This window comes from Orcinus orca, chromosome 12, assembly GCF_937001465.1.
Source record: "Orcinus orca chromosome 12, mOrcOrc1.1, whole genome shotgun sequence".
In the NCBI taxonomy this organism is placed as follows: Eukaryota; Metazoa; Chordata; class Mammalia; order Artiodactyla; family Delphinidae; genus Orcinus; species Orcinus orca.
Window position 1 is genome coordinate 67659605 of NC_064570.1, and position 72089 is coordinate 67731693.

At 39.1% G+C, this 72089-nt stretch overlaps 1 protein-coding gene across 1 annotated transcript; it reads right to left on the reverse strand.

Moving 5' to 3' along the window:
* Positions 1–18721: 18721 nt before the first annotated feature.
* Positions 18722–35098, reverse strand: SPACA1 (sperm acrosome associated 1). The gene is made up of 7 exons (XM_049695482.1): positions 34849–35098; positions 32285–32341; positions 27384–27485; positions 26528–26634; positions 25423–25558; positions 19499–19619; positions 18722–18969 (listed from the first exon to the last, which is right to left on the reverse strand). The coding sequence occupies exons 1-7, from the start codon at positions 35096–35098 to the stop codon at positions 18810–18812; spliced, it is 933 nt and encodes a 310-aa protein (XP_049551439.1). The 3' UTR covers positions 18722–18809.
* Positions 35099–72089: the final 36991 nt, after the last annotated feature.

The following is a 72089-nucleotide window of genomic DNA, read 5'->3' on the forward strand; positions in this document are numbered from 1 at the left end:
AAAGGAGTCCCCTAGATTTTCATCTCTACTCTCCCTTCTCCAAGTTCTCATGTTAGAGGATTTGTTGGTGGCTGGGAGGGATGAGGTGGTAGTGGCCAGAATGGGGTGATGTGAGAGCTGTGGCCAGTTTACCTGGGGCTTGACACCTGCTGCTGAATGGAATGCAGGAAGAATTTCACAGTGTAAGCCGCTCTCCCCACGGGGTAAAGCGGTTCATCCAGGGATGCTTCAGTGTAGAACCACTTGGCTCCAGCACAGTTTCCCTAATTAGGTCTCTTTTCCCCGTGTTGGCCCAAAGTCGTAGATTCACATTCTCTTCCACTCAACTTGCTTAACTCCCAATATCTTTGTTTAAATGGTCTGGTATTTAGCTTTTAGCCAAAAACTGATTAAGAGAATGGTTTTGTAAGGAAAACAATTTGAGAGATCGTCGCCCTCTTCCCTAGGCACTCAAAGCTCTATCAGTGGATTAAGTTCAGTCCTGGGGAGGTTGTCCACTTGGACCTAATTCCTACACTCTTTCACCTAAATACCTTCTCCAAGAATCATTTCTAATATAACACTTTGATCTTGTCTCTGTTTATGCCCTACCTATTTCTAAAAATAATATGTTTGTTCACAAAAAATGATAAATACAAAAAATTAACAAAATGGAAATGAAAATAGAGAACCCATAGATTATGAGCAGCCTGGCAGATTATTAAAACCCTTAACCATCGCTGAGAAGGAATATCACACCTAGCTTTAAGTTTCCTGGCAGTAAAGGCAAAGGAGGAAATACTTGGAAGGAGGAAGCATACCAGTTATTCATAAGAGATAAAGCTTATCTTTCTATTGAACTGAAAGGAATTTTTTTACCTGCACATTGCCTAGGAGGCAGGGCGTGGTTCAATGCATTCAATGCATAATGTTCTCCACCAAAACTTTACAGACAGTGAAGAAGGGGTTCTCATAAGATCATTTGTGTAGTAACCTTTGGCAAAAGTACTACAGGGGGCACAGAGAAAAGGGAAGTTTGTTTTGCCAGGGGTTGAAGCAGAGGAACTTTCACCAAGGAGAATGCAATATTGACACTGAGTGTAATTTTACCAGGTAGAAACAAGAGAATGGGGATTTCCTGAAAGCAAAGGCATAGAGTTGATAACATTCTGAAAGTCATTCATATATTTGGTGAAGCATCAAAAGCCTAGTAGTGTTGGAACACATAGGAAACATAAGGAGATAGGGCAGTATAGGACCAGGACGCACGTCTTGCATCCCCTGCCTTTGGTGGATATTGTATGTTTGCATGAACCATGAAACAGTGATATCTATGGCTCTTCCAGCTCAATAGATGATTCCTTTACTACTCCTAAGCCTTTGCTCACCTCAAAAGTCAGACCTGTAATGCTTCCCACATAGACCAGAAGATGTGGGTGACTTTCTGTACACGGGCTCAGTCTAGCTGGTGGGATGGAGGGGCTCTTTTGTTTGTACTCCGCAGTCTTTCAAACAAACTCCAGGTTTTCTTTGGTCTATCAAAAGGCCGATGAAGAGTGGGGAGGAAGGCGTCTGTTAATGAAATAAGGTTCCAGGTAGTCAAAGGGAGTCATTCCTCAGCAGAACATGGAGATTCCCAGGGATAGCCTGACTCAAGGTGTTGAAGGGGAAACAAATTGTCTCAACGTCATGTGCCTCTTAAGAGTTTGGGGGCCAGGGCTAAGAAGTCGGGGAGCACTTGGTTTGAAAGTCAGACAAATGTGTTCCATGTGGAGCCTAGTTAGGAGACCACCTTCAGTTAATGTCCCCTTGAGACTTACTAATAGGATGGAGACAGCTCTGTGTCAGATCACCTTCTATGGGAAAGGGAATACATTTAACAGAACTCCTGTGTGGTTTTGAGATTCGAGTTCCTTCTGGATTTGCACAGAAATTATTAAGCATTTGAAAGTCACATCTAGTAGACAAGACTGGAAAATATGTCAGCAGATAGAGTTATTAAACCTCCAACACAGAGCTCCCTCTCCCCTTGCACCTAATTTCACAGAAGCAACGAATGATGCAAGCCTGTGAGCCTAGCCACAGAGAAGGGAAATTCAGCACTCCCACCAAAACATTCTTCGGTTATCCCAAGCTTTAATTCTATGTTCCTTTTGAGGGTTTTCATTTTCAATAGAAAAATCTGAACCTGGGATTGAAAATTCTGTAACAGCATACAATCACCATCTAAAAAGGCTGGGCATTGTGACTTGTAAATGATGGCTGTAACAACTTCTCCAGGGTAAAATTCCCACAAATCACTTATTGATGAATTCATTGCCTTGAATGCCTGTTACCATTATAAGATGTTACCAAGAGATATGCTAATTCCTCTCCAGAACATTACTGCTTTATGCTCATTGCTAATGGTGGGAGGGAAAGCTGTGTTCATTTTTAAGATAAAAATAATCTGAAAACTAGACATATAATAATCCTTGTCCTGTAAATTCCATTCTAAGAGCCACTTGTGCTCAGGATAATAGAGTTTGAAGATATATTCTAACCTGTCAAAGAGAGTTCCAAACCATATGCAGAAATATGAACTAGATATGATGAGCTGCTTCCTGAATAAAAGTCAGGCATCTTTTGAAGCAGAATGAACATCTTTGGCTCCCTGGTGTTTGAATACAAGGCAGCCTTAATTTAATGACTAGCATTTGAATAACATGAAGAAATGAATGTAACCTCCAAATTTATCTAAGGGTTGAGCAAAGTTTTGCAATAGGAAAATTCTTCTTCACTATTCATCATTGCTAAAAACTGAAACATCGGATCCAAGCGGTTTGTTTTACAAAAAAAAGATTTACTTGGGAGAGTGAGTACTGTGAAGCGTTAACTCATGAGCATAAATTAGTTGGCAGTAGATTAGTGATTATTTTCACCATTGGGTTTTCAATTGTTTTATGGCTTTTACTACCTTCTAAAGAGTTTTTGTCCTGTGTTGGTGTCTTCAGAGAATGGGAGCTCCTCAAAGACAGAGAATCTCCTTATGTACTCTTGTCTCTACTTTCCCTTAACCCCCTAGTGTCTGGCAATGTGACAAACAAATAGTGCTCAATAGATAGCTGTTGAACAAAATAATTAATAATTATTAATATTAAATATAAAATAGAGCTAGTTGATTCAAAAATTCAAGGGTGGAACTACAAGAGAGCTTTTTTCTCTTTATCAGGGAAAAAAATCAACTTTATTCTGAATTATTTTTATTTAAGCAAAATTATCCCCAGTATAAGGTTAGCTGTCATGGAAAGGAATGGGTTGGGATAAAGACCCTATTCCAGCCCTAGGTGGTCCATTCTATCACTCTTCAACTTTTCTGTGGTTCCCAGATATCTCTATTATATACCATCACTTCCTTCAAACATTTCCAGAAGGAGAGCAAGAACTCTAGTCAGTAGGTTGCTTTGTACTTTAATCCGAAGGCCTTGCATCTGAAAGTATTACTTTCCTTATGCAGAAAATCACAGCTATTACAAAAAGTCACAGAGATAGAGCCAACTAGGGCTTTGATCTATGATTACTTTGCCTGTAACTGTTACAATGAAAAGAAATACAAAAATTTCACTGGGACATTTCAGTGCACAGCCCATGGTCCAAGGCTTCCATGGTAAGCTTGGCATTTGTTGCCCTGTAGTTACCTGAACTACTTTGGCATATTCCGGGTGAACTTCCTACAGAGTTGAAACACCAGTTGTACAATGCATGCCCAGTTGAGGGAGAACAAGAACCACATTGCTGTATCTTTTAGTTAGGATGGTTTCAAGCTGGAAGTGCCAGAAAATTCAACATATTCAACATAGGAAATATGTTGGCATTGGCTGGAATACAGAAGTCCAAAGGTAGGGCAGCTTGAGAAATAGCATAATTTAGTGGATCCAATTTCTTTGGACTTAGGTTTCTGTCTCCAAGTATACTGTATGCTAGCCCCATGCTTAAGATGAAATCAAAGTGGCTGCATCACTTCTGGGCCTTAAATCCATGCAGGGTAGTAACAGAGGAACAAAAATCTGTCCTTTTCTGTGTCCTCTCTTAAGATGGAAAAAATACTTTCCAGAAGTTTTGCAAACATTATCTCACATCTCACTGTCACATGCCCATCTTGAACTAACCTCTTACTCAGGGATTATGCCATCATGCTCTGTAACTGAGGTCATCCCCCCAGTCACATGACTTCTATACAAAGTGGAGGCATGAAACAGGCATCAAGGAGAAAGCCATCATTTTCAACCACATCATCATTGTGCCAGGACTATATAACAACTATTAAAACAACTCTGAAGCTTTTAGATAAAGATGACATCTCTTTCTTTTGAAACTTACCCAAAATAACAAAAAGGATACAAGGACTGGGGCAACAATCCCAAATCACATACTATAAAATATCTGCAAAATATTATACAATTGGGATCAAGATAAATAAGGACATTGAAAGATAACACGTACAATACTTCCTCAGATCACTGGCAAAACACGTATGAACTAAAAATAAGTGTCACTTCCGAAAAGGCTCATCCAAGGATGCTGTGATTAGAGCAAGATCTAACAGCTGGGAGTGGCTGCAGGAAAAGCAGGTAATATGACTGACAGAGGTTAACAGATGTAAGAGCCAAACCACCAAACTGAGGAGGCCCAACACACCCATGAATGGAATTTCTGAAGAATGGAACAGAACACGTGACACAGGGAAAAACACTCAACAGTACAATAGAAGAAAACTCTGAAATAGTTGATAGAAATGAATCTACAGATTGAAAGAAAAACCTCAACCCAGAAAAAATGATACAGAATAATCAATACTGAGCTGTATCCCAATAAGATTACTGACCTTCAGCAACAACAGCAACAACAACAATGAATTTTAATTTTATCCCAAGTAGAAAAATAAGTTTCCAGAGGCAGAAATAATTCAGTTGATCCCAGAGACTTCTCTTCAGTAGTGATTAATGTTGTAAATAGCCGATCGGTGCCTGTAAACTTCTAAAGGAGATAAAGTATAGTCAAGAATTGGAGGAGGTTGAGAGGAAGTGGGGCTTTTCTTTGCATTGAATGCTGTCAGGAAGTAGGAAGTAGCATTAACTTTGGGGTTGGGCACCTAATAATTCTTTTCTTTAAAATTAATTTTTATTGGAGTACAGTTGCTTTACAATGTTGTGTTAGTTTCTACTGTACAGTAAAAGGAATCAACAATACATATATCCCCTCTTTTTTGGATTTCCTTCCCATTTAGGTCACCACAGAGCACTGAGTAGAGTTCCCAGTGCTTGCTATACAGTAAATTCTCAGCAGTTATCTATTTTATACATAGTATCAAGAGTGTATATATGTCAATCCCCATCTCCCAGTTCCTCCCACCCCCCACTTCCCCCTTAGTATCCATACATTTGTTCTCTATGTCTGTGTTTCTATTTCTGCTTGGCAAATGAGATCATCTGTACCATTTTTCTAGATGGGTTAATATACGATATTTGTGTTTTCTCTTTCTGACTTACTTCATTCTGTTTGACAGTCTCTAGGTCCATCCACGTCTCTACAGATGACTCAGTTTCGTTCCTTTTTATGCCTGAGTAATATTCCACTGTATATATGTACCACATCTTCTTTATCCATTCCTCTGTTGATGGACATTTATGTTGCTTCCATGTCCTGGCTATTGTAAACAGTGTTGCAATGAACATTGGGGTGAAGGTGTCTTTTTGAATTATGGTTTTCTCTGGATATATGCCCAGTAGTGGGATTGCGGGGTCATATGGTAGCTATATTTTTAGTTTTTAAGGAACTGTTCTCCATAGTGGCTGTATCAATTTACGTTCCCACCAACAGTGCATGCATGTTCCCTTTTCTTCACACCCTCTCCAAGCATTTATTGTTTGTAGATTTTTTAAATATAAATTTATTTATTTATTTATTTTTGGCTGAATTGGGTCTTCGTTTCTGCGCACAGGCTTTTCTTTTTGCGTCAAGCAGGGGCTACTTTTCATCGTGGTGCATGGGTTTCTCATTGCAGTGGCTTCTCTTGCTGTGGAGCACGGGATGTAGGTGCGCGGGCTTCAGTAGTTGTGGCACACGGGCTTCAGTAGTTGTGGCACACGGGCTTAGTTGCTCCGCGGCATGTGGAATCTTCCCAGATCAGGGCTTGAACCCATTTCCCCTGCATTGGCAGGTGGATTCTTAACTACTGCACCACCAGGGAAGTCCTGTTCGTAGATTTTTTTTTTTTTTTGCGGTACGCGGGCCTCTCACTGTTGTGGCCTCTCCAGTTGCGGAGCACAGGCACCGGACGTGCAGGCTCAGTGGCCATGGCTCACGGGCCCAGCCGCTCCACGGCATATGGGATCTTCCCGGACCGGGGCACGAACCCGTGTCCCCTGCATCGGCAGGCGGACTCTCAACCACTGCGCCACCAGGGAAGCCCCTGTTCGTAGATTTTTTGATGATGGCCATCCTGACCAGTGTGAGGTGATATCTCATTGCAGTTTTGATTTGCATTTCTCTAATAATTAGTGAAGGTGAGAAGAATGAGGCAAGGCTAATGTTGTGATTGGTAAATAATCAACAATCACTCTTGTTTTACAGAATAGGTGGATGTTGGATCATTTTTGTGGTTTGGACAATGTTCATGTTTTTGTGTGAAAATGGTTTTCTGTGAAGTTGTTTATATTCAGCAGCAGAATGCCATAGCCTAGTTGTGAGTGCCAGGCCAGGTCCTGGGGGTCAGGAGCTGCCATCCTCCTACTTTACTGTACCTCCTACTTTACTGTAGCAGAGAGCTGTGTTGTGAATATGAATGTCTATGTACTGTGTCTTGGAAATTCTGGTACTCCTTAGGAACTTGCAAATAAAATTGATAACTTACAAGTTGCTATAACGGGCAAACGTGGTTCCAAGATTTTATTATGCTATGTATCTGCCATTCTACTTTTGTGAGTGTGGGATTTATGCTACCCTAGTTACAAAAATTATAGTCGTAGTAATAAAAACACTGCCATTTATTGTGTCTAGTATGTACCAGAGAGCCCATTAAGTGATCTATACTTGGGTCTCTTTTACTTCTCTCAAAAGCCAGTGAGGTAGGTATAATTATAGATAATTATAAGCTTGGAGAGTGTGTATAACTTCCCCAAGGTCACACACAAAATAAGTGACAGAGACACAATACCTTTCCATGTCTCTCTAACCTCAAATCCCATATCATTTCTGTTGATAAATGTTAATAGGGTTTCAGAAGCTTGTTATTTTCTATTATCCATAGAGAACAGGAAATACTAAAAGCAACAGCAGTGGCAATAATAGCATAGGAAGTAAATTTTTGTTAAAAAATTTTTGAGACTGCCTCCTTCCCCAAGATAGGGTTCGTTTGTTTGTTTTTAACCTCACGTTTATTGGATTACTTGATATTTCCATAATGACTTTCCTTTCATCATCTTGTTCTTTCAGCTGATCCCAATTAATTGCTCTAGAATGACTTTCTTCTTTTCTAGGTTTCTAGTCCCACTGGTGGGTAAAATTTAGGAAATATATTTCTCCAAAGCACAGTGAGGAACCCATCTGTGATGCCATCAACCACAGATGATCACAAAGAAAGAAGCTCCTGACCTCGGTAGCATCAGACAACCCCCCTCTGCTGGTCCCTTTTGGTAATGGGCTGAGGAACTGGGACATCAGGGCAAAATATGGTGACATTTTTGGCTGACAATTCCTTTAGGAGATCTTCCTTTTTAAAGTTGCCCTTGAACTAGAACATCACATGGAAGATGCCATCTGGCCAGTAAAATTTCCCAAGAATTAACTCAGCGAGGAAGCTTTATCTTTTATAAAAGTTTACCCAGGTTCTCATAAAGGGTCATGACTACTAAGTGACAGATTAGTCTTTAAAATTGCAATACTTTCCCACTCCATCTCCCCTGGGTTATACGTCTCTGAATGCCCACTTTCCCACACCACCTTCCCTTGTTGATCATGTCTGATTGCCCTCTAGGATGTTGAGAGAATGGCAAAGGAGAGATAAGGGGCTATATTGGTTTAGGGATTATAGTGAAGGAGGAACCAGGCTTGGGAGATCTCTGCCTTGCTAGTGTCTGTTTTAACCTCAAGGAAACCCATCATTTCCAGGAGAAGGCACTCCAGGCTGCAGAGAAGGAGATGACTGACTCCAGCCAATGCCTGAATGAGTGCTTTGGTTTGAACAGAGCAGAATAAAGAAAAAGAATGGGACATGAGCTGTCTCAAGACATTGTGTGAGCCAATCAACAGGAAGAAATAATTATTAGTATTTATTTAATTGATGCCTAGAATTTTTACAGAGAGGAAAATTTTTGGCCATGGTGGCATTTCTTTCTAAGGCCTGGACAACCATGGCTCCACTCTCGATTTATTTTACTGCAGAAGTCCAGCCCTTTACAAGGCTTCCCTCACTGATTATTTCTAGAACCTACAAGGAATGTTTGCAAGTGCTACAAACCTGTCCCAGCTGTACCTTATTATAGATCTAGCCCTCAGTCCTCCAAAGCATGGCTTCGACCAGATGATTACGTTTAACCAAATCTTATTGCTGGTTTAGAAATCTCAGAAGGGAATTAAAGTACAGAAAACTTAAAAATTGATATAAAACTAGATTTTGCCTAAGGTCTCCAGATTATGCCCCTGTAGGAGCCTTTACTGGTGTCTCTCTCCTTAGCCCATGACCTCTCTCCAGGTGCCAGTGCCAACCTGAATTTCCTTTCTCACCCAATCCAAGCCCTCAACCCCTCAGAAGCTTCCTCTCACCCCCAGGCTCAGAGCAGTGTCTGCTGAAATATAATTCCTGTTGTAAGGGGACAAACTTGTCATTGGGATAGGGAACTCAGCCCCCTGACTTCAAAGAAAATTTTTTTTGCTCATCTCTGTTTAACCATTAGCTAAAATAGATGTTTTCCTAATACGAATAAAGGACAATTTTCTCTTAAAGTTGAATGCATATCTCTGCTTCTAGTTGAAGTTTTGGACTTTTATCCGCCATTCTGTCAAAAAATATGGAGAGTCCAGTGTCGGGTACAACATCCTGTAAGATGAGGCATGGACAATATATTGTCAACATTACCATATAAGTTATCATCTCCATTGTTAAGACAAAAGGCAGTTGATCCTATCAAATTTTCTTAAAAAAATGTTGTTGGTTGCATTTTTCCCAATATTCTCCTTTCTGGAAAGAAAAATCTTCGTGGGAGATCCTTTGGACCAGAATAATGTCAGTTTTCCGACATTATTATGGAATTATATCAATAAGTTAATAAACAATTTAATAACATAAAGGCACTTTTTTTTCCTAGTGAAAAAAACTGAAGCATATATATATATATTTTTGTGGTAAGCGGGCCTCTCACTGTTGTGGCCTCTCCCGTTGCGGAGCACAGGCTCCGGACGCACAGGCTCAGCGGCCATGGCTCACGGGCCCAGCCGCTCCGCGGCACGCGGGATCCTCCCGGACCGGGGCACGAACCCGTGTCCCCTGCATCGGCAGGCAGACTCTCAACCACTGCACCACCAGGGAAGGGAAGCCCTGAAGCATACTTTCAACCATTCTTAATCACACACACTGGAAGGCTGTGTGTGCTCCCACTCACACTTCAGAAGAACTGGGATCCAGTTGTGTCCCCTCAGTGAAATTAGCATCACTTGAAGCCATGGTCTAGTGTTTAAAATTCTTACCTCAAAAACTTCTTTTGTTACCCATCCTCTTCTGACCCCTCCATTTGCCAGAAGCCTTTAAATTATTAAGTGATTATCTCTGTACCCATGTTTCTTTTACTTCTTTATGAAATGAGCTTGGAATTCGGTTTTGCCAATTTCATTCAGTGTGGCAGTGTTTATAATTGACGTCAATGGCTTCTTGGCCATCTGTAGTTCTTTTCTCATGCTCCTAGCTTCCATTTCCCTTGTTGAGAAGGTCACTTCTTTCTATTTATGTGACTCCTTTTACACACACCCTGTCCTTTCTTTGTAGGATTTTGCATCTTGACCTAGTCCGTTACCAATGACAGCTTCCTGACTATTCACATGTAATCCCTTTCCTCTTTTTTTCTGAAATCCTCCCACCATCACCCTGCTCTCATGGCCACCTTGCACTGCTCATTTTAGCTTTTCTGATAGCTGACAGAGTCAATGTACCGGTCTGAAATTTGTCTCTAGCAGTTTAGTATCTGGAGTCACAACATTTAACCTTTTGAAGTGATGGAGAATTTTTACTCTATTTGCATTAACATACTACAGCATGGCTTCTGTGAGGTGTCACCCAATTTCTAACCTAAAAGTAGTTAGCTGCATGATCTCATTGGTTTCCACGGGTTTGCCTATGAAATTTTGCCTTCCTCCTTTGAAACATCGCCCCTGTTCACGTTCAGAATGCCTGCTTATCTTATTGCCATCTTTAATGTAGCATGCTCATAAATTGGTTGTATGTAGGAAGGGGTCTGGGTTTGAGGTCAGCAACACCAGAGTTAACAGTCTATCCCTTAACACTCACATAGTATTGGGTAAGTTCTTCAACCTTCACTAAGCCTTCACTTTCTCATATTTAAAAGGAGACTAATAATGACCTCACCCAGATGTTATAAGGATTCAATGAGATCGTGAGTCTGGACGTAAACTCCTCGGGCCTGTTGATTCCCAATATGTTCACATGGAAGGAGGGAAATTAGCCAAGTGATGCTGAAGCACTTTTAGGTAAAACTTGAATATGTGCACAAAGTATATGTTATACAATCAGATCTTTGTCGTCCCATTATCCTCCCATCCATTGCATTTGAGAAAGCTCTAATACCTTGCTTATCTGAACATAATAACTCTAGTGTTTCTGCAAAAGCAGAAATTAGGGGCAGCATTCTAGTATGGTGGGGGGATCAGGAAAGCTACATTTGCATACTTTGGAAGTCTTCTATTTTTCATATCACAGAATTGATGAGACTGTGAAGTTTATGAGGATCTTAAAGTGCCACTGGACCCCTCCCCACCCTGAGTCTTGCCCTGGTTCTACCACCCGTTGGGTAGAAAAGAGGTCTTCACCTCTACTTTGTGAAGACAGCCATTAAACAGACCACCCAAGGCAGCCCCTGGACATGGCAGCCAAAAGAATGCGTTATGTTTGCACTTGCTAAGTGTGTAGGAAAACCTTCCCTGTGAACACAGGGAAATTGAGAAGCACACAAAGAATTTTGAGTAAGTCAATTTCCCATTTTAAGCCTCATTGTATGAGAATATTCAGCTCTAGAGAGCAGCAGCATACCCAGTCTTCAGCTCTCTTGGAGTTTGTAATGCTCTTCCTACCACAGAGTCTTAATGTAGCATTAAGAACAATGTAGTGGGGCTTCCCTGGTGGCGCAGTGGTTGAGAGTCCGCCTGCCGATGCAGGGGACACGGGTTCGTGCCCCAGTCCGGGAAGATCCCACATGCCGCGGAGCAGCTGGGCCCGTGAGCCATGGCCGCTGAGCCTGCGCGTCCGGAACCTGTGCTCCACAACGGGAGAGGCCACAACGGTGAGAGGCCCGCGTACCGCAAAAAAAAAAAAAAAAAAAAAAAAAAAAAAGAATAATGTAGCATAGGTTCTTCTCTCTCAGCTTGAACCACAAATTCCAATCATGTTCAGATCCGAAAGGCATCATCATCACCATAATTTGCAAGAATGATCATTTTTACACACCCTCTGTGTACCAAGTACTGTGTTAGGTACACAGACACGAAGATTATATCACGCAGTTGGAGTCCTCAAGGAGCTTATATTTTAGGTGGAGTGCTAAGAAAAATGTAAAAGAAGAAATAAAGAAAAGAGCATAAATTCAATGTAAGCAGATCAGTACAGACGATTAGAGGCAGTAGAGCTCCTTGTGGGGTTGGTGGTTGTAGCACAGGATGCTAATTCCTCCTCTCCTCCCCCCAGTGTTCTCTGCACCTTCCACCCCCTATTTTACATTCTTCCTTTTAGAAATACGATTCTGAATTTTAACTGGGATCAGACTCCCAGCGTCCCTTGCAGCTAAGCATGGTCATGTGACTAAGGGCACCCAGTGAGATGTGAATGGTAAATGGTGTGCGCAACTTCCAGGTCACACCCTCCAAAGGAAGCTGCTTTATCCTCAACTTTCTCTTTTGCCTTTACTGTAGTCTGGAACTGTGCCTTTTGCCCTTACTGAAGCTCTCACCACGGGAATGAGTAGAGCAACAAGATAGACAATCTCCAAATCAACTCATAGGCAACTGCCTGCCTCCCTCTAGATTATTACGTAGGAGAGGAAAATAAACCTCTTATTTAGTTGTTAAATGCTTTGGTCTCTTTAATATGGGGGCTTAATATGTACAGTGTAAAAGGGAAGCTTTGTGATGGAATGGCTTAAAGGGTGGCTAAGATTTAGATTAAAGAGAAGTGAAAATGAGAGATGGAGGAAGAAAGAAAATGAAAATTCCCACCTGAAGAAGAAGAATAAGGACCAAGCTGCGGATGTAGCACACGGCACGCTTGAGGGGGAGTTGATGGATTGATCTTGTTGAAGCTAAAGATACACATATAGGAGGAATAAAAGACAAAGTTCAAGTTGGGTTTTGGGCCGAATTGTGGAAGCACTTGAATAACTAAAATAAAATTCTTCACGTAGGAAAAAGGACCAGTGTATTAATAGAAAACCTGCCTGAAGGGCACTGAATGGCCAGAGACAGCTGGGAGAGATAATCCCCTAGGAGGGTTAGGGAAAGGTGAGTCTGAACTTGGATGAAAAGGAAGAACAGATTCTAGGGAGACATTTACTGGCCTCGGAAAATATTTGGATATGTAGAGGTGAGGTTTTGAGACTGAATGACTGGAAGATAGTGATATCACAGAGGAGGTACTTTAAAAAATACGTATATAAAGAAAACTTCAATTTCTGAAGATAATAGCAGTGCATCCATGAGGAAATATCCAACAGCAGAAATACAAAATTAAAGCACTGGGGATCTGTTCAGGTTGGAGATATATAATTAGAGGCATCCAAAAGACAGATAAGGAAGACTAAGATATTAAGCCATAAGAAAGGGGATGACAGGGAGGTAGATGGAAAGCGGTGTTACTGAAGGTCAAAGGAGATTTTTGATAAAATAGGGACTAATTAACAAGGAGTAGGTGAGAGGGAAGGTAACGATAGAGAGATTAAAGTTGGCTTCTGCGTTCATGTTCTTTCTGTATATCCTCATATCTAGCTTTACTTAAAATCTTTTTTTCCCTAAAATGTTCTTTTTTATTTCTCTCTGCTGCCAAGACACTCATCACATCCTGCCTTGATTTACACAAACTCCTTCTCATTGGCCTCTTTCTCATTGGTTCCCTACTCCAGTCTTTGCCAACTGTGACTGCCAAGTCCACTTTCCTTTCCTGCTGTTCAGACTCTGTTTCTCCCACTCTGCTTTGGCTTCTCTTCACCTTCCAGCCTCCCCATGACTCTGCACCTGCTTAGAACTCGTTCTCATCCTTCCTGCAGCCCCCAGGCCGCACCCTACCCGCACTCCTTCCTCTGACCCTGTTAGCTCCTCTGGCATCTTTAGCCATCAGATTCAGGCACTCATCACTTCAGGCCAACACTCTACGTCATCCTCCCCCACAGAGCTCCCAACTCGTGCACATCGACACAACTCCTATTCCTGCTGCAAAGCAACCCAGCACATCCACTTCCTTTATGAAGCTTGCTCACGCTAATAACTGTATGCTGTGTGCTGCTTTACCCCAGAGCATACAAAAGAGTATTGCTTGTACTGTACTCTTTCCTGTCCCTATTACCTCTAGGGTTTTATATTGTTTGCTCTGGAAGAACATGATTTCATTACTGTCAGATGATTTCTGTTCCTTGTAAATCACTTTATTGGTGTTACCTTGGGGTACTGCGTAAAAGATACAAATCTCACATGCCTTTCTAATGAGAGTGCTTAAACCCAACCAGTTTGTCCAAAATCACCTTGAGCTTTATCTCAGGAATACCTAAAACCATATCTGTCAGAAAAGGGAGGAAGATTAATGTACAGAAAGGAAGCTGTGATGTTCCTATTGTCCTCAACAAATAATGCACACCCTCCAAAAAATATATCTGAGTGAAGAAGAAACTCAGTGGGCATTGTAGGTAGCTCAGGATAAATTCTCTACAGTGATGGAAACATTCCTCAAGGACATATCCTACTATCATCACATAAAGCAACCATTTACATTGCCACCTTTGGACCTTTTCTCATGCAAATTTCACTTAGCAGAGATAGTCATGTACTTTCATGTAGTGAAAGTACTCACTACAGAGCCTAGAGGCTCTTGTTATTTCAAGTAAGGTCTATATTTATAAATACATGGACAGGTACAAAAAATAACCAACTAGTACACATGTCTCTAAGAACACGATTTAAATAATTGTTGCTTAATCCTAAATTTTCCTTTTAATAAGAAAAAAACTTGAATACCTATCATGTACTTAAATACACTGGGTATTTTCACAAAATGTAGAAGTTGAACATCAAAGAAAGATGCGTTCCCTTTTGCAATTTATTTCCTTTAAATGGTGAAGGAAAAAGCCCTTGATATTCAACATCCTAGTTTCATTTTCAACAAGAACAGAAAACTGTCAAAGGCAAATTGTTTTCCATCACACAAATGACTTGATCACAGATAATAAAATTGCACAGACCTCAAAGCCTAAATAACCATGTGAATGGGTTATATGTTTTTTGAGACAGCTGGTGGATCACAACAGTGATGGGTTATGAATTCCAAAAAGATTGTCCTCCAGAATATAACCAAAAATGACTGGGGAAGTAGATTTAAAATGTAAAGTGGAACAACAACAACAAAAAAGCACGTCAATTTTCAAGAGATCAAGAGACAGAAACAGAGAATATATGGATTATACTAGAAACACTCTGGGAAGAAAACCATTTTGAATTGAAACATTATGCGTATGTTAACTAAAGAAAATTCAAATGTGTTTCAACAGGATGAGTCATTACATGTCATGTTCAAGACTGCAGAAAACCGCAGCCTACTATGTCTATCAACCACTTTATCGCTTGCTGCTGGCCCCGAGGCATACCCACCAGCCCTGGTCATTGTTGTGAACTCTTAATCTTCTCTATCTAGCTCTTAGCTTCATAATATGAGAGTGAATTAGGAACTGTTATGGATAAGAATTAAGGTCTGATTAATGAGATCTTGCATTTCAGTAGGACTCAAAGGAACCCAAATAGTATAGACTACCCTATCTAGGTGAGCATCAATAGTCATTGTTTGTTAAAAGGCCGATAATAAATGAATTCCAGGAAGGCATAGGCAAATGCAGTATAGCAAAAAAAAATCAGGAGTGCCAATTTCAACAATGACTCCCTTGATTTGTATTCTCAGGTCACTTAGCTATATTTTTTCATGTGTGTTGTAAACACACACACACACACACACTATCACCAGTTCCTGCATACATCTCCAGCCTCATCTCCCACCACTCTTTTCCTCTTTCTTTACACTCCAGCTCAGCTAACCCTTCTTCAGGATGTGTCATGTTCCTTCCTGACTCAGAGCATTCACAACTACTGTTCCCTCTGCCTAGGCCCTCTTCCCCATTAACTAGAGTAACTCCTATGGGGGCCTTACATCTCCTTTATTTTTTTAATTTCTATTTTATTTTGGAGTATAGTTGATTAACAATGTTGTGTTAGTTTCAGGTACACAGCAAAATAATTCTGTTATACATATACATGTTATCTATTCTTTTTCAAATTCTTTTCCCATTTAGGTTATTACAGAGTATTGAGTAGAGCTCCCTGTGCTATACAGTAGGTTCTTGTTGATTATCTATTTTAAATATAGCAGTGTGTACATTTACAGCTCCTTTAAATGTCATTTCCCCTACTACAGCTTCATAGAAATGTGCAGTTTTCTTTCAATTTATTCATCCCAGTTTTAGTTAATTTTAATGGCTGTCTTGGGTAATCGACCAACTCCAAGAGAAGAAGGATCTTTTCTGCTTTTTTTGCACAGACTGTATTCCTAGTGCCTAGTACAGTATCTGGCCCATGGGGTAGCCCAATGAATGTTACTTGATTGGAAGGACAAACGAAAGATTCTCTTGGTGAGTATGGTGTTATTTGAATGCTTCACAAAATCCAGCTGCTGCATATGCAGAGACCAATGTCCTGGGGTCCAAAAGGAAGGTCTCTTTTTGGTATATAATTGCTTACATTTTTTTTACCTCCTGGATCCAGATGCAAAGTTCAAGGCTTTTTTTGTGGATATTTTGGTGACCAGGAAAAGTAACAGATGTCTGGAATTTAGGAGTAGATGGGAACTAGAAGATGCCTCTGGCCTGGTCTGCCTGGAGAGGAAAGTGACTGGCCCCATTAATCTTTAGTGATGTGCAACAGAGACCCCATGGCCCATGGCAGCGAGAGATCCCCTTACACACAGACTATGACCAAGTGGCAAAAGACAGAGGGTTTTCATGAGACCTGGAGTGAGTTCATGGAGACCTGGAACATATTATAATCCACTTCAATATAAGATTTGTCGATTATTTGAACTTAATGCAGTGTGGTCATAGGACTTGAGAGAGGAGCTGTGGTCTTAGGAGGATGATTTCAAGAAAGTCCATCAAGGTGGGTCTGGATGAGTGAAAGGTCTAAGTAACACTGAAAGATCTAAGAGGGAAGGTGCTACTGTTGTCAAGCTGCATTGCTGACTTGTTGTGTGTTATACATTATGAAAGACTACCTCACTGAGCCTTGACTCCTCGTAGACAGACCTGCCAGAGAGTCCTGCTCAAAAGTATGTTTCTGAGTTGGGATGGCAGGCTTTCAATTTTGTTCCACAGACCACCAATAAGTTAGGAAAATACTGCACCTATATCCCCTTGTTGGAGAGTCACAATGTATATAACACCTTGATGGGAAGTCCTGTACTGAAGAGGTCTTTGACTCATTTGACCATGAAAACTTATTTTTCAGAAAACACGTGTCACTCAGGATAGTCTTACTAAGGCTGCTGTATCAAACAGTCTCTAACCCTCAGTGCTTAAAATAACACAGTTTATTTCTCTCTCACACTACATATCCACTGTTTATTGACTGGAGATCCTGTGCTATGTGGCCTTCCCTCTGGGATCCAAGGTGTCAAAGAAGCCACCATCTAAACATTTCTGGTTGTTCTAGCAGAGAGAAGGGTGAGCTCTGGATGTTTTCACAATGAAATGTTCTAGACTGAAAGTGACATTTGAAATCTGGGCTCATAACTCATTGGCCAGAAGTAGTCACATGACCCCACCCAATCACAAGGGGCGGAGGAGGTACTGCCCTAGCACATGGCTGGTAAGCAGACAGCCAGGAACATCCAGTGAACAGCACTGACAACTAAACCTGTTAACCTGACTGAACATTAGTGGTCATTGAAGTATAGTTGGAAACGACCGCTGTTCATGGTTTTAAAAATAAGAATTGATAGTAATTACTATTCAAGAATGTCTAGCATCTATGCCGAAGTTACATGACCATACTTAATCAGGAATAAGAAGGCTTATTTTTTCCCCCACACTTATATGGGGGGAAGAAGGGGTGTCACACACACACACACAAATTCTTTTGAAAGATTTTATGAAAACAATTTCTTTTCACTTAAAATCCCTAGTGGAATTCCTACAACAGATAACAAAATAATTTTCCACCCAATTCTTCATTGTTTCTCTCAAATACAAGTGCTGTATAACAAAAAGCATGGATAATTCCACAACACAGCCTCTGTCTAGGCTACCATAGGGAGGTATACCATAAATGCCCATCTACAATGACTTTTTCACAGATGTGCAGAGTTAATGCTTTCATCAGATAAATTCCATAGTGATAGCAATAAAGTTGGCATACAGTTCATCTAAACAAAAAATTAAGTGTATTTTGTGCTACTATCATAGACTCTGAAAATTAAGTTCTGATGAAGTCTACCAAATCAAATTATCTAATGTCTTGTTATCTTGTCTGATAGTTGACCACAACTGTATCACATAATGACACAGCACAAAAAGCCAGTGATGATATCCAGATATAAGTTTTGAGATGTTATCGCCCGCATACCAAACACAATGAAGGTACTTACCAGTGGTCATGCAAAACTCCTTAATTCACTGTTTCTGTGAGAATTGCAGGGCATGTTAAATTCACGTCATTTACTCAGCCATCCCCAAGTTCCTCCTCAGTTCCTCCTTATATACTTCCTATACGCGATCATAATTAAATCACTTAATACATGTAAAATGCTTTGAGCAATGCTTGGCACATAGTAGCTACCAAGTGTCGGTTGCTATCATTATTATTATTTCATGTGCTAAAAGTGATGCTTTGTATGTCACATGCCCTGCAGAGATTCTAAAGTATGGTTTGCTTTAAGCAAGTTCAATCCAGTGCTCCCAGCAGGAAGAAAGTCTAATATGCAAGGCATCTTCTATATATTATTTTCTTGTTTGTGACAGAACAGGCAAATCACCTTAGAAGTGATCAAAGTGATCAAAAATGTGTTTAAAAGATTTTGTGTGTGTGCCTCTAGATAAAAGCTACCAAGTGATTACTTGAAATGGTAAATGTTGAGAACAAATTTAAAACTTTTTGATAACTCCACCACAAAGATGCACTGATTAAAACAGCCCCTTCTCATATTACATTACCTTCAGACTATAATAAATCACTTACAATATTGTTAAAGTATTTCACTATATATTTTATTTTTATAATAATGAATCTGATATGCTCTAATCTCCTTTGGTTTGCTATACATCATCCATACATCATTCATTCCATTCACTTAAAGCATCATCTTCATGTCCAGGTATTTCTGAAGTTGGTGATTGGTCAAGACTGGATAAATCTTTATATCTCACTGAACTCAGCTCAGACTGTATCTCAGGTGTCGAGGCTTTTGCCCCCCAGAAATCTTTAACTGCCGCCCTGGAAGAAAAACATTTTTTAAATCTTTTATGAAATGAAAACTAAATAGATTTATATTTAGTTTTCTATATATAGAAGTGCCTCCTTAGTCATGATTTATTTTTACTGTGTGGTGCACCAGCTGCATTGTGATAGTAGATGAGCCCTCAGATGTACCAGGGGGTGATACTTATGTAGGTATCAGAAATATTCTCATATAAATGAATTAGTAGGTTACAATAACCAACATTTAAAGTTGTGATAACTACAACTAGACAACACAAATATTAATTCAATAAACGTTTTTCTTTAGCAACTACTACGTAAAATTGTAAAAATTGCATTGAAAGGCTTTCTCATAGTTGGGGATCAAGTCATGAGATTAGGTAGCTTGAACTAGGAGAGTCTCAGGAGGGATGAAGAGAGTTGGACAGTTTCAAAACCCATGTGAGAAGCATCATGGACAGGGCCTTGGATTCAACAGACAGGGAGGGGCAGACAAGGAGGACATCAATCAAGGGTGATGGCTTAGTTTCAGTCCTTCACCTACCAGTTTATAATTATGAAGATCAGTACAAAGACCACAAATATACACATAATAACTCCCATGGTCAGAACCAGAACTAGGACTGCATCAATGTCTGGTCGGCTTGATCTTTTCATCTGCAATTCTAGAGAAAAAAACACCTGATGATTATTACTACTGGAAAATAAAAGAAAATGGATATCTAAATGGAAACTTTATATTTGAAAAACTCTAGAAAAATACAGAAAGAATTAATGGAAGCAAAGTTATTAATGAACTTGCTCTGCGTGTTAGAAGTGTCCTTTTCAAACACACAGAAAAGTTGAAAGCATTTGACAATAAACATCCCACCACCTAGACACTACCATCAACATTTTAACTATCCCTCTATCCATACTCTTCTCAATCCATTGATTCATCTTATTTTTTGATGCATTTCAAGATAATTTGCTGATGTCTGCACACTTCCTACAAAATTCTTCAACAGGCATATCATTAACTAGAGTTCAACATTCGTTTATATTTTTTCTTTTGAGGTAAAATTTATGAACACCAAATTGCACAATGATCTTAAATGTGCATTTATTTAGTTTTGGCAAATGCAAACAGACATATATAATTCAAACCCCTGAATATACACAGAATATTACTATACCCCAAAAGTTTCCTCGAGACCCCCCCAGTTAATCCCTGCCCCAACCTCTAGGGACAACTACTGTCCTAATTTTCTTTTCCACCATAGATTAGTTCTGCCTGTTCTAGAACTTCATAGGAAGGGAAACATACATTAAGCATTCTTTTGTGTAAGGTTTTTTTACTCAGTGTAATGTTTTGGAGATTCAACCATATTGTTGAATGTATCAATAGTTTTTTTCTTTTTTATTACTGGGTACTATGCCTCAATTAGTTTATTCTATCTCCTACTGATGGACACCTATGCTGTTTCAGTTTGGGGTTATTATAAATAAACTGCTATGAACATTCTCACACCAGTCATTTTGTGAACATACATTTCCATTTCTCTTGGGTAAATACATATGAGTGGAACTGTTGGGTCATAGGGTAGAGGTATGCTTAGTTTTCCAAGAAACTGCAAGATCTTTTCCCAAACTGATTGTACTTGCTGTACTTGTTTTATAATTTTTTTTTCTCCCAGATTTTGGCTTGCCTATTCATTTTTCTAATGATTCCTTTTCTTTCTTTTTTTTTTTTTTTCTTTGCGGTACGCGGGCCTCTCACTGTTGTGGCCTCTCCCACCGCGGAGCACAGGCTCCGGACGCGCAGGCTCAGCGGCCATGGCTCATGGGCCCAGCCACTCCGCGGCATGTGGGATCTTCCTGGACAGGGGCACGAACCCGTGTCCCCTGAATCGGCAGGCGGACTCTCAACCACTGCGCCACCAGGAAAGCCCTCTAATGATTCCTTTTAAAGAGCTGAAGTTTTAAACTTTCTAACATAAGTTTCAGGTGTACAGCATTATAATTTGACATCTGTATCCACTGCAAAGTGATCCCCACCACAAGTCTAGTTACCATCCATCACCATACAGTTGCACTCCCCCCTTCATCCATTTCACCCACCCTTGAATTCCCTTCCCCTCTGGCAACCAGTAATCTGTTCTCTGTACCTATGAGTGTGTTTTTGTTTTGTTTGTTTTTTTAGATTCCACATATGAGTGAAATCTTTGTATTTGTCTTTCTCCAACTGACTTACTTCACTTAGGATTAATACCTTCAAGGTCCATCCACGCTGTTGCAAATGGCAGGATTTCATTCTTTTTTTATGGCTGAATAGTATTCTATTGTATGTATATATACCACATCTTTATTCATTCATCCACCAATGGACACTTAGGTGGTTTCTATATCTTGGCTATTGTAAATAATGCTGCAGTGAACATAGCGGTGCATCTATCTTTTTGAATGAGTGTTTTTATGTTCTTTGGATAAATACCCAGAAGTGAAATAGCTGTCTTATGGTAGTTCTATTCTTAATTTTTTGAGGAATCTCCATACTGATTTCCATAGTAGCTGCACCAACAATGCACAGGGGCTCCCTTTTCTCCACATCCTCTCCAACATTTGTTATTTCTTGTCCTTTTTGATAATAGCCATTCTAACAGGTGTAAGGTAATATCTCTTTGTGGTTTTGATTTGAAATTCCCTGATTAGTGATGTCAAGCATATTTTTATGTGCCTGTTGCCCATCTGTATGTCTTCTTTGGAAAAAATGTCTATTCAGATCTTCTGCCCAATTTTCAATCAGGTTGTTTGTTTTTTGTTGTTGTTGATTAGTGTGAGTTTTTATATATTTTGGCTATGAACCCCTCATCAGAGATATCATTACAAATGTCTTCTCCCATTCCATAAGTTGTCTTTTCGTTTTGATGATGGTTTCCTTTGCTGTGCAGAAGCTTTTTAGTTTGACGTAGTCCCATTTGTTTATTTTTGCTTTTGTTTCCCTTGTCTTTGAGTCAGATCTACAAAAATATCACTAAGACCTATATCAATAAGGTTACTGCCTATGTTTTTTCTAGGAATTTTATGGTTTTAGGTCTTACATTCAAGTCTTTAATCCATTTTGAGTTAATTTCTGTGTATGAGGTAAGATAGTGACCTTCTTTCATTCTTTTGTATGTGGCTGTCCAGTTTTCTCAACACCAGTTTTTGAAGATGAAGTTTTTAATTCTGATGAAGCCTAATTTAGCAGTCTTTCCTTTATGGTGATTGTTTTTTGTCATGTCTAAAAAGAAACTTGCCTACTCCTGAATCATACAGATACTCTCTTATGTTTCCTTTTTTAAGCTTGATGGTTTTAGCTTTTACATTTAGGACTATAATACATCTCTAATTTTTGTATACATTGTAAAGTAGGAATTGAAGCTCTTTCTTCTTCATATGAATAGCCAAACACCACTTTTAAATCAGCATTCTCTCCCATATCTTTCTGTTCTTCCTGAAAATAATGCTATTATGGAGACATGACCAGTTTACCATATGCATTATAACACTGCTACATTGTAAACTGATAAAAATTCAATTTATATCAAGCATTACTTACTTAGTGAATTATGTAGCTTTCTTTTGGCTATTCCTGGCCCCTTAATCGTAGACTCATAAAAGATTCATGTGGGGAAGGGCCAGAAAGTTCATCTTATACAACTTTTATACAGATAAGCAAACCAACATCCAGGGAGACATAATGATTTGTGCAAGCTATGTTTTATGTATTTTAGTATTTTGGTAAGTACCACTCTAACAGAATTAGTCTCATATATGGGCAATCCCAACTGCTTATTCATCTGGATTTTCTTCCTGTTCTTTAAACACCATGTAGTATAATCTTCCATTTTCCTTGGTAATTCTAGAGCTATAAACTCAATTTAGTAATCTCGCTAAATAGTTCCAAGTATGGTAGACAATTTATATCATATTTATATTCCAACATTGTTGGATTTTAAAAATCTTTTTATTTTTGATAATTTTAGATTTATAGAAGCAGTGGGATTTTTTAAGCTCAAATTTAAAAAAACCTTTTAGGATTAAAACTTGAGAAGAAATGCAAAATTTCTTTCCATTTATCTACTACCCTGCAATACTAGCCAAGAGAAGATGGAGAATGAGAGGTATAAAGATTTTGGTTCATTTCAATGGTAGTCTTCTTGCAAGGGTCCCTTAGATTACTTTTGTATCTAATAAAAAGATAGTCTGCATTTCTACTGAAATTTTCTGATAAAAAACAGGCTGAATTTCGATGCTCTCACTTTTTAGAAAAACTAAGTTTATGTTTATATTAGTTTCTTAGGGCCACCATAACAAAGTACCACTAACTAGGTGGCTTAAAAACAACAGAAATATATTGTCTCACAGTTTTGGAAGATAAACGTCTGAACATAAGGTGATGGTAAGGCCATGCTCTCTCCAGTGGCTCTGGGGAAGGATCCTTCCTTTCCTCTTCCAGCTTCTGGTAGCCCCAGATGTTCCTTGGCTTGTGATAGCACAACTCCAATCTCCGTGTGTCTTCACATGGCTGTCTTCTCCCCGCGTGTCTTTGAGTCTTCACATACATTCTCCTGTCTCTCTGTGTGGCTGTGTCTAAATTTCCTTCTTCTTATAAGGACACTAGTCATATTGGATTAAAGGCCCACTCTCCTCTAGTGTGTATGATTTTGTCTTAACTGAATTAATTACATCTGCAACCACCCTATTTCCAGACACAGTCACATTCCTGAAGTTCTAGGAGTTTGGACTTGAAAGTATCTTTTCAGGGGGACATAATTCAATCAAAACCATGCCTAACTATGAAAGACAACTATTGTGGAAGTGAAAAACCTGTTATATGAGAGAATGGATGGGACATTTTCATTAATTAAACCATATTTACCCTGAAAATATTTCAATCATGCATTCGTTTCAAGCCAGTACCATATTGTGTGAACATTTATAGCCAAAATACTTGTTTGATGTCTAAAGAGCCAAAAGGGTCTGTCACAGCGGTATGCCCAATTGTCCTTTTTAAAAGAAACTAATAAATACCAAAGTTTTCTGAAAACATTTTGTCATTTAACCAGTGCATGTGCTGAGATGGCAGAGCTACCCCACCAGCCTTGGACAGCTACAAGAGAGAAAAATCAACTTTGTCTCACTTGCTGACACTGGGGTCTGTGCTCCAGCCCTTAGCTTACACATGTTGCCTTCTAACATAGGAAGAGCTAACCACTACTAAGCTGTCCTAACAGGGACCAAGCTGTGGGGAATATAACTGAGAATGGCCTTTGAATCCTTTAATATCCTGAACTATGACTCACTGAGATACTTTTTAGTTGATGATGTTTGGTCCTTTTTTGCCTTTTATAGCACTTGATTGAAATTATCCTTTTAATAACACCTGTTATCCCAACATAGGAGTAAGGTTATTAGCTTTCACCATAAAGATGGTTTTTTAAGGACACTGAACAACACATCAAAGAAAGTTATAGTTTATTTTTTAAAATCACCCCCAAAACACCTTATCTTGTTTCCAGTTCAATAAAGGGTGTTATGTTTCATGGTATCTCTAGACTGCAGCTTGAGTTCTTTACTTGGGATTGAGAAATAGCTTCAAGAAATCCATGAACTCTCTTAAAATTATGGGTAACTTTTGGCATGTTAGTATATGTGGGTATTTTTCTGGGAAAAGCCTCCTGAGCCTTGATTGGATTCTCAAAAGAACTTGTGACCAAACCCCTCACACACCCAAAAACACAGATGACAACAATAAAAATGGTTAAGAGCAACTCAACAAAAGGAAATAATTATTTGGATATAGAAGACGTCATAGTTTAAATTGAAAAGACATGCACATGGATCCTTTTTGCAAGGGAAGCACAGTTTCTAACATGTAAAATTATGTTCGGGTCAAGATTTGTGTTTTGTGACATATATTGAGGACTGTATTGTTTCATAAAAAAATGTCTTCGAATGAATAATTTTTAAAAAGATGTGCTTTGACATAACGTTTCTTAATTTTATTTATTTTACTGTATCAAAACTTTTGTTAAGCATCCATTAGAATTCTATGTATCCATTTTCACCTCTGTGATAGAAGTAAAAGTAAGAATATAATTCAAGTTAAAGGACTGTTCTTTGGAGATACTTCAGGAATACACCAGTTTCCCAAAGTGAGGTACATCTGACTCTCTTTGTGGAAAAAAATAAGAATTAAGTATTACCTTGTAGAAAAGTCTAAATGGTATAAAACTAGTGGTTCCCAAAATGTGATCTCTGGACCAACAGCACCTAGGAACTTGTTTGAAATGGAAATTCTTGTGCCAGCTCCACTAAAGATCTACAGAATCAGAAATTATAGGGGTTGGGCTAATGATCTGTGTTTCAACAAGACCTCCAGGTGATTTTGATGTGCTTTGAAGTTTGAGATATAAGCAAACCAAAACATTGCCGGGTACTTACCAGTTGTTGTATAGATTGTGAATTTAATAGATGCTACTATTTCATTATTATCCAACGTTTCACACTCAAAAGCCTTGGGGTGAGTATCCCTGTGAACCTCCAGGATTGCTGAATCATTTGCAAGTATAATGGCTTGCTATTTTAAAAGAAAAAAAAAGGTATCAACATTCTTCATGAAAACTTAAGATCAGGAAACAATTTATTTCTTGTAACAAAATAAGAGTCACTTTCTCTCATTCTAGTACAGTAATTAATTATGCACATGTATTTTAAAGTCAGATAATCCAGATAACAAGTACCAACTTCCTGCCTGTGTGAAGCAGGGCAAGTTACTCTCTGCATCTCAGCTGCAGCTCGTCCTCCATATCCTTGGGTTCCATGTCAGTGGACTCAACCAACCGGAGATTAAAAATATTCAGAAAAAAAATTCCAGAAAGTTCCAAAAAGCAAAACTTGAATTGGTTGCACAGTAGTATTTACTTGGCATTTACATTTTATTTACAACTATTTATATAGCATTTACATTGTATTATAAATAATCTAGAGATGATTTAAAGTATATGGGAGGATGTACTTATGTTATATGCAAATACTACGCCATTTTACATATGGAACTGGGCATCCCCAGTTTTGGTATCTGAAGGGGTCCTGGAATCAATCCCCTGAGCATACTGAGCAACAGCTGTATTTATCTGTAAATGGGAATAATGACAGGAATTACCTCACAGATTTTTATGTGAGTAAAAGAAACTCTAGCACTTTGTGTATGTCTGGCACTGAATAAGTCCTCTATTAATGTTAGCTACTGTTATCAGTACTGTTTGTACTATATATACAAATGAAACTATTGCTTCCAAAATAGAACACTTTACATAAAATAGGTGTTTTTAAGTTCTGATAGTAGCTGGCCCTAAGGCATATGTAAAGTCTTAGCCTCCCTAAGCAATGAAAAAATTTAAATCCCAATAATAATAAAGTTGCATGATTTTAACTTCATTTTTGCAAACTGCTTTTAAAGAGAAAGTTTTCTGAGAGTCATCAAGCACTGGGAAACAAATTTTATCACTCACTAGAAAGCACCAAATTACATACATTCATTACTCACTTGGTCTGGCCTTAGAAGTCTCCAAATATATTTGAAACGGTTTACAGGAGATGTATGAACACATGCTAGCCTAACACTTTCAAGACTTTCTGAAATTGGTTTACCCCCTGAAATAAAGAAAAATTAAATACATATATACCAATGGGCACTGTAAACTGCTTTATACACAATACTACTTTTAAAAGTCACTTCCAACTTTAAAACCAATTACATGCTGGAAGTTAGCAAATGTATTACTGAAAGTCTGACTGTAGAGGAGCAGAGAGGCGTCAAAGATTAAGTCGCCAAAAGAGGCAGGTAGAAAACACCATACCTGTCTGTTCCTTCAGCAGAATAAATCGTGAAGAAGAGATAGCAAGGGCAAACTACTTAGTGATCTATTAAACTTTGAGATCTACTAGTGGCTTCCAATTTACTGGTTAGGGTCAGAACCCCCCTCCCGCCCCATACACTCTGCCCCTTCCATGTTTGAAGATAATGGAATCTGACTAGTGAAAGGTGGTATAGAGTGGCTCTCGAAGTTCCCAACGTAGGGTTTACCAATCTACTGATAAGCTGTCACGACCAAAGTGTCAAAAGCATTTCACTTGAGGACAGCCTCCACCACAGACCCTGAGTGCAATATGGTTGCAGTGTACTAGAGAATGTATGTTAAATTTACACATCACTGAAAAAATGTGAAGCAAAAGTAGAAAGAGTTGTAACTGTCTAGAGAAGCGGAAGCTTAAGTTTTCTTATGAATTCCTTTCAGTATATCATTTGATCACCTCCTTCCACTCACGGCAACCTGAGGTTAAGGGTATTTCCCCAGAGTAAATGCTTCCTCAGTCTCCCTCCAATACATAGGCCAACTCACAGCCACAATCTACTGGTCCACGACATTCTTCCACCCGTAGGATACATTTGGATTCACTCCCAGGACATCCATTTGTTAATATAACTTCTCTTATACCAACACCTTTGGTAAAAGAAATCAGCAAATGTTAAAAATAATAATAATAATTCCAGAGTTCCTTTACTTTTGCACCTAGGTCTTTTTGAGACTTTTCTCCTAATTTCAGAAATTAAATTCCTAAATTCAGGGTAATAACATTTAGATATTTTTAGGTCCCTCATTTTGAATTATTTCATAAAACAGCATTTTCCAAAGCGAGTTACATGAAACACTATTTCCTCTGGTTGTTACCATAAGAAAAAGGATTCCATGATTATATACATTTGGAAATTATACATTACATTAAAATGAAAGGAACCTCTTTCCTCAGAATTTTAGGGGAACTTTTAATATGCTAGTAAATTAATGTGCTTTTATGTGGAAACTTTCATTGATCTAAGATGTAAAATTTTTACATTTTAACATCTTTGAAATCAGAATGCATCTTAGAATTGACAGTGTGTCAAGAATGGCAGCATTTTTCCTTTTTTAGAGATGCATAAAATGTGATTATCACAGCCAAGAAAGTCTTAGATTTGATGAAATACAGTAGTACACAGGATCTTCTAAGTTTATTTGACCATGGAACTTTTTTGTTGGGGGGTGGGGTGGGTTGAGCTTGCAGAGGAAATTACAAGAATTAGATTTTAACATAAATGATGCTTTTTAGTATCTAAATTGGTAAAAATCCCTGTATTAAATACATCAGGATAGACTATTAATGACCAAATCTCCATTTCCAAAAAGATACTCTCATTAGAATTGCAATACATTTCAGAGCAAGAAATCACGTCTTTACTGACTGATCTCAGATCTCCACTGAGTTTGCCCTACCATCACCAAAATTGAAGGAAATGATAAAAGCTGGTTCAGTGACGTGTTGAACATGTCCTGTGATAAATGACCTGTGATTAAGACTCTGTTGTCACAGGCTAAGGAATAGCCCATCTTGATATCCTTTCTACCAGATTCCCTCTTTCAGTCCCTGCAAGATGTTAATCATAAAACCCATTCGTAAGGCAAGGGAAAGTTGAAGTCTAGAGATGGCTTATAACAGCGCTCCTCAAACTTCAGAGTGATTGCAAAACACCTGGAGACATACTAACATGTGAATTCTGATTCAGTAACTAGGTCTGCAGTAGGTCCTAAGGTTCTGCATTTCTAACAAGGTCTCAGTCGATGCTGATATAGCAAGTCTGTGGACCAAACTTTGAGACACAAAGGAGAGTACTCCATATAAGATAAAGAGAAGGAAGGTTGGAGGGGGAAAGGTCTCTTGATTAAAAGAGATGCTTAAGAATGGCTGCAGAATGGCTCCCCTTGAATTTATGAATGGCACTTCTCTAGAGGCATAGCCTTATTCTGAAATGCATATTTTCCAAGCAGGTATTTTATGCATTTACTTAGCCAGATACAGTTTATCGCAAGGATGTGTGTAGATGTGAGATTTTCTGTAAGTCCATACTTAAAAATCTGCCTGTGTATTCCAAGAAAAGAAAACTTTTTGACTGCTAAAATACTGTTTTGGGGTTCAACAGAATTTTCACTAAGGCATTTTTTCCTTTAAATAGTTGTTATAAATTGAAAAGATTTCTTAATACTTAAAATTATAGATGTGAAATATTGCCTTTTATGGTTTATTTTCTTTTTAGAACTTATCACCATCTGACATATTACATGTTTTACATATTATTGGGTGGGCCAAAAGGCTCATTCGATTTTTTCCGTAAGATGGTTCTAGTAGCACTTAGTTGTCTTTAACTTCACTCGAAACAATTTTGTTAGATAGTATGTGACAGCTATCATATCAGCGTGCATTTAAAAAAAGACTTATCAAAATTGGTGAATTTTTGTGTAGCCATTTTAATATTGAAGATGGAAGAAAAAAAGCAACATTTTTTGGCATATAATGCTTTATTATTTCAAGAAAGGTAAAAATGCAACTGAAATGCACAAAAAGATTTGTGCAGTATATGGAGATGGTACTGTGATGGACTGAACATGTCAAAAGTGGTTTGTGAAGTTTTGTGCTGGAGATTTCTCACTGGACGATGCTCCACAGTCAGGTAGACCAGTTGAAGTTGACAGCAATCAAATCGAAACAGTAATTGAGAACAATCAATGTCATACTATGCAGGAGATAGCCGACATACTCAAAAATATCCAAATCAAGCGTTGAAAATCATTGGCACCAGCTTGGTTATGTGAATCGCTTTGATGTTTGGGTTCCAGGTAAGTTAAGCAAAAAAAACCTTCTTGACCATATTTCTGCATGCGATTCTCTACTGAAAAGTAATGAAAACATTCGTTTAATGAAAACGTTCCATTTTTAAAACAAATTGTGACAGGCAATGAAAAGTGGACGTTGTAACCATGTGGAACGGAAGAGATTATGGGGCAAGCGAAATGAACCACCACCAAACACACCAAAGGCTGGTCTTCATCCAAAGAAGGTGATGTTGTGTATTCGGTGGGATTGGAAGGGAGTCCTCTACTATGAGCTCCTTCGGGAAAACCAAACGATTAATTCCAACAAGTACTGCTCCCAGTCAGACCATCTGAAAGCGGCACTCGACGAAGTGTCCAGAATGAGTCAACAGAAAACGCATAATCTTCCAGCAGGATAATACAAGACTGTGAGTTTCTTTGATGACCAGGCAAAAACTGTTACAGCTTGGCTGGGAAGTTCTGATTCATCCATCATATTCACCAGACGTTGCACCTTCAGATTTCCATTTATTTCGGTCTTTACAAAATTCTCTTAATGGAAAAAATTTCAATTCCCTGGAAGACTGTAAAAGGCACCTGGAACAGTTCTTTGCTCAAAAAGATAAAAAGTTTTGGGAAGATGGAATTATGAAGTTGCCTGAAAAATGGCAGAAGGTATTGGAGCAAAAGGTTGAATATGTTGTTCAATAAAGTTCGTGGTGAAAATGAAAAATGTGCCTTTTATTTTTACGTAAAAAACCGAAGGCACTTTTAATCTCTTTGCCCCTACCAAAAAATATGTTCTTTGAAGGCAGAGAGTTTCCACTTCTTTGTTCACTGCTTTATTCCTAGCACCTATAACAATACCTGACACAGAGCAGGCAAGAATAAAAAAACAGAAAACAAAAAAAAAATTGCTGAATAAACAAATATAATATATAATTTCTGAAGTACACCTTTTTTTAAAAAAATTTATTTACTTATTTTTGGCTGCTTTGGGTCTTTGTTACTGCACGTGGGCCCTCTCCAGTTGTGGCGAGCGGGGCCCTCTCCCATTGCGGAGCACGGGCTCCAGGCACACGGGCTTCAGTAATTGTGGCACGTGGGCTCAGCAGTTGTGGCGCACGGGCTTAGTTGCTCCGCGGCACGTGGGATCCTCCCGGACCAGGGCTCGAACTCGTGTCCCCTGCATTGGCAGGCGGATTCTTAACCACTGCGCCACCAGGGAAGTCCCTGAAGCACATCTTTAAATAATAGAGTAGGACAGTATCAATTACTAGAATTGTCATAAAAATAATTCTCTACCTGTGAAAATTTCTCAAGTAAGCAGCCAGAAGATGTAATTTGCAAATGAATAAACACAGGTTTATTACACAGAATTCCTCTAATTTTCTGACTCTGACACACTAAGAAGTTAAAGTAAAAAACAGGTTTCAAACTATCTCAAGAGACAGAAAGTACAATAATGGTTGCAAGGGGCTGGGGGGAGTGGGGAATTACTGTTGAATTGGTGCGGAGGTTTCAGTTTGGGATGATGAAAAAGTTCTGGGGTGGATCGTGGTAATGATTGCATGGCAATGTGAATGTGCTTAATTTCACTAAATTGTACCTTCAAAAAATTGTTAAAGTAGTAAATTTTTTGTTAAGTCTATTTTAACATCATTTAAAAAATGCTATCTCAAAAACAATTCAGGCACAATTTTTGACCAAAAAATAAAAAACGTACATATTGTTCTGATCCATACCTGCATGGACTTTCTGTCTTCTTATCCTCTGGTTTTTGTCCTTCCCTCCTGTCACTGTCTTTTTTCCAAGGCAGATTCTATTTAGAATAAACTTAATTTCATTGTGAATTATCTACTGTCTTCTTAGCACACTAGTCTATAGTGGTTCTCAAAAGATGGTCTTTTAAAAAACAGCATCAGCTTCATTTATGAACTTGTTTAGAAATACAAATTCTTAGACCCCTTCAAAGGCCTAGTGAGTTAGAAATTTTGAAGTAGGCCTAGCAATCCATGTTTTAACAAGCCCTGCAGGCACCTAGGGTGAACACTTAAGTTTGAGAAACACTGGTCTATTATAGCATGTGTAGTCTTAATCCCACCCCCACGTAAGAGATTTTTATGTCCAATTTCTATTCAAGGAATGATCAAAATAAGTTATAGTTTTTGAATATTATTTTCCCCACAAAGCCAATACCTCTTTTCTCTAAAACATGACATATAAATTGGGAAAATGTATCATTAAGAATAGACTATTACAAATAAAGTAAATTTCTTGATAGATTTGCCAGCACAGTATGTGGAAGACATCTGTGAGATGCATCAGAAGATCTTTCATCTTCTGAACATCTGTGAGATAAAGTTTTACTTTGGTGAAAGCAGTTTATGTGCCCCTCCTCCCAAAATATATACATATAGGGAGTTGGCTTAAAGTAAGACCTACAGGTTATGAACTGAAAATACCCTACCTTGTAAAGCAATCAGTTTGAGTTTTGTGTGTAAATCATAGATATTAGAAATAGAAATCAGTGAGAGATGAATGAGAGTACACACTGTTTTTACCCCCCCGCCCCGTCCCAATACAATGTTATTTATCTGCTCTATGCTACTTACCGCATGTAACGGTGCACATCCCAAATTCTACTTCTTTGACTGTTGTCCTATTTGAAACTAAACATAAATGCAAAAATACATTATTTAATCATAGGAAAACTTTTCTAAGTGAAGAACTCTTACTTGGGGATGGAGGATACAAGCACTTATCATATGGGAAGCAGACATTTTTAAAGTTTTATTAAATCAGAAAAGCAATGCCATTCCTAGTACATCTTCTATTACTGTTTAAATCAAAAGAAAACTAAACCTTTGAAGAATTAAATTAGGAAATAACTTACAAAGATTTATGTTTAAACCTTGTACATAATTTAAAAATAATGTTTTTCATCAGTGTAATACATGGTGAGTTAAAGTTATATAGGAGGTCAGAAAAACACAAAAAAGCCTGCCAATTATAGGGCCCAATTTTTTCTATTCTCCGTTTTCCAAAAAAATTTGAGTGTGTTATTTCTACCCAAAAAGAAGTAGTTATGCAAAGTGTTCATTAAAATTATGTTATAGATTGGTTCTACTCATTCTCAGGTTAAGATGGTAAATTATTCCTAAGAATTTATTTCAACACTTTATTTAGCAGGATAATTTAGGAATATATAAGTATTCGAGTAGCTAAATATTGTTGGTTTTAAATCTCAAGTTTCTCTTTTTCTAATTGTTCTGAAATCTGACATGAATTCCACTAGCTGTAGCATATAATCAATTCTTCATAACTCAGATTAGGACTAAAAGCTCAATAAAAATAAATATTAAATGAGGTGCTAGAAGGTAATTTTTAAAAGGCATTATGTCCTGAGGCAACAATATTACATGGGACTATGCATCAAAATTGGAGTCCAAATTGCTACTCTACCACTAATTAGCTTTTCTGAGTTTGGGCAAATTCCTTCAACTGTGTCAGGCCTATTTAACCCCTCTGCAAAATTTGGAAAGGAGAACCTATCTGATTATCATAAGAATTAAACATGATAAAGTACATGCAAGCATTCTGTAACTTGTTTAGCCCTACCAGCATTCTTAAGATAGCATAACCTCATTCACACTTCATTCATTTTGCACTTATTAATTTCATATAATTCTAAGAATTTTTCCTATTTTGATTATTGTAATTTTTCATAAACACTTCTATACTTATAAGCACCAAATACAGTGCCTTGAATATACAGCAAGCAAATATACACTTGATATATATATAAGTAAATCAATATTGACTTCGTGAAATAATTTGGACTATGACTCTGATCAATTATGAATTGACATTTTTGCTTGAAACGCTTGGATACCTTCTGCTGGTACATTATGAAACATAAATTTGAATCTAAGGCATTATAACTCCATCACCTGGGTTTAGCCTGAACTCTAGCATTTACAGATAGAACTATCCCTTGACCAGTTTAAATTGTTAATTACTTTTAAAACTAGAGGGAAGCAATAGCCACTACGCTTTAGAACATGCTCTTTTCTACCCTAGTCCTCTTTTTCATATTTCCAAAGTCAAGGACTTCTCCAAGCTCTCTGAAATGTAATGTTATCAAGGCAGTACAAACCTCAATTCCACCATTAACATCAGATAGTCAATTTCTTTATGTCGCTGAGGGTCACTATCCGTCATCAGGAAGCAAAAGAATGGCTGATAAATACAGCACCTACTTTGTACTTATAGGAGACATAAGACTGCCAAGGATATTTAAAAGAATCTCAGATGGGTCAATTTATGGAGGGAAGAGAAGTATTCTCCTTTAGATGGCTGAAAACCTGCAACTGACCTTTTACCTACAAGCACCTGAGCTACTAATCAATATAACATGTACCACAGCTTGTCAAGTTTTATTGCTTAGTGAGCCAGGAGAATAAGGCAAATTTATGTATCAAACACAGGCTCAGTCTTTGTTGGTTAACATGTATTGTATCATCTAACAAAGCCTCTAGTTGGATCCCTTTATTGGTGTTTTCTACTGCCACCCTTCCTTTGTGACTCAAAGTTGAACTTACAAATAAAACACTATCACACTGCAGAGGTGCTCAAGGGTGGAGGCTGCATGAAGCTGACACGGGGCTTCCGGGGAATTTTGTCAGCATCTTGTTTTATCTAGATGTGTCACCGTGAGGGGAATTGGGAACTCCCTTGAGTTCTAACCCAAAGTGCAAATGTGAAAAACGGAGGAAGACCTCAGGCACTTTGGAACTTCAAGAAAAAAAAAAAAAATCTGCAATGGAAAGGAAAAAACATAACTGCAAGGGGAGTCAAAATCGGTCCCCGTGGTGGGAAGCTACTCTCTGATGCTTAAAAAAATAATCACCTATTCCCTTGTCCAGAGCAATATTTTGCAGTATTTCTGTAGCAATTTCTATACGTGTGCTCGTTTATCTTGCTCTGGTCTTGGAGAATTAGCACATCTTTTTTTTAAGGCCATGAGGTGTGCGATAATGTATAAATTCGGGGTTGTTTTTGAGAGAGAGCTCTACAGATGTTAACTTGGATAATTCTCATCGTCCTCAAAGAGCAGGGAAGGCTTGACCCTCAAAGGGTGCCTGCGGGTCCCCGCCAAGGAGCCTCCCACACTTACCATCCGTCCTGGCCTCAGCCGGGGGCTCGTTCTCGGCCTCGCTGTCGTTTTCAGCCTCCTCCTCGGCCTCGTTCTCGCCCTCGCCCTCGCCCTCGACCTTGCCCTCGCCCTCGCCCTCGACCTCGTTGGCCAAGCTGGGATCCTGGACCGCGGTGACGTCGATCCCGAACGTTGACTGGAGGCCCGCCAGGAGCAGCCAGCCTACTGTCAGCAGCAGCCTGTCTGAGCAGCCTGCGCCCCCGGGGCCCATGGTTCTCGGCCCGGACGGCCGCCCAAGGTGCAGTCGCAGCCGCCCGCTCCAGATGAGAGGTGCTTCGAAGAGAGGAGAAGCCCGACTCCGAACGCCCACACCGTGCCCCGGCAACCACTGAGACGTCACGGAACGTCACCATCGCGCTGGGCCCACTGAACGCGCGTAGGCCTGACCACAGGGGTCCCAAGGGCCACTTCCGACGGCGCTCGGGTACACCCCGCCCCTTCCGGCGTTCTAGGCCAACCCGGCACGCTGGGCGGGTCCATGCCTTCGCACTTCCTCATTAGGCGAGCTGCCAGCCAACTGCTGGGGGTGGCCGTTTTCCCTCACCCTGCTTTGTGCTAAAAGGTGCTCGTCCTTCCTGCATTTACGCCTCAACAAACCAGACTCCCTAGAGCCCAAGCACTCTCTATATGACTTGGCTTCAAATTACTTATGCACAATAGCCAACTCGGCATGTATCAAGAATGATTCACCATGGCCTTGTTAAGTAGGTTGCCCCAAACTTGATCCGTATCTGCAGGTGAGGCTTGATTTGTACAGGATATAGGGAGTGCACTTTCTCTCTTTGATCTGAACACTATTGCTGTTGCAGCTCAGGCATGTACTCACGTTTTAAGAATTTGTGCAGTGCCATCAGCTCCGCGTGGGGCTTCGTTGCAAGGTGGGGGTAAAGGAAAGGAGAGGGGAAGATGCAACTACTGTCAAACTAGTTCTTCTCCTTTCTCTACTTGGATAGCTGATGTTTTGGGAACCAAATGTCGGACTTAACCTTTGTCTCTTGTGAATGTCTGTCTTCGTGCTTTTGGCCTACTTTTTAAGGTCTCATTGAGATTCTTCTGAAATCTGATTCTGTTGCCTTAATATATTAAATATTTCTCCCAAGTTTGATTTGGAAAAAGTTTCCTTCAGATCACTAACAAAATGTTTAAAAGGGCAACAGGCCAAGAATAGAGCACTAAGAAGTCAGTCTCTGACAATGATCCACTAATCCACACGTTGATTTAACCCAAGAATCAATTCTTTTACTAAAAAAGAGTTCTGTCTTTTACTAAGGTTGAATCAGACTGGAAGCTAGAATACCTTGGCATTCCCACTTGAATCAGTAGAAAATATTAGAGGTAAGTGTAACTCCCCACTGTCCTCTTGATAGTACTTAGTAGTATCACTGTGTCCAATTTTGTCATAGAAAGAAATGAAATTCAGTTAGGTTCCTTCAGTTAATGGTGTTAATTTCAAGAGGTCAGCTCTAATTAATTAAAATTTCCTGAAGAATAGACTCACAGGCTTTTTGAGTCAAAGAAAGCTTAGAAATAATCTAACACTCCAAGTTCCTTATTTTTAGGTGAAGAGATTAAGAACTGGAGAGACGGGGGTGGGGGGGGTGATGAATTGTGCGATTGGGATTGACATGTATACACTGATGTGTATAAAATTGATGAATAAGAACCTGCTGTATAAAAAAATAAAATAAAAAGAACTGGAGAGATTAAATGACTCACCCAAGATCATCCAGAAAATTATCTGTAGTGCAGGGCCTCACAACCACATTTCCTGAATGCTCATTCAATGCTTAGTGTTTCATATGATTTAAAATTAACAATGAAGAAGCAGTCAGTGGGTAGTCAAGAGTTCAAGGACTGAAAACAAATTAGCGTTAAAGTTTTTTTATCTTGTTATTCCACATTTGATTTGATCTAATAGCTATAATGTGGTATTAAGAAAATATTGAAGAATAGATGGTTTGATGGATTTCTGTTTCGGGTTTGAAACAAAGCTCATTTGGCTATGTTTCTATATAATATTATCCCCTACCTTGAGGTTTAATGTCTAAATTCATATGACACATGGGCTGAAGAGTAATCTACTACAGAGTGAACTTCAGGCATAAACTGGCTTTTTTTTTTTTTTTTTACGTCTTTATTGGAGTATAATTGCTTTACAATGGTGTGTTAGTTTCTGCTTTATAACAAAGTGAATCAGTTATACATATACGTATGTTCCCGTATCTCTTCCCTCTTGCATCTCCCTCCCTCCCACCCTCCCTATCCCACCCCTCCAGGTGGTCACAAAGCACCGAGCTGATATCCCTGTGCTATGCGGCTGCTTCCTACTAGCTATCTACCTTACGATAAACTGGCTTTTGGAACATATGTACAACCAGCCTCAGCAGACTAACAGCAAAGCAAGTAACTGAGAAACCTATTAGGAGGGTCTTCAGAGCCACTTATTTGTAGCAAAAATAGATTACTTGAAACAAAAATGAAATTTTTATTTGAATTTTTCTTTCAAAAATGCTTTTAGTTTTGAAAATAGTGAGACAAGAACTGCTAAGAATGGTCAGTATTAAAGTTCAAATTGGTATTGGTAAGGAGGCCATAATAATATTTTATATCAACTAAAATACCATAAAATATTATAGCAACTCAAAAGATTGTGAGGGATATTAAAATGAGAAATTAAGAGATGATCTTGAGGCACAAAGATGTTTGTTTCATGGCCAAATGAGTCCAAATTTTTTCTTTTTTAAATGCTAAGAAAAATAAGTCACCCATTATGCTTTCAAGCACAAACTTGAAAAAGGAAATCTGTAGTATTTCATGGCAACATTGTTGAATTCTTCATATTTAGGACACATCTTTTTCCTGAAGATGGTATCTTTTGGTATCCTCTTTCCTGAAGAGGAAGTCCTGTGAACTCTAAGACATGTGATTTAATTCAAAGAACCATTAATGACTAAATAAACAGCTCCAAAGAGAATCCGGATGGAAATTAAGGGCCTCAAAGAGGAGCTGAAAGATTTTACTCTTAAATAAAGAATATTCAAATAATATCTGTAATAGCAGCAATACTAGTCCCTTTTAAAATATTGTGTTCCTCACATAAGTTATAAGAAAAGTATCTGCACTCAACAAACTTATAGTACTTCTAGTTGAAGCATAAATAAGTGAAACAAACATTAAGGGCATAGTATCAAGAGAGGTTGACCCTACTCTGACCGTACAGGTACCAAGTACTAGGAATTACAACCTCAATCCCTGATTTGTACCTCTGACCTCCTTGCCTCAGTTCACTCAGCTCTCCTCACCCTGCCTGGCAGTAAGCATCTCCAACTCCAGCTCCGGTTTTATTCTTAGTTTCATTTTGTTTTGGTTTTTAATCAGGAATGGATGTTGGATTATTTCAGATGTTTTTTCTGTGTCTATTGAGATGTTTTTTTAGTTTATTAATATGATGAATTATATTGGTTGATTAATGTTAACCCAACCCTGCATTCCTGGGATGAAATCTACTTCGTCCTGATGATTTATTTTATCTTTTTTATATATTGTTGCATTCATTTGGCTTATATTTTGTTTATAATTTTTACATCTATATTCATGAAGGATATTAGTCTGTAGTTTTCTTGTAATGTCTTTGTCTTGTTTGGGTATCAGTGCAATGCTGGCCTCATAGTATGTGTTGGGGAATATTCTTTCCTCTTCAGTGTTCTGGAAAAGTTTGTTTAAATTGTCATTATTGCCTTTTTAATATTTGGTTCAATTCACCTGTAAATTATCATCCTGAATATTTCTTCATGGGAAGATTTTTAACTACAAATTCCATCTCTTTAATAGATACAGGTTTGTTCAGGTTATCTGTTTCTTTCGGAGTGAGCTTTAGTAGTTTGTGTCTTCTAAGGAATTTCACCTTAGTTGTCAAATTCAGAGGGATAACAACAGTGTTTATAATAACAGTGTTTATAAAATTTCCTTATTATCCATTTATTATCTGTGGAATCCACAGTGATGTCACCTCTCTCATTTCTGATATTGATAATTTATATCTTCTCTCTCAGTCAGGCTAAAAGCTTATCAATTTTATTGATATACTCTCAAAGAACCAGCTTTTGATTCCAATGACTTTCTAAGTTGTTTTTATACTTTCTATTTCATTGATTTCTGCTTTGAACTTTATTTGCTTCCTGTGTCTACTTTGGATTTAATTTGCTCTTCTTTTTCTAGTTCCTTAAGATGAAAGATGAGGTCATTGTTTCGAGACTTTTCTTACTTTTTAATATAGGCATTCAGTGCTATAAATTTCTTCCTAAGTACTGCTTTAGCATTAGCTCAGTTTCTAATTTGCTGTTGTTTCATTTTTATTCAATTAAAAATATATTCTAATTTTCATTTTGATTTCTTCTTTGACTCGTGGATTGTTTAGAAGTGTGACATTTAGTTTTCACATATTTGGGAACTTCCCAAATATTTTTCTATTGGTTTCTAGTTAGTTGATTACAGTTGGGGACATATTGATATTTTGTATTATGACTCGAAACCTTTTATTAAGATTAGTTTTATGGTCTAGAATATGATCTGTATTGGTAAATGTTTCATGTGCATGTGAAAAGAATATGTATTCTCGTTTTTTTTTATTTTTGGCTGCGTTGGGTCTTTGTTGCTGCACACGGGCTTTCTCTAGTTGTGGCGAGTGGGGGCTACTCTTCATTGTGGTGCGCGGGCTTCTCATTGCAGTGGCTTCTCTTGTTGCGGAGCACGTGCTCTAGGCACACAGGCTTCAGTAGTTGTGGCATGTGGGCTCCGTAGTTGTGGCTCACGGGCTCTGGAGCACAGGCTCAGTAGTTGTTGCACATGGGCTTAGTTGCTCAGCGGCATGTGGGATCTTCCCGGACCAGGGCTCAAACCCATGTCCCTTGCATTGGCAGGCAGATTCTTAACCACTGCACCACCAGGGAAGTCCCTTCTTCTCTTGTTTGGTGCTTGTTCTATAAATGTCAGTTAGGTCAAGTTGATTGATCATATATGTCAAGTCAGCTATATCTTTGCTAATTTTATGTATACTTACTCTATCAGTTATTAAAAGAGAGGTATTAAAATCTTTAACCATAATTGTGGATTTGTTTATTGTTCCTTGCAACTTTATCAAATTTTGCTTTGTGTATTTTGAAGTTCCATTATTATGGGCATACATATTTAAGATTTTTATGTCCTCATGATTAATGACCCATTTATCTTCTGAAATAACCATCTTTATCCCTGGTAATATCCTTTTCTCTGAAATCTACTTTTTCTTACAGTAAAATAGCTAATCCAAGATAGAGTGGAAAAAATAGCTATCTTTTGACTGATGTTAGAATGGTATATCTTTTTCTGTCCTTTCACTTTTAACCTAATTGTGGCTTTATATTTAAATTGTGGCTTTGGTAGGAAACATATAGTTGCTCTTTGTTAAATAAAACTTTATTTTGAGACAATTGTAGATTCACATGCAGTTGTAAGAAGTAATGTAGAGAAGACCCATGTGCCCTTTACCCAGTTTTCCCCAATAGTTTGCAAAACTGTAGTAAAATATCAACCAGGATTTAACATTTACACAGTCAAGATACAGAACATTTGCTTCATCTCAAAGACTCCTCATGTTGCCCTTTTATTATAGCTACACCCACTCTCTGCTACTCAAATTCCTCCTTAACCCCTTGCAACCACTAATCTGTTGTCCATTTTTATGATTTTATCAATTCAAGAATGCTGTATAAATGGAATCATTCAGTATGTAATCTCTTGGGATTACCGTTTTTTATTCAGTATGATGTGTATATCAAGAGTTCGCCCCTTTTTATGGTTTAGTATTCCATGGTATGAATGTAACACAGTTTGTTTAACCTCACCCATTGAAGGATACCTGGGTTGTTTCTAGTTTTTGGCTATTACAAATGAAGTTGATACAAACACCTGTATGTAGATATTTGTGTTAACATAAATTTTACTTCTCTGGAATAAATGCCAAGAGTACAGTTGCTGGGCTGTATGCTAAGTGCACATTTAGTTTTTAAAGAAACTGCCAAACTGTTTTCCAGAGTAACTGTACCATTTTATGTTCCTGCCAGCAACGTATGAGTGATCCAGTTTCTTCGCATCCTCACCAACATTAGGTATTGTCACTTAAAAAAAAATTTTTAGCCATTTTGATGGTGTATTCTATGTTCTAACTACTAGTTCTCTGTCAGATATGTGGTTTGAAAATATTTTCTCCCAGTGCGTAGCTTGTCTTTTCAGCCTCTTAACAAAGTCTTACATGGGGCAAAACTTTTAATTTTAAGGAAGTCCAATTTAACAGTTTTCATTTGATTGATCAGGTTGTTGATGTCAAGTCTAAGAACTCTTTGCCTGGCCCTATCCTGAAGATTTTGTCCTATGCTTTTTTCTGAAAGTTTTACAGTTTTATATTTTATACTTAAGTTTATGATCTATTTTGAGTTAATTTTTGTGTAAGGTGTGAGACTTAGAGTTTTGGTTTTGTTTTGGTTTTGGAGGGGGCAGGGTTTGCCTATGGATATCTAGTTATTCCAGCATAGTGTGTTGAAAAGGCTGTTCTTCCTCCTTTGAATGGCATTGGCACCCTTGTCAAAGATTAGTTGGTCGTATTTGTGTAGGTCTATTTCTGGGTTCCCTGTTCTGTTCCACTGATCTATGTGTCTATCCCTTTGCCAACACTACAGAGTCTTGATACTGTAGCCACATAATCTTGAAATGGGGTAGATTGTTTTCTTCCACTCTTTTTCGTATTCAAAAAAATTGATAGCTATTCTAGTTCCTTTACCTTTTCATATAAATTCTAGAATAATCTGCCTGTATCTACAAGAAATTTTGATAGGAATTATGTTAAACTTGTATATCAACTTGAGGAGAATTGACGATTTTACTCTGTGAATCTTCCAATCATGAACATGGTATTCTTTCCAATTATTATTTATATATTTGGTAGCTTTTACCATATGTGTTGTACACATTTCATTAGATTTATTCCTTAGTATTTTTCTCTTTTTTTGGTGATTTTAAATGGTGTTGTATTTTAAATTGTTTCTGTGTGTTCATTGAAATATAATTGATTTTTGTATGTTTATCTTGTATCCTATGAACTTGCTAAGCTCACTTATTAGTTCTAGACTTTGTGCAGCTTTCTTGGAATTTTCCACACAGACAGTCATGTCATATGTAAATAAGGACAGTTTTATTTCTTCCTTTCCAATCTGAATGCCTTTTATTGCCTTTTCTTGCCTTCCTGCACTGGCCAGAACTTCCAGTACTAGGTTGAATAAAAGTGATGAGAGCAGACATCTTTGCCTTTTTCCCAACTTCAGGAGGAAAGCGTGGAGTCTTTCACTGTTAAGTATAATGTTAACTATTGGTTTTTGCAGATGTTCTTTAAACAAGTTGAGGAAGTCCTCCTTATTGCTATTTTTCTGGTAGTTTTGTCATGAATGGATGTTTAATTTTGTCAAGTGCTTTTTCTGCATCAGTTGATATGATCATGTGTGATTTTTCTTCTTGATAGCCTGTTTGTGTGATGGATTACGTTGATTGATTTTTGAATATCGAACCAGCTTTGCATCCCTGGAATAAACCCACTTGATCACAGTGTGTAATTCTTTTTTATATGCTGCTAAATCTTATTTGCTAGTATTTTGTTAAGGATTTAAAAATCTAAATTCTTGAGGGATATTGGTCTGTAGTTTTCTTTTTCTGTACTGTTTCTTTTTTGGGGGGGCGGGTATCAGGGTAAAGCTGGCCTCACTGAATGAATTGCGAAGTGTTACCCTTCTATTTTCTGGAAGAGATTGTATAGAATTGGTGTTAATTCTTTAAACACTTGGTAGAATTCTCTAGTGAAACCATTTGGGCCTCAATATTTCTTTTGAGGGAATTTTTAAATTACAAATCAATTTTCTTTATAGTTGTAGGGCTATGCAAATGATCTGTTCCATGTTGGGTGAGTTTTAGTAGTTTGTGCTTTTTGAGGAATTGGTCCATATTGTCTACGTTGTCAGATTTATGGGTGTGGAGTTCTTTGTAGTATCCCCTTATCTTTCTGCTGTCTGAAGTGTCTGTAATGACATCCCTTGTTTTATTCTTAATATTGATAATTTGTGTCTTCTCTTTTTTTTTCTTCGTCAGCCTTGCTAGAGGTTTATCAATTTTATTGATCTTTTCAAAGAGTGAGCTTTTTGTTTCATTAATTTCTCTATATTCTGTCTTTAATTTCATTGAGTTTTATTCATATGTTATTTCTTTTCTTCTGCTTGCTTTGGGTTTATTTTCCATTTCTTTTTCTAGGTTCTTGAGGTGCAAGCTTGAATTATTGATTTGAGACTTTTTCTCTTTTCTACTGTAAGCATTTAGTGCTATAAATATTCATCTTAGCTGTAGGTGTGCCCCAGAAATTTTGGTATATTGTATTTTTATTTAGTTTAAATTATTTTTTATTTCCTTTGAGGTTTTCTCTTTGACCCATGGATTATTTAATAGCATATTGTTTAGTTTCCACATGTTTGGAGATTTTCCTGTTATCTCCCTGTTATTGAGTCCTAATTTAAGTCCATTGTGGTCAGAGAACATAGTGTATGATTTCAGTTCTTTTAAATTTGTTGAGGTTTGTTCTGTGGCCCAGGATATGGTTTCTTTTGGTATGTTCCACTGGCACTTGGTAATAATCTATATTCAGCTGTTGTTGAGTGGAACATTCTATAAATGTCAATTGTTTCCTGTTGGTTGATGGTGCTGTTGAGTTCTTCTATATGCTTGCTGATTTTTCTACCTAATTGTTATATCTGTTGCTAAAAGAGTGTTGTGGGAGTCTCCAGCTATAATTTTGGATCATCTGTTTCTCCTTTCAGTCCTATCAGTTTTTGCTTCACACATTTTGTAAATCTTGTTTGCTGCCTACCCATTTAGAATTGTAGTGTCTTCTTGGTGGATTGACCTGTTTATCATTATGTAATGTCAGCTCCATCTCCTCAACTCAGAGAGTCCATCAGGCTCTGCCTGGCTTTACCTTCCCTGTGCCACAGACTGGAAACTCTCTCAAGGCAATATACTGGGGCTACTGTAGGTTCACTTCATTTGTTTTTCATCATTCAGGAATGACTGCACTTCATTGCCTGATTGTCCGTGTCTTGAAAACTGTTGTTTCATATATTTGTTTCTTTTTTTTGCGGGGGGTGGGGGGAAGAATTGCTAGAGATGGCAGGGTAAAACTGGCCCCTCTTATTCTATCTTTGGTGTAAGCCAAAGTCTCAATATGAGTTTTATTAGTATTGGATGTAGTGACTCGTTCTCTGTGCTTCTGTTCTCTAAATGACTATCTAGGAAATTCAGACCTTCAGAAAGCTCCAATTAATTATGAATAAGGTGTTGTCTAACTTTACATTACAGTGCAATGATATGGTTAGATCTCTGGGACTTTCTCTTGAGAGCCAAGTTTTGTAGCTCCTCTGAGTCCACATTTTCTACACCTCAGATAACTCTTCTAGAGCTTCTTCTGTGAATGTTTATCATTAATTGACTAGTAGGTAGCATAATTTCCTTATAAGAGCCAAGTATTTAGGGGGAAGTATCCAATAGACATCACTATTAGTCATCATTTCTAGACATTAGATAGCTTTCCAAGTTTAAGATGGCTTTTCCCCCAGTATATCTGGGTTGTACAGGCTTTCATGCAATTACTGTGTGATAACTAATTCTAAGTACCTTTAAAATAAATGAATCATTTACACTTACAACCTGAGTTTTAAATTAATAGTTGATTTAATAAAAATGCTTTTATTTGTAAATAGCACCAGCTGCTACCCTATCAGTGCAACCTGTCAGAGCATTGTGTATCATGATAGAATCATTATCCCTTCTTTCCAAGTGTTTCATAAGAAAGTCTTCACTCCAAATTTAGGACCAGTTGATTCAAATAGTGGCACATCTCCTGTTTTACTATCCATAGTATACAGTCGATGGAATTGTGAATATTATTTTGAGGTTATAGATGAAAGGTCATCTTATATTTGATTTGTTAAATCTTGAATCAGTCTTACACAGTTACTCTTGACTTACTAATTAGAATATATTTGTATCCAAGAAGTCATAACCATCCAAAACCTGTATGCACCTAACAACTTGGTGTCAAACTATAAAAGGAAAAAATTTTTGGAAATGAAAGGATAAATAGACAAATCCACTGTTATAGTGGGAGACTTCAATAGCCTTCTTTGAAGTAACTGAGAGTTCAAGTAAGCAGAATTTAAAATTTAAAGATACAGTTGACCTGAGTAGCACTATCAATCAATGGGATCTAACTGACATTTATAAAATGTTCCATCTGACAGCAACAGAATACACATTCTTCTCAAGCTAACCTGGAACATTCATCAGGACAGATCATATAATGAGCCATAAGCCACACATTAAGAGATATTTAAAAACAGAATTCATACAAAGTATGTTCTCAGACCACAATCAAATTAAACTAGAAATCAGTAAAATATTGTTGGAAAATCACTCAGATATTTGGACATTGACCAACACACTTCCAAATAACACATGAATCAAGCAATAAATCTCAAGGGAAACTTAGAAATATTTTGAACTAAGTGAAGATTAAAACACTACTTATCAAGATTTTGTGAAATATAACAAAAGCAGTGCTTAGAGGGAATTTTACAGTATTGAATGTATGTATTAGAAGATAAAATAGATCTAAAAAGTCAGTAATCTAGGCATCCACCTTAGGGAACTAGAAAAAGAAAACAATTAAACCCAAAGAAAGCAGAAGAAATAAATAATAAAAACGAGAACAGAAATCAATGAAATTGAAAACAGGACATCAGTGGAGAAGATCAACAAAACCAAAAGCTTTGAAAAGATCGATAAAATCCATACCTTTAGCTAGGCTAATTAAGAAAAAAGGAGAGAAGATACAACTAATATCAGAAAGGAAAGAGGGGGCATCACTACTGATCCCATGGGCATTAGAAGGATAGTAAAGGAATATTATGAACAACTCTATGCCTGCAAATTTGACAACCTAGATGAAATGGACCAACTCCTAGAAAGACACAATCTGCCAAAACTTACACAAGAAGAAACAGACAATCTGAACAGGCCTATATCTACTAAGAAAATTAATAATAATTAATAAGCTGCCAAACCCAAAAGTACCAGGCCTAGGTGAGTTCATTGGTGAATTCTACCAAACATTTAAGGAATAAATTATACCAATTCTCTACAATCTCTTCCAGAAAATAGAAGCAGAGACAATACTTCCTAACTCATTCTGTGAGACCACAATTGCTCTAATACTAAAATTAGACAAAGACATTACAAGAAAGGAAAACCTATAGACCAATAGCTCTCATAAAGATAGATGTAAAAATTTTCAACAAAGTATTAGCAAATCAGATCTAATAAACTATGAAAAGAATTATACACTGTGACCACGTGGGATTTATTCCAGGTATGCAAGCCTACTTCAGCATTCAAAAATCAATCAGTATAATCCATTATATCAACAGGCTAAAAAAAAAAATCACATGATCACATCAATAGATGCAGAAAAATCATTTGACAAAATCTAACACCCATTCGTGATTAAAAAAAGAAAAACAAAACTCTGAGAAAACTTAGGAATAGAGAACTTTCTCAATTTGATATAGAACATCTACAAAAACTCTACAGCTAACACATTACTTAATGGTGAAAAACTAGATGCTTTCTCCCTAAGATCAAGAAGAAGGCAAGAATGTCTGCTCTCACCACTCCTAGTCAACATTGTATTGGAAATCCTAGCTAATGCAATAAAACAAGAAAAGCAAATAAAAAGTATATAGATTGGAAAAGAAGAAATAAAACTATCTTTGTTTGCAGATGACATGATTGCCTATATAAAAAATGTGAAAGACTAAACAACAAAAAGTCTTTTGGAACTAATAAGCAATTATAACAAGGTTGCAAGAGACAAGTTAATATATAGAAGTCAATTGCTTTCTTACATACTAGCTATGAAACATTGAAATTTGAAATAAAAACACAATATCATATACATTAGCACCAAAAAACCCGCTTAAGTATAAATCTAACAAAATATGTGATAAATTGCAAAACTCTGATGAAAGAAATCAAGGAATATCTAAATATATGGAGAGATAGTCCATGTACATGAATAGGAAGACTCAATATTTTCAATTTGTCAGTTCTTTCCAACTTGATTGTAAATTTAACACAGTCCCAATAAAAATCCTAGTTTGTGGATATTAACGACCTGAGTCTAATGTTTACATGGAAAGATAAAAGAATCAGAGTAGCCAACACAATATTTAAAGGAGAAGAACAAGTCAGAGGACACTACCTGACTTTGAGATTTAATATAAAGCTACATAATCAAGACAATGTGATATTGCCCCTCCTCCTGCCAAGAAAAATGATAAGTAGTTCAGTGGAACAGCAGAGAGCCCAGAAATAGACCCAAACAAATACAGTCGACAGAGCTTTGACACAGGAGCATAATCAATGCAGTGGAGAAAGGATAATGTTTTCAACAAATGGTGCTGTAATAACAGGTCATCATATGCAAAAATAAAAACAACAAAAATAACAACTTAATTCAAGGTGGAATTATATTTAAATGTAAAATACAAACTATAAAACTAATAGAAGATAACATAGGAGAAAATCTAGGGGACCTTGGGATTGGCAATAAGTTCGTAGATACAACACCAAAAGCCTGATCCACAAAAGAAAAAATAGGGGGACCTTGAAGATGGCGGAAGAGTAAGACGCGGAGATCACCTTCCTCCCCACAGATACACCAGAAATACATCTACACGTGGAACAACTCCTACAGAACACCTACTGAAGGCTGACAGAAGACCTCAGACCTCCCAAAAGGCAAGAAACTCCCCACGTACCTGGGTAGGGCAAAAGAAAAAAAAAAGAAAAAACAGAGACAAAAGAATAGGGACGGCACCTGCACCAGTGGGAGGGAGCTGTGAAGGAGGAAGTTTCCACACACTAGTAAGCCCCTTCGCAGGCGGAGACTGCAGGAGGCGGAGGGGGGAGCTTCGAAGCCGCGGAGGAGTGCACCGCAATGGGTGCGGAAGCAAAGCGGGGAGATTCCCGCACAGAGGATCGGTGCCGACCGGCGCTCACCAGCCCGAGAGGCTTGTCTGCTCACCCGCCGGGGCGGGCGGGGCTGTGAGCTGAGGCTCTGAGGCTCGGGTTTCGGTTTCGGACGGAGCACCGGGAGAGGACTGGGGTTGGCGGCTTGAACATAGCCTGAAGGGGTTAGTGCACCACGGCTAGCCGGGAGGGAGTCCGGGGAAAAGTCTGCACCTGCCGAAGAGGCAAGAGACTTTTTCTTCCCTCTTTGTTTCCTAGTGCGTGAGGAGAGGGGTTTAAGAATGCTGCTTAAAGGAACTCCAGAGACGGGCGCGAGCCGCGGCTAAAAGCGCGGACCCCAGAGACGGGCGGGAGACGCTAAGGCTGCTGCTGCCGCCACCAAGGGGCCTGTGTGCGAGCACAGGTCACTCTCCACACCCCTCTTCCGCGGAGCCTGTGCAGCCCGCCACTGCCAGGTTCCCGGGATCCAGGGACAACTTCCCCGGGAGAACGCACGGCGGGCCTCAGGCTGGTGCAAAGTCACGCCGGCCTTTGCCGCCGCAGGCCCGCCCCGCACTCCGTGCCCCTCCCTCCCCGCTGGCCTGAGTGCGCCAGAGCCCCCGAATCAGCGGCTCCTTTAACCCCGTCCTGTCTGAGCAAAAAACAGACGCCCTCCAGCGACCTACACGCAGAGGCGGGGCCAAATCCAAAGCTGAGCCCCGGTGAGCTGTGAGAACAAAGAAGAGAAAGGGAAATCTCTCCCAACAGCCTCAGGAGCAGCGGATTAAAGCTCCACAATCAACTTGATATACCCTGCATCTGTGGAATACCTGAATAGACAACCAATCATCCCAAATTAAGGAAGTGGACTTTAGGAGCAAGATCTATGATTTTTTCCCTTTTCCTCTTTTTGTGAATGTGTATGTGTATGCTTCTGTGTGAGATCTTGTCTGTATAGTCTTGCTTCCACCATTTGTCCTAGGGTTCTATCCGTCCATGGTTTTTAAAAATTTTTTTTCTTAATAATTAATTTTAATTTTAATAACGTTATTATACTTTACCTGCGTTCTTTCTTTCTTTCCTTCCTTCCTTCCCTCCTTTAGACAACGAATCATCCCAAATTGAGGAGGTGGTCTCTGAGAACAAGATTTATGATTTTTCCGCCTTTACCTCTTTTAGTGAGGGTGTATGTGTATGCTTCTGTGTAAGATTTTGTCTGTATAGCTTTGCTTCCAACTTTTGTCCTAAGGTTCTATCTGTCCCCTTTTTTTTTTCTAAGTAAGAAATTTTTAATTCAATAACTTTATTATACTTTATTTTATTTTTACTGTATCTTCTTTCTTTCTGTCTTTTTTCCTTCTTTCCCTCCTTCCTTCCTCCCTCCCTCCTTTCTTTCCTTCTTGCCTTCTTTCCTTCTTTGCTTCTTTCTTTCTTTCTTTCTTCCTTCCTTCCTTCCTTCCCTCTTTTCCTTCTTTCTTTCCTCATACTTCTACTAATTCTCTCTACTTTTTCTCCCTTTTATTCTGAGCCGTGTGGATGAAAGGCTCTTGGTGCTCCAGCCAGGAGTCAGGGCTCTGCCTCTGAGGTAGGAGAGCCAACTTCAGGACACTGGTCAACAAGAGACCTCCCAACTCCACATAATATCAAATGGCGAAAATCTCCCAGAGACCTCCATCTTAACACCAGCACCCAGCTTCACTCAACGACCAGCAAGCCACAGTGCTGGACAACCTATGCCAAACAACTAGCAAAACAGGAACACAACCCCACCCATTAGCAGAGAGGCTGCCTAAAATCATAATAAGGCCACAGACACCCCAAAACACACCACCAGACGTGAACCTGCCCACTAGAGAGACAAGATCCAGCCTCATCCACTACAACACAGGCACTAGTCCCCTCCACCAGGAAGCCTACACAACCCACTGAACCAACCTTAGCCACTGGAGACAGACATCAAAAACAGTGGGAACTACGAACCTGCAGTCTGCAAAGAGGAGACCCCAAACACAGTAAGATAAACAAAATCAGAATGGACAAAATGCAAGAAACAGTTAACAAGGACCTAGAAGAAATAAAGATGAAACAAGCAACGATGAACAACACAATAAATGAAATTAAAAGTACTCTAGATGGGATCAATAGCAGAATAACTGACGCAGAAGAATGGATAAGTGATCTGGAAGATAAAATAGTGGAAATAACTACTGCAGAGCAGAATAAAGAAAAAAGAATGAAAAGAACTGAGGACAGTCTCAGAGACCTCTGGGACAACATTAAACGCACCAACATTCGAATTATAGGGGTTCCAGAAGAAGAAGAGAAAAAGAAAGGGACTGAGAAGATATTTGAAGAGATTATAGTTGAAAACTTCCCTAATATGGGAAAGGAAATAGTTAATCAAGTCCAGGAAGCACAGAGAGTCCCATACAGGATAAATACAAGGAGAAATACGCCAAGACACATATTAATCAAACTGTCAAAAATTAAATACAAAGAAAGCATATTAAAAGCAGCAAGGGAAAAACAACAAATAACACACAAGGGAATCCCCATAAGGTTAACAGCTGATCTCTCAGCAGAAACCCTACAAGCCAGAAGGGAGTGGCAGGACATACTGAAAGTGATGAAGGAGAAAAACCTGCAACCAAGATTACTCTACCCAGCAAGGATCTCATTCAGATTTGATGGAGAAATTAAAACCTTTACAGACAAGCAAAAGCTGAGAGAGTCAGCACCACCAAACCAGCTTTACAACAAATGCTAAAGGAACTTCTCTAGACAAGAAACACAAGAGAAGGAAAAGACCTATAATAACGAACCCGAAACAATTTAGAAAATGGGAATAGGAACATACATATCGATAATTACCTTAAATGTAAGTGGACTAAATGCTCCCACCAAAAGACACAGATTGGCTGAATGGATACAAAAACAAGACCCTTATATATGCTGTCTACAAGAGACCCACTTCAGACCTAGAGACACATACAGACTGAAAGTAAGGGGATGGAAAAAGATATTCCATGCAAATGGAAACCAAAAGAAAGCTGGAGTAGCAATTCTCATATCAGACAAAATAGACTTTAAAATAAGGACTATTAAAAGAGACAAAGAAGGACACTACATAATGATCAAGGGATCGACCCAAGAAGAAGATATAACAATTGTAAATATTTATGCACCCAACATAGGAGCACCTCAATACATAAGGCAAATACTAACAGCCATAAAAGGGGAAATCGACAGTAACACATTCATAGTAGGGGACTTAAACACCCCACTTTCACCCATGGACAGATCATCCAAAATGAAAATAAATAAGGAAACACAAGCTTTAAATGATACATTAAACAAGATGGACTTAATTGATATTTATAGGACACTCCATCCATAAACAACAGAATACACATTTTTCTCAAGTGCTCATGGAACATTCTCCAGGATAGATCATATCTTGGGTCACAAATCAAGCCTGGGTAAATTTAAGAAAATTGAAATTGTATCAAGTATCTTTTCTGACCACAACGCCATGAGACTAGATATCAATAACAGGAAAAGATCTGTAAAAAATACAAACACATGGAGGCTAAACAATACACTACTTAATAATGAAGTGATCACTGAAGAAATTAAAGAGGAAATAAAAAAATACCTAGAAACAAATGACAATGGAGACACAAGGACCCAAAACCCATGGGATGCAGCAAAAGCAGTTCTAAGGGGGAAGTTTATAGCAATACAAGCCCACCTTAAGAAGCAGGAAACATCTCGAATAAACAACCTAACCTTGCACCTCAAGCAATTAGAGAAAGAAGAACAAAAAAACCCCAAAGCTAGCAGAAGGAAAGAAATCATAAAAATCAGATCAGAAATAAATGAAAAAGAAATGAAGGAAACAATAGCAAAGATCAATAAAACTAAAAGCTGGTTCTTTGAGAAGATAAACAAAATAGATAAACCACTAGCCAGACTCATCAAGAAAAAAAGGGAGAAGACTCAAATCAATAGAATTAGAAATGAAAAAGGAGAGGTAACAACTGACACTACAGAAATAAAAAAGATCATGAGAGATTACTACAAGCAACTCTATGCCAATAAAATGGACAACCTGGAAGAAATGGACAAATTCTTAGAAATGCACAACATGCCAAGACTGAATCAGGAAGAAATAGAAAATATGAACAGACCAATCACAAGCACTGAAATTGAAACTGTGATTAAAAATCTTCCAACAAACAAAAGCCCAGGACCAGATGGCTTCACAGGCGAATTCTATCAAACATTTAGAGAAGAGCTAACACCTATCCTTCTCAAACTCTTCCAAAATATAGCAGAGGGAGGAACACTCCCAAATTCCTTCTACGAGGCCACCATCACCTTGATACCAAAACCAAACAAGGATGTCACAAAGAAAGAAAACTACAGGCCAATGTCACTGATGAACATAGATGTAAAAATCCTCAACAAAATACTAGCAAACAGAATCCAACAGCACATTAAAAGGATCATACACCATGATCAAGTGGGGTTTATTCCAGGAATGCAAGGATTCTTCAATATACGCAAATCTATCAATGTGATAAACCATATTAACAAATTGAAGGAGAAGAACCATATGATCATCTCAATAGATGCAGAGAAAGCTTTTGACAAAATTCAACACCCATTTATGATAAAAACCCTGCAGAAAGTAGGCATAGAGGGAACTTTCCTCAACATAATAAAGGCCATATATGACAAGCCCACAGCAAACATCATCTTCAATGGTGAAAAATTGAAAGTATTTCCACTAAGATCAGGAACAAGACAAGGTTGCCCACTCTCACCACTCTTATTCAACATAGTTTTGGAAGTTTTAGCCACAGCAATCAGAGAAGAAAAGGAAATAAAAGGAATCCAAATCGGAAAAGAAGAAGTAAAGCTGTCACTGTTTGCAGATGACGTGATCCTATACATAGAGAATCCTAAAGATGCTACCAGAAAACTACTAGAGCTAATCAATGAATTTGGTAAAGTGGCAGGATACAAAATTAATGCACAGAAATCTCTGGCACTCCTATACACTAATGATGAAAAATCTGAAAGTGAAATCAAGAAAACACTCCCGTTTACCATTGCAACAAAAAGAATAAAATATCTAGGAATAAACCTACCTAAGGAGACAAAAGACCTGTATGCAGAAAATTATAAGACACTGATGAAAGAAATTAAAGATGCTACAAATAGATGGAGAGATATACCATGTTCTTGGATTGGAAGAATCAACATTGTGAAAATGACTCTACTACCCAAAGCAATCTATAGATTCAATGCAATCCCTATCAAACTACCACTGGCATTTTTCACAGAACTAGAACAAAAAATTTCGCAATTTGTATGGAAACACAAAAGACCCCGAATAGCCAAAGCAATCTTGAGAACGAAAAAAGGAGCTGGAGGAATCAGGCTCCCTGACTTCAGACTATACTACAAAGCTACAGTAATCAAGACAGTATGGTACTGGCACAAAAACAGAAAGATAGATCAATGGAACAGGATAGAAAGCCCAGAGATAAACCCACGCACATATGGACACCTTATCTTTGATAAAGGTGGCAGGACTGTACAGTGGAGAAAGGACAGCCTCTTCAATAAGTGGTGCTGGGAAAACTGGACAGGTACATGTAAAAGTATGAGATTAGATCACTCCCTAACACCATACACAAAAGTAAGCTCAAAATGGATTAAAGACCTAAATGTAAGGCCAGAAACTGTCAAACTCTTAGAGGAAAACATAGGCAGAACACTCTATGACATAAATCACAGCAAGATCCTTTCTGACCCACCTCCTAGAGTAATGGAAATAAAAACAAAAATAAACAAATGGGACCTAATGAAACTTCAAAGCTTTTGCACAGCAAAGGAAACCATAAACAAGACCAAAAGACAACCCTCAGAATGGGAAAAAATATTTGCAAATGAAGCAACCGACAAAGGATTAATCTCCAAAATTTACAAGCAGCTCATGCAGCTCAATAGCAAAAAAACAAACAACCCAATCCAAAAATGGGCAGAAGACCTAAATAGACATTTCTCCAAAGAAGATATACAGACTGCCAACAAACACATGAAAGAATGCTCAACATCATTAATCATTAGAGAAATGCAAATCAAAACTACAATGAGATATCATCTCACACCAGTCAGAATGGCCATCATCAAAAAATCTAGAAACAATAAATGCTGGAGAGGGTGTGGAGAAAAGGGAACACTCTTGCACTGCTGGTGGGAATGTGAATTGGTTCAGCCACTATGGAGAACAGTATGGAGGTTCCTTAAAAAACTACAAATAGAACTACCATATGACCCAGCAATCCCACTACTGGGCATATACCCTGAGAAAACCAAAATTCAAAAAGAGTCATGTACCAAAATGTTCATTGCAGCTCTATTTACAATAGCCCGGAGATGGAAACAACCTAGGTGCCCATCATCGGACAAGCTGTTTTAAAATGGGCCAAAGATTTGACTAGATACCTCATCAAAGAAGATATACAGGTGGCAAATAAGCATACAAAAACCTGTTCAGGGCTTCCCTGGTGGCGCAGTGGTTGGGAGTCCGCCTGCCGATACAGGGGACACGGGTTCGTGCCCCGGTCCGGGAAGATCCCACATGCCCAGAGCGGCTGGGCCCGTGAGCCGTGGCCGCTGAGCCTGCGCATCCGGAGCCTGTGCTCCGCAACAGGAGAGGCCACAACAGTGAGAGGCCCACGTACCGCAAAAAAAAAAAAAAAAAAAAACAACCTGTTCAACAGTAAATATCATTAGAGAACTGTGAATTAAACAACGATATATCACTACATACCTAAAATTCATTCATTGCTGGTAGAAATGCAAAGAAGACCATTTGGCAGTATTTCTAAAACTAAACATATTATCATACAGCAGCTTACCATATTGTCAAACAAGGAGCAGTTGAGCTCCTTGATATTTACTCAAAATGAGTTGAAAACCTAAGACCACACAAAAACGTGCACACAAATATTTACAGCAGCATTATTCATGATTGCTAATACTTGAAAGCAACAAAGAGGTGAATGGATAAGCAAATTGTGGTACATCCATACAACAGAGTATTATTCGGCAGTTTTAGAGAAATGAGATATCAAGGCATGAAAAGACATTGAGGATCCTTAAATGTATATGGCTTTGTGAAAGAAGCCAATCTGAAAAGCCTACATACTGTATGATTCCAACTATATAACATTCTGGAAAAGGCAAAACTATGTATACAATAAAAAGATTAATGGTGATAGAAGTTTGGGGAAGGGAGAGATGACTAGGTGGAGCACAGGTGATTTTTAGGGAGGGAAACTGTTCTGTATGTTGTTGTAATAGTAGATTTTGTCATAGTTTGTCAAAACCCACAGAATGTACAACACAAAGAGTGAATTCTAATGTAAACTATGGACTTTGGTTCATAATAATGTATCAATATTGGGTCATCAATTGTTTTAACAAATGTACTACACTAATGCAAGGTGTTAGTAATAGGGTAAACTGGGGAAGGGAGGCAGGGGAAAGAGTGGAGGTTTCCATTTACTGTACAGGAAATCTCTCCTTTCTGCTCAGTTTTTCTGTAAACCTAAAACTGCTCAAACAATAAAGTATATTAATTTTTTTAATTAAAAGAAAAAAAAGAGCAAGAAAGAGAGCTGAAGCAGGGAAAACAGTGAGCATAAGGGTACACTTCCCAAACTTCTTTCAACCTATTTCATGGTGGGAAGTGACCATCCAGGCTTTAGCTACCTCCAGACTTACTCAGAAGCTTACAGAGCACAATATATCAACATATCTGCAGCCCATTTACAGGTTAGGCTACAGAACACCTGTTGGGAGATTTTGCTCTAAGAAAACAAGAGAGAAAAAGTGAATTTTAATGGTAGTTTTAATTATTGTCATTGTGAAAAATCATGAGCTGTATACCGACTAATTAGCAAGTTGGAAATAGTTATTTCTATTGCTGGCCTGATGTGGTGAAATTGGAATGCTCTAACAATGTGGGTTTCAAAATAAATTGTTACAGAGTTTTTCTAAAACAACATAGCCATAAGTTTTCAAAACCCTATAGTATTACATATACTTGAATACAATAATTTATTATTGGTAATTTACGCTATGGAAATGAACTTAATGAATTAAATTATTGTACAAAGATGTTTATTACTACATTATTTATAATAACAAAACATGAAAACTCTGAATATCCATATAATAGGAGAATGATTGAATAATCTTTGTTCATCAACTCAATGGGATGTGATGCAGCCATTACAAATCATGATTAGGAAGTTTTGTTATACTTTGAATTGCTGTTAATAATCGTGATTACAATTAGCTCAACATAGCACTCTGTGAAAACGACGGAATACAAAAGCTTCAAACATTACATTCTTTCCTTTTGACCTCCACAGTTTTGTCCATGCTCGCTCCTTAACTTGGAATAAATGGATCAGTGTACAGATACACCCACGTAAACATCATATGCGAATACAGAGATTCTGGCAAGGCACTGAAATGTAAAAGCCACATGGTGAGATTTAGGATTTCCTTTTTTTAAATTTTAAATTCCTACCATTGTTTGTATAATAAATAATTGATCTTTTAATGACTAGCAGTGCTATGCTTCTTTTAATTCAGTAGGGATTTAAGAATGACCACCCTTGAACAGTCATCATGGCAGTACCCACACTGGCAGAAAAATTTGAGAATTAGGTACTTATCCACATAATTCAACATCCTGACCGACCCCCTTCTCTACACCCCACCCCCCAAATTATCACTTTTTAAAAATCATACAGAAAATTAAAACAGGTTTTTTTCCTTTAGATAAAACTGTCTCAACTCTCAACTCACTTTGCTGCTGGTTACAATCTGTTACAGCAATGCTTCTCAAAGTTTAATTGCATAGGAATCGCCTGGGGATGTTAGTAAAAGGCAGGCTTTGATTTGGTAGGCTTAGGGTGGGTGGGGCCTGAGCTTCTTCATTTCTAACAAGCTCCCAGGTGATGCCTACGCTGCTGGTCCAACAACCATACTTGAGTAAACAATCATATAGCATTTGAGTAATTTATTTATCTAGTGAATCCCGATAATTCATGTACTTATATATGTGTGTATACCTATGCATGCATATGCATATATGTGCACACATAGGCATACACACAGACACATATTCAAAGCGTTCTGTCAGGTTTGGCCATCAACATCAAGCAAATTTTGGAAACTGCCCAATTTACACTGTAATATATGCTATATAGACAGCCTAGTATCCTTAGTTTTCTCATTTTTGAAACAAAGATAATAAAAAGTGGGTTACCTACCATTCCTGAATTCTGTGGAAGAAAGAAAGGAGTGTTGTGGAGTTAGATCATTGTTGGCAGAGGCTTGACTCGTTCAGTGATAAAAGCAAAATTTGGTTGTAAATGTTCAAAAAGCATCAGTAGACTTTTGTAACGCTTGCTGATGAAATTGACATTTAGCGCTTTCCTTTCTCATAGACTATGCCCAATAAATATTTGTTCAGTGAATGCCACATGAACAAATGCATGAACACCTACAGCTATGTCTTTGTAATGTATCCCATGCAGTAATTTTCAGCTACTGGCTGAAAAGGTTATCTTTTTTTTTCTTCACGGTGTTCTCACATGATAACCTGATCGACGTCAACTCTGATGAAAGTATTCATTTTGTAGAAAATCTTAAATCAGTGAAATTCTGTTTTCTATGACATAGTGCTTGAATTGATAATATCTTCCAGAGTCAGTGAGTTACTATCAACAAATTTTATTTTCCAGACACTGTCCTCAGCAAATATAATGCTGAGAGGTCAGGGCCCATCTGCAGGGTGTAAAGAGGCAGCGTCTGAAATACTCTTTTCGCTTCTTCCTTTGCATAGATAATGCATTGCTTTCCCCTACTGAATAGGAATTGTTGCCATAGTAATGCTTTAAAAACACTCCTAGGTCAATATCAGAACAGCAGAAAGTATCTTAAATATGCTATGCAGTTTGAGTCTAAAGCTATACCCTCACTCTTGTTTATTTGCTCAACTGTGGAATAAAGATTTGAGCCACTGGGCTTCTCTGGTGGCGCAGTGGTTGAGAGTCCGCCTGCCGATGCAGGGGACACGGGTTCGTGCCCCGGTCCGGGAGGATCCCACATGCTGTGGAGCCGCTGGGCCCGTGACCCATGGCCGCTGAGCCTGTGCGTCCGGAGCCTGTGCCCCGCAATGGGAGAGGCCACAACAGTGAGAGGCCCGCGTGCCACAAAAAAAAAAAAAAAAAAAAAGGATTTGAGCCACTCCTCACTACTGGCCAGTTCTGTGATGTGAAGAATGAATCAGTCAACCAACAAGTGTCCTGTGAATGCTTCCCAAGCAGAGGACTGACTGTGCAAGGCACTAAAATACAACATGTCAAATGCAGAGCCTTTGGCTCTGCCAATCTAGAAAAATGCAGTGCCGACTGTACCAGGAGCCAGGATCCCTGCTGTCCCTTAAATGCACACTCTGATATGTGCCATATTATGGTTGTTAGTTCAAATAGGGAAAATAAATATCTTTCTTTTTTCGTTGTCCTATTCATCTTTAGCTTCCCATCACAACTGCCAACCTGTCCACATAAATACCACATAAGTACCACATGCCCCCTGCACAAAGTATGAGAAATGAGTTGCAATTCCTTATATTACAGAATGTTTAGAAACATTCAGATAGTTCAGAATCAAGAGCTAGAAGAAAAAATATACCGATTATGTGTCTGCTTCCTTTTGTCACAAAGCTGCACATACATGGGCAGTGCTTATTATGTCAAGATGTAGATACTTATTCCAAAAGAGCCCATCATCTTCAAGTGCTGTTGCACAGAGCTCCTCACATTAACCCAGTAGTGAATGTGCTTCTGAGGAGCTGGGGAACAAGAGGCCTGGGTTCCAGCTGTAGCCCTGCTTCCAGCCGTGTGACCCTGAGCAAGTCATTTCACCTTTCCTGAGCCTGGCTTCCCATGTGTGAAAAAGATGAAGCTGCGTTTCACGATCTCTGAGTTCCCATCTGACTATAAAACTCTATGGCTCGGGCTTCCCTGGTGGTGCAGTGGTTAAGAATCCACCTGCCAATGCAGGGGACATGGGTTCAAGCCCTGGTCCGAGAAGATCCCACATGCCGTGAAGCAACTAAGCCCGTGCACCACAACTACTGAGCCTGCGCTCTAGAGCCTGAGAGCCACAACTACTGAAGCCCGCGCGCCTAGAGCCCGTGCTCCACCACAACGAGAAGCCTCGCAACACAATGAAGAGTAGCCCCCGCTCGCCGCAACTAGAGAAAAGCCCACGCATAGCAACGAAGACCCAACACAGCCAAAAATAAATTAATTTTTTTAAAAAAGATTTAATTCAGTGTTTTCCCAGTCATACATATTATAGGAATAAATTCAAGAATTCACTTTGGGAGCTATAACTTCAGAGAGGACACTTGTGTTTTCAATCGTTAAGTGTATATGTATGTATATACACACATATATATAACATTATCAAGTGAGCACTGTCAAATAATTGATCAAGTTGCCTTAATTTTCTATAGATCTAAACTTAGAAATAAAATCAAGTCCAGCTATATATGGCTTCTAGCCATCAGTCCTATATGATTCCCCCATTGTGGACTTGATAGAAATGGCATGAAGTTAATCCATTGACCTGTAAAATAAGATGCAGCCTTTAAAATGCAAACTATTTTCAGTATAAACCATTCTTTGTTTGACTGGTTGCGACGGTCACTTTAGTTATATGAAAAGTGCTCGAAGTGTGGGCTCAGAATGCTAAATTATAATTTAAACATTATTTGGCATAGAGTTGACTGTGCTGCTAGGTGAATCCTTGGTTATCTGCATGTGGCAAAGTGCCATCTACCCAGGTAATTGAAAATTGACTGTATTTTCTTTTTTTTAATTATTTATTTGTTTATTTATTTATGGCTGTGTTGGGTCTTCGTTTCTGTGCGAGGGCTTTCTCTAGTTGTGGCAAGTGGGGGCCACTCTTCATCGCGGTGCGCGGGCCTCTCACTATCGTGGCCTCTCTTGTTGCGGAGCACAGGCTCCAGACGCGCAGGCTCAGTAATTGTGGCTCATGGGCCCAGTTGCTCCGCGGCCTGTGGGATCTTCCCAGACCAGGGCTCAAACCCGTGTCCCCTGCACTGGCAGGCAGACTCTCAACCACTGCGCCACCAGGGAAGCCCCCGTATTTTCATTAGTCTGATATTTCTCTTGGCCTGCTCCTTTTCTCCCAGCCATCTCTGGCCACTTAACCTTTCCTCAGCAGGATCTATTCCTTTAGTTGGAAAAAGTCAGAAACAATATTGTGTGGGACTCCTAGATAGCTAGATGTTAGAGAAGTAGTGATATTACATAAGAAGCGTATTCAGGATCTTTCTGTTTGCTCAAATTAAGTGGAATGAATAATCACGACAGCTTCCATAATTAAACAGAACGTTACACTGCTCCGTGACCATCAGGCAGCATGCAGAATGAGCTGACGTGAGCAGGGTTCCAACCTGCATCACTGTCCTCACTTACAGCTCCCCAAACAGAAATGCTGGATCACATAGGACAACACCACAATACAAGCCCAGCACAAAAGAAAGGTTAAAAATGTAGGAAGCATATCCAAAGAAAGAAGCCAAAACCAGAGCAGCGTGCAATGGATAGTGTGCTCTAGCAGTAGCCCAAAGAGACTGGATGGGATGGAGGCCTTAGGCACTGCTGACTCATGGACAGGAAGTTCAGCCTGGGCCCCATGGGGCTGGGAACCTAACCGGACCTTGGGCATGAAGGTCAGAGCCCTGAAGCACTGCCTGCTCTAGGGAAAAGGGGCCCGGAAAACTCCCCACTAGTCTGAATAAACCTTGACGAAGGTTGCTGTCCTCCTTGGGCTTTGGGTTGGAAAACAGTCACCAGAAATCAAAACCCAAGTTCTGTGATGCATTTGGGTGTACAGCTTGGATTTATACTAACTGCATGATGGGGAAGTCTCAGGCCAAGAAACAAGCTTGTAATTGGCCCAGGGCCATTGGAATCCTAGGGCCCAGAGGAAGGAGTTCCAACTGAGGGGATCTGGGAAGGTTTCCTAGTAAGGTGTTTGAGTCGGGGCTTGATGGATAAACGGAATTTCAATAGGCAGAATTAGGGGAGGGCCAGTCCAGGTGGAGACCTACCTGGACAGAGGCACCGGAGGGAGCACGTGGCATAAGGCAAGGAGTTTGTGAAGTGGGTGGAGTGAGAAAAGCTGCTGAAATGTGTAGATTAGGGAGACCATAGGGTCAAAGTTTTTCGATGTAAAAATAACTAGTATTGTGTTCAGGTTTATTGCAAATGTCATAGTACAAAAGGCAAGTAACCAAGGCTTGTTCCTTTCTGCTGTATAATGAGCAGTGTGACTTGTGAATGGTGTGAATGAGGGACAGGGTTGTTTAACACTGGCTGACCTCCCTCTGAGTTTTTTTGGGCAAATTATTGCCTGTCATCAGGTAAACAAGCCCTTGGTGCTACAACTCCCCATGCAGCTCGCTGTAGAGAAGGCCAGATGAGAAGAAGCTCAGTCTTCATATAATTTGGGGCATTGGTTCTTGTTATTTTCAGTTTGGGGCTCACATTTACAACCATTGTTTGTCTGGTATGTCTTGTTCGATCATGCACAATCTCTCACTGAATCTCAGCTTTGGCTGCCTTGGGAGATCACTATCTATCTCCTGATATCTTCCCTGGGATCTCCCTAGGGTGTATTTTATATAGTCTACATGGCTTATACTTAAAGTCAAATCATACCTAAAAGAGCCTTGGAAGGACATATGACTTGTTTCACATGATGGGGTGGGTGTCACATAGAAACTATTTGATTAGTATAGGTCAGACACAGGCAAGCTTTTTCAATGAAGAGCCAGATAGGATATATATATATCTTAGGCTCTGTGGGCTACATACAGTTTCTCACATTTTCTTCTTTGTTTTTTTGCTTTTACAATACTTAAACAAGGTTAAAATCAGTCTTAGCTCGCAGGCCTAAGATTTGGCCCACCAGCTGTAGCTTGCCAAGCCCTGATATAGATTAATCCAAGGAATACAACATTTTTGGCATTCAATTACAAGGAAGTCCGGAGCGAGCATGAGTGAATGCCCAAGACCCGGAGGGATGACGGTTGTAGTGCTGAGACCAGCTAACAGCGAATGTTAAGAACATGAGACCACGCTTGCCTGAACAACCAGAGCATCCATGAAAAGGAAATCATTTTCAAAGTGAAATCATGCTTGCGTGATGAAGAGCAGAATATCAATCCAAACAGATGTGTAGGAGGCAATGGAAAGTCAAAACCACAGAAGAGTAGATTATTAAAAGCAAGTGAAGTGAAGTGCCAGAGAGGATATAAAAAAGAACCTAGAATGGAAATTGAAGGAGGCTTCTCCATGAACATGAAACTACTCCGCTGCGTCATCCCCCAGTCTCAAGACCGGCTGACTACCTCTAGTCCAACCATCCGTTAAAAGCTTACATCTAAAATATAAAGCTCTTTTTTTGGAGAAAGGGGGAAGAGAGATGAGAAAGAAGGAGAGAGAGAGGGGGAAAGGTAGGAAGGGAAAGGAAAGGAGAAGAGAGAAGGGTGAAGGGACACAGGGAAGAACAAAAACATACCATCTAGTAAACCTTTAAATACGTGTAAGGTGACCATTGGCATTTGTCTCAAGCCTGAAGATGCTGACAACAACAACAAAATATTACCTGTTTTTCTTCATTTACTTCCCACAAGGAGGTGACACTTATCCTCCAGGACTGGTTACATGGCGACACCCGGCTGCAAGGAGGCTGGGAAATAGCTAAGCACATTGCCTTCTCTGATGGATCAGGAGCAAAGGGACATTGAGGTTGGGGTAGGCTAAGATGGCCCTTGCCACACATAGCTAATGTGACTGTCACCTCATTGTGGTGAGCGAATATTTTTCACCCAAGCCAGGGATCTGATACCACAGGAAATTTAAGTATTCAGAGCCTCAAGTATGTGACTGGCCAAAGTATTTTGGTAGATGGACATTAGTAAACATGAGTGCATTAAATAGAAATGAATGTAGCTAAAATACACTTTTCTTTTAAGCCACGCAAAAGAACGTGACATTAACCTTGAAAGAACAGCAGTAGTCTGGAACTGAACAAAACATAATTTATTAGAGGACCTCTTTTGAAATCGAAAACAATTTAAAAAGTGCTGATAATCCAGACAGCTACTAAGTAACTAAAGGGCAAGATACGCTGGACAAAGGGATTATTCATGTCCCAGGCTGATGGAGCGATATTTCATCAGTCTACTCAGAATGGCATGCAACTTAAAACTTATGAATTGTTTATTTCTGGAATTTTCCATTTAATATTTTCAGACTGCAGTTGACTGCAGCTAGCTGAAACCAGGGAAAGTGAAACAACCTCGGATAAGGGGGGACTACTATACTCACAGCGCAGCAAATGGCATGAGCTCCATGTTGGTGTCACTTCTCCCTGCCTCTCACATCCAGTGAGAACATCGCGGAGGGGCCCCAGTGAATGCTGCACACACGCTGGGTGGTGTTAGAACTGAAGAACCCTGAGCATTTGTATTGGACAGTAAGCAAATCCCCTCTGCTCCAGAAGAGGGCACTCTCTTCCGAGGCTGTTTGCTATACACACATGCTTGAAAAGACAGTTCAGAACAGGAGGGCAGATATGCCTCTGCTCACAAGAAATGCAGAACATGAAAAACACCCATGGAGAATTGCCTCCCAACATCCAGTACCTCTCTCTTCTCAGTATTCTCTTATTTGTTTACTTTTTTATTGTCTTTTGCTCCCACCAGAACATGAGCTCCTTGAGAACAGGGACCTTCTCTGCTCCGTCTCTGCTCTTTCCCCTACTGTCTAAAACAGCACTTAGCAGATAGTAGAAGTTCAGTAAATACAAGTTGAGCAAATAAATCTCTCACAATCTTACTTGTCCTTCAAGATCCAGCTTACCCAGCCTTCAGAGGGGCCATACCAGATCCCTGGAATTGAGATCTAGTGTTTAGGCATCTGGGCTTTCATAATACTTATCCTTTAAGCATGGCTCTTGGAGTTGAACCTTTGGTGTTGTAATTCTTTTTGTTCATGTTTGACTAGTCTGAAAAATTTCTGAAGGCAGGGATGGAGTCTTATTTATAGGGCTTAGACTAGGTTGAAGCAATTGAAGCACCTCGTGTGCAAAATTTAAGGAGGCACTCACTCTCATGTTCATGCAGGCGTCATGCTTGCCTCACCCTCATCCAGCCCTGTTTATTTATCTTTATATCCTCAGAACCCGCTAGGGTGGCTCTCGTCTAGTAGATCACCAATGTTTTTTTCCATTAAAATGAATAGAATTTAAAGGATCACAAACAAAACGTGTTTGAGACCTATGTGTTTAGCACCTGTATCTGGTATTGCCCCTTGGCCCCTTCAGAGTCATGCTCCGCCACTGTGTTTCACTTTGTGCCCCAGAGGCTGACTTGTATGAGCTGCACCAAAAGGCATTCTTGCCTCTAGCCTCTAGCTGGGCTTGGTCGGGGGCCACTCCCGGTAGGAGTTGGAAGGGCAGGAGGAGAATGTGGTATATACTCCCCCAAATCCCTCCCTGCAAGGTCACCTTGGATTGAATGTGTCCCCAACAAAGACCAAGCTCTCGTCAGTCAGTCCTGTCTCCTAGTCACAGTTACGCTCTTCAGGCTTCAGTAGTTGTTTCCTTGCCTTGCGTCCTCCTGCCTGTGATGGTGATGGCTCCCACTGTGGCTAGCCCTCGAATGCATTCCCAAATCTTTTTTCTCCCTCAACGCTGCCTGCACCTTTTTATGAGTTCATTTACTGAAACTCTTTCAGTTACCTTATTTGAGTGTTATTATTTTTTTCTACTGGGTTTCCAAAAGACTACAATATTGGACCTCAAGAGACTTTACAATAAACATGGGAGAAAGCAAAGATATGAAATATACCACTTAAATTTTTTAAATATAAAAGATGCCATTTTAAAAGAAAATTTGACAGCAGCTATATAGCATTTTATTGATTTCAACCAAACGGATTTAATTTCAATGGATCATGGTACCTAAAATTGATGAAGTAATGAAATTAGGCCAAAGGGGAACTTGTCTGAAGGCCGGGAAGATTGGTGATGTGTTAGGGATGATGGATGCTGGGAGGGGAGGGGGGCATTTTTATAATTCACCTTTATGTCACTAATAAGTTAATAGCAAATATATATCAGAATTAAAATGCTCGATTATAAGATTACAGAAGACCTTAGATGACTCCAAGAATTATTAGGGCATGCAGACTTTAAAGAGTCTGGAAACTAAAGGATGCTATTCAAAATTTGTAAAATTATTTTAATGATTAACATTATAAGCATGAACAGTCTTAATACAAAATGGCATAAATGGTCCCAGCTAGTAAAATAAAGGCTTTGATTGAATAGAAAACGGCTAAAGTTGATATACTGTTTCATCTGGGAAACTCAATTACCAAAAAGTAGAAGAGCATATCGATTAATAGATGGTTTTAACAACGGTTTTATGCTTTGGTGTCTACAAATAGAGTGAGAGGTGATGGAATTTTGCTAATTAAATTCATAACATCTTAATAAGCCCAGAGAATTTTGGAATAATAGCAGGTTTATTCTGATGTGGGGCTGACATGTTACTTTAGATTCTGTCTCTTCTAATGGCATCATTAAAAAAAACATCTTTGGATAAAATGGGAAAAGCAGTTCCTTAACCCCTTTTTCCCTACGAGTAATTACCTACAGAAAGAATGTGATTGCCTGTTAAATTTTAAGCTTGTTTAGAAGATACAGAGCCAAATTGAATTGTTATGCAGATAATTGAATCCTGAAACTTTCTCTTTATGCAAGGAATCCAAAAAATTGATGTGCGAGGATGAATTATCCTGGTTAGGGTCTCATTTCTGGACTTTGCTTTAGTAATCGCAGGTTAAAATTCACCTGACATTTATTGAACAGCAGCTGATTCCAAGGTATCCCATATGCTGTCTCAGCTAATCTTCCTAACACCTTTGTAGTATAGGTATCAATTGCATCTTACAGATGAGGAGACTCAAGTTCACGGAGGTTTATAACTTGCCATGGAGTTGCACTTGAACCCACACCCTGTTACTTTAAGTCCCGCACAGTTTCCTCTAAAACATATGGACAAATAAATGAGAAACGAAACTTGAACATGGGTGTCAAAGCCACAAACTCCAAGTAAACACCAGCAGCCCAGGAATGAATTTGCGCCTCCAAAGCTGTAACTGAAAATGCCTTGAATTTTGCTGAGGAGTCTATCCTTGGGCTCTCAGAGCAGAGGTGAGACAGTAAGTTTACATTAAAACTGCTTTGTTTTTCTCCTGTGTTACCTGTCACTTTCTCTGGAAACTATTTACCACTTTTTACCTGATTTTTTTGAGAACTAAAGGGAATATGACAGGAAATGGTCAGCAGTTAAAAAGTGACTCATGGTTTATCTAAGGAATATGGAGAGACTTTCCAGAAGACTACATTTGCCTTTGCCAGCATACAGATAAACATTTGATTTTACATATAGAAGATCAAAACTGAAAGGGAGCAAATAACAATTTAAAATTCCAATGCCTGAAATATTACTCAACCATAAAAAGAAACGAAATTGAGTTATTTGTAGTGAGGTGAATGGACCTACAGTCTGTCATACAGAGTGAAGTAAGTCAGAAAGAGAAAAACAAATACCATATGCTAACACATATATATGGAATCTAAAAAAAAAAAAAAGTGGTCATGAAGAACCTAGGGGCAGGACAGGAATAAAGACGCAGACCTACTAGAGAATGGACTTGAGGACACAGGGAGGGGGAAGGGTAAGCTGGGACGAAGTGAGAGAGTGGCATGGACGTATATACACTACCAAATGTAAAATAGATAGCTAGTGGGAAGCAGCTGCATAGCACAGGGAGATCAGCTCGGTGCTTTGTGACCACTTAGAGGGGTGGGATAGGGAGGGTGGGTGGGATATGCAAGAGGGAGGGCATATGAGGATATACGTATGCATATAGCTGATTCACTTTGTTATACAGCAGAAACTAACACAACAATGTAAGGCAATTATACTTCAATAAAGATGTTAAAAAAAAATTCCAATGCCTGAGGAAAAAAATGTATCCAAAGAGATAATTCCTCAGGCGTTTACTGTCTCTTATTCACAGAGAAAAGAATGCATACGATTGAAAATATAGGAGAAAACTGAAAGAAGCAGGAGGTGGAGAGAGACAGAACAGAATAGCTGTTGTCTAGAAGAGAGCAGATGCTTCTCAGTTGGTAAGAATACCACTCGCATTCCAGTGGCGTGTGACTTAGTAGAACCAAAATAAATGACATATTGGTCCAGAGAGAAAACTGCCGTAAGTGTAAGCCGGCCAGAAAAATGAAGAGCTATAGAATGTGTTCAAGGAAACGTGATTTTCATTTGCATTTTCCCCTTGGTTTGACTTTGTACCTCACACCCCTAATCTCCTGCACACTAAGCAGTGAAATGAGCTTCTTTCTAGACTCTTTCAGCAACCCACCCAAACACTGGCTCATAAGCGCCCAACAGAAACCAATCTGTATAAAAGCCCCCGAAACCCCAGAGAGGTTCATTATGTTCTTTTCCTTATGAGATATTTCTCATCCCGCCTTCTTGCCTTTCTCAGTCCAAAAATTGCTATGGCTTTCATTAGAAATAGTCTTCAATAAAACCTATACTTTTTTTTCTTCATTTTTTTTCTCCAAGAAACCACTAGAGTAAAAACTCTTACAAAGAAGGATCAACTAGTCTTTCTAGGTAAACCTACTAGAAAGAGGCAGTTTCTCTGTTATTCCTTCTTCAGTTGTTTAACCAGCGCCTTGTCATTTCCACACACCCTGTCGGGGGCTGGGAGTTCTGAGGAGTGGCGTGATCTGGCTTTCAGCCTAGAAGGGAAGATAGGACGCACAGTACACTGTAGTTAGGGCGCCTCACAGATAGGAACATCAGTGTAAGATAGCACAAACATGGAAGCTTAAAAGTTTTATAATGATTTAAATTATGCTGTTTCGTTGACTTGACGGCGGCGCTGTGTCTTGCAGATACACGTGTTACAAATGCTGACTGGGCTCTGGCTACAGAGTGTTGCTTGCAGCCCTCCCCTGCCTGTGATTCTCAGGTCACTTCTGCACAAACTGAAAGTGGCCTTTGTTACGGGGGTGGCTTTGGTAAGCAAGGCTCCTTTACAGTGAAGAGAAACTGCCCGTCACCTGAGCAGTTTCCAGGTGAGCCAGCACCCGACTCACCTGTCACAGCTTCTTACTACATCCCTTTAAATGTAGTGAGTTTTTTTTTTTTTTTAACTTTTTTGGGAAACACACAAATGAGAAAAATGCCCACAAGTATTTAACACGAAGTGTACCCTAATTTATATCATGTCTGTGTCAGAGGAGGTACCTCAGGCAATGGGCAAGAATGAGGTCAGAGTCCTGAAAAGACTCCTAAGCACAGAGGAGAGAGATTTTCCTTCTTTCCCTCAATGAGTTCTCCTTCTGTGAAGATTTCAAAGTGGAGGATACAGTCCCCCGCTACCAGCACTGCCCCAAGTTCAGTGTCAGCTGGCTGCTGCTTCCCCGGAGGAAGGGGCCCTGGGGGTGGGGATGGGGAAGCAGGAGGGGGGAGCATCACTCAGCATCTCCTCCCCGAGCCTTCTTCCCACCGCAGGCGTGGCAAATAGGGGTATTCCGTGCCTCCTTGCCATCGTTCATTCTACTTTCTCTGCCTTGCGAAAAGTCCCAGAAGGTCACCAAGTGTATCATCCATCATGGCATCTGGCCAGAATACTCTCAGCCCTGCTGAAGGAAGACGTGTGGTCCTTCAGGGCTTTCAACACAAGGAGGAGGAACCAGATTATATATGAACCAAATGACTTCTCTTGGCCAGGAGGGATATTAATCTTGAAATGAATTTCCTAGAGGCTGTTGCAGGATCTTCCTGCTTGGACACCTTGAAGGAGAGAAGTGGTACCATCATGTCTAATGCGAGATGGGCGTTGGAGGGAAGGACTGGGAGGTAAGCGGCGTAGCCCCCACATTTTCTTCCCGCTTTAGACGTCTATTAAACTTCTATTAGATACTGGTCACAAGAGAAAGTATTAGACATGAAGTGAAACAAATTGCTAATCGTTTACCTTCACTCAGATCACCTTTGGGTGTACATCAGTAGTTGATGAGAAATAACAAAACTAATGGAAACTGTCCACTGACGAGAAATTGCTACCTACCTCTCTGCTCCCTGTACGCTTTCATAACCAGGAGAATCAGTTACCAGAAAGCCTGCTGGGGAAAATAAAGTTAAGGGACAAAAACAAGAAGAAATAATCTTTAAGTCAGTGACCCCATTTTAACCCCTTCTAAACAACCACAGTTGTGCTCAACATTTCTATCGACTTAAATGAAAATGCAAATTGGGCCCCTAGTTCCCATTGATTAGTCACACTGAGAGACAGATCAGCCAAGAACCCAACTGAATTAAAAGGCTTCTTTATTTGCTGAACAAGATAAATAAAACCTAGGAACAATCCTTTCGCATAGACAGTTATGACTCAGTTGTGAACACTCAGCACAAAATGATCCTGAGACGATGGAGAGAAATGACAGCTATCATTACTATGTTACCATCATTAGTTACTATTATTATCACATTTTACAAAATGTGGAAAACAAAAAGTAGATGTGCCACAGTAAAACTTATCTTGAGAATTTGAAATATAGTTAGAGAAAAAAGAATTCAGCCTTCCCCAATTGTGCTTTAATTAAATGAATGTTTAATACATTCTGCTAACATAATTTTTTGGCCTGACTGTAACTAAAAGGTTAAAAGGACTTGTACATTTTCTGAAAAGGAAAAGGAGATAAAGAAGTCAGAATACTGCAGCAAAATAAATACTGTTCTAGTTGATAATTTTATCTATCACACAATGCAGTAACTTCCAATTAACTTGGTCACAGTTTAATTAAAACCTGTTTTCTTTGATCTGCTCTCCAGGAAGCTAGTAATTTGCATTTGCATTGTGCTTAGACTGTGTATTTTGTTCTCCCCGGGTTGTTATTACCAGGTAATTCAATAATGATTGCTTGTGACTAGGCCCTGATAGTCACAGAATTTACCACCTCACTAGTGAGTGACCTCTGCTCAATTTCCTTAGGCTTCTCTGACTTGCCTTATTCACGAGGCACTCTTTTTATTTCTTTCTTTCTTTCTTTCTTTCTTTATTTTTGGCTGTGTTGGGTCTTCGTTTCTGGGCAAGGGCTTTCTCTAGTTGCGGCGAGGGGGGGCCACTTTCATCGCGGCCTCTCTTGTTGCAGAGCACAGGCTCCAGACGCGCAGGCTCAGTAGTTGTGGCTCACGGGCCCAGTTGCTCCACGGCATGTGGGATCTTCCCAGACCAGGGCTCGAACCCGTGTCCCCTGCATTGGCAGGCGGATTCTCAACCACTGTACCACCAGGGAAGCCCGAGGCACTCTTGTTCCAGGAGGCCAAATACAGTTTTCAGTGGCGAAAGACAGCACCTGTCTTTAGATGGCTCATAAGTTAATGACCCTACAAGGGGTTATTACATTGCATTATACTTTATGGACTGCATGTATCAGGAAAAGCAAACAAGAAAACAAACAAACGAAAAGCAAGGTGCTGTCCTGTCCCTGATGAAGTCTGTGATCTGGTTTGGGAAGGCATGTGGGTGTCTTATCCCCTCATAAGGGCCTCCCAGCCAGACTTGCCTCCTCGAGCCTCTGCTCCCTACCATAGATCCACCTGGTGCGCTTCCACCTGATCAGTCTTCCTAAGACTACTCTGATCCTGTTCTTATGCTCCACAGGACAGCTGAGTCCAGATTCTTCAGCTGTTAGAATCTACGTAATGTGGTCCCAGTTACATAACCTCTTCTCCAGCCTCGCCCTCCACACCACGGGATGATGCTGGCTCCAGCCTCGTCACCACCTGAGCCATCACCTCCCCCTCCTTTGTGTAGTCATATGCTACCTGTACTTCAAGTTCTCCTCCTCCACAAAACTTGTCAGAACATCCTAGGCCTCAGCGCTCTCTCCCTCCCTTTCCCATTCGTGGGACTTTCCGCTTCGGCAGAGATTTCACTTAACAATCAATCTACCAAATTAAATCATTGGTTTCCTGTGTAGAAGCCAGGATTTACACCTTCATATCCCTAGGCCCTACCCCAGCACTGTTTTTCCCTACCTAATATTTCTTAACAAATGATCATAAGTCATGATGGATCATGAGAAAAATAGTAAATAATTGAGGATGTAATGCCTTAAAACACTCCTGATATGTTGACACATACAACAGTTATATTTTAAATTTACTTATATCTCACCTCTCCAAACTACACTATATTTTCTCTGAGAATCTAGAGCATGTCTTCCACTTTTTTGTTTTAGCCCAAATTTTTAGCCCAGCACTGTGCAAACTGTAGAGATTTACTAAATAATTGCTGATTTAATTTAACTAATTTGGTATAGCTGACACAGATATCTACAAAATGAAATACAAATATCTATGCCACTGCTAAAGACTGTAAGCTAATTACCATTCTTCAACAATGTTAGTAGACTGTCCTTGCATTGACATTTCACTGCTCAGTCTCATGGGTTATTTAATTAATAGCTACTTGCCCATGAGAATCCATTAACATATCAAAATTGTTTTTTCTGAGACTTAACAAAAAGAATAAATTGTACATGTGTTTACTCTGTGACTCTTAATTGTATTACTCTAAGAGGCATTACATCCGTTTGACAACGATGTAGGAGTCCCTAATAAGATAACAACGTGTACAAAACATTAGGTATGTAACTCCTTTGTAAATATAAGCATAATACATGAATTTGCTGATGGTTTAAATCTCTTCTGAAGTAAATAAAGGTACAATAAATCAATTTGATTTTGTAGGACT

Coding starts and splice junctions, on each gene's coding strand:
- SPACA1 (XM_049695482.1), bottom strand. CDS start 35,098: ATGGGCCCCGGGGGCGCAGGCTGCTCAGACAGGCTGCTGCTGACAGTA. Junction 32,342..34,848: donor GGCTGAGGCCAGGACGGATG/GTAAGTGTGGGA, acceptor ATTTATGTTTAG/TTTCAAATAGGACAACAGTC. Junction 25,559..26,527: donor GACTTCTAAGGCCAGACCAA/GTGAGTAATGAA, acceptor CTTTTAAAATAG/CAAGCCATTATACTTGCAAA.